Here is a 72089-nt window from a genome sequence, read left to right on the forward strand (position 1 = left end):
CCTCATGCTGGAAGCGTGTCTTCTCCAAGCCCAGGGAGCACCGACCAGCTGCGCTTGCGGGTGAACCACGGCCTGTGCGCCCACGCCCCCCAGAGCACCCCGTTTTTGGGTATGTGACCCTCAGAGCGGTGGGCTTTGGGGGGGAGGCAGAGGGGTAGTTCAAAGGGCACTGACAGAAAGGATGGACACAAAGGAGAGGGAACAAGAACAAGGATGCAGCAGGTGGAGCCCAGGGAGCGGGAGTCAGACAAAGGGCCCTTCCACAAGTCTTAACTGCGGCCAGGTTCCCCCACAGAACTCCCCAGGAGGACCCACGCCCTCCACAGGACAGACCTGTACACAGAGCCACCCTCACTGCAGAACAAATGAAGGAAACTTACTTCCCTTTTATACATGAGGGCCTGGAACTCAGAGGGTGCTGCTGACTTCCAAAGGCACAGACTGCCACCTTCCTTGGTAGAGAAAAGAAAAAGAAGTCACAAAAGGGCAAGCATCATTGGTAGCTCCCTGATCTAGGAGCAAGTTCAGAGCCAGTGTCTGCTCACCAAGGAGAGCAGGACAGTGGGCAGCCAGTCCCAAGAGCTCAAACGCTGAGAACTAGTCTCCAAAGCTCTCTAGTGTGGCGCCCATCCCTCGGTGGACAGCTGTGACCCTGGAGCTCTGGGCTCGGCCACTGCTCGAGCAGAAGCCTGGGAAGGACACTGGGCTGGCAGCGCGGGCTTGCTCGGGACCAGAGACACAGCGCTGCTTCCCCAACGCCTCAGGGTCCTTGTCTCCAAGATGAGGAATTGATGTCACCCATCTCCAGATAAAATTAAAAGCTGGGTGGCAAAAAGCATAATGTATTATTATTACGTGCTAATATGTAATGTTATCATTCTCCCTCCTCAATGTCCGGGACAAAGCACCAGCTCCATCGACAGTACTCAGACACTTGTCCCATCGATGTCAGGACCAGCTCACACCCCTCTGGCTCCAGGAGGGCCCGAGGCCTCCATCGAGTGCTCAGAGGACGAGCTAATGGGAATGACCGGCTCACTCCAGTTTCATTGGGGCCGCAAACCAAACCGTGGAATTCCACTTGCAAACCCTCCGCCGGCTCAGTGACAGCTGCCGGATGTTTGTCTTCAGTCTTCCTTTCCCTTTTCCGACAGGAGCCCCCGTGACCACCCCCCACCTCCAAACCAGACTCGGCTCTGGCCAGTGGCCATGGGGTTTCAAATTTTGAAAACGGGCCTTTTGCAAAATGTTCAGTTTCAAGCCCTTGGTCCAACTGCCCACATCCTGTCTAAACTTCCTGGGGGAGTGAAATTTATTTAAGGAAGGAATAAAATCCCCACATTGGTGCCACGGACTGAAAACCTGCTCCATCCTGGGCAATTTCAGGGATTACAGTTACATATCTCTTAATGAGCCACAGGCGGAGGCCAAGTGGAGCTGGCTCAATCTGGAGGGCGGGCCTCGGGAGAGAAGGGGTGCTGCTCCTCAGGGCCAGGGGCCCCGCTCTGGGCCAGGGACATGCTTTGTCCCTCAGCATGGCCTTTCAATCCTGCTTGGGGCGCTCATTCATTCTGTCATTCAGCCTGCATTCTCATGGCTCAATCAGACACAGCACAGGTGCTGGGCCTGACCCCCCGCCAAAGACTGAGCACCCATTGTTGGGGGCAGGAAGTCTGATTGGGGAGGTAGATACCTACATAGCTCATGGCCACACAATAAGAGAGTTTCTGAATAGAAGTCCAGTTTTCTTTCCCGGGAACCGCAACGCCTGGCCACCCAACAGACAGCAGCTGCAGAAACTCCCAAATCTGCTCATTTTCCTTTCGTCCAAGGATGTCCCCACGGACCTGACCCCACGGCGATAGCCTGGTCTTGTTTCAGTGTCCTCCAAAGCACAGAAGACCAGCTGGAGCTCCTCGCCGGAATCCTAACTGGCCCAGTCCTGGGGCAATGAAGCCCCTGGCTCCTGGTCTGCACGTCATTCTGCCGTAAGTGTTCGTCTAATTCTATCTCCCATCCAAGGCATGGGGCTCCGTTGGGGCTGAAATGGAATAGGTCTCATTTCTCGCTATCTACCACCCAGCCTCTGGCCACACAGAAAGAGCCCAACGTTTTCTGAATAAATGAAAGAACGAATGGTCTATTCAGTGAGCGCGTCCCGATGCCGACACTTTCTGGTGGGCTACGATGACACAAAAAGACCTGTACTCCAGCATTCCACAGTCCTTTGGGAACAGCTGACATTAACAGGTGGCAATTAGCACGTGGTAATTAACAGTGCTCTCTATCAGGGTGTGGATGAGGGAGGAATGAGGAAGAAATGCAAATGTGAACGCAGGGATGCGGGCAGTCCCAGGACAGGGCAAAGGACTGTGCGAGGCAGGTGACACCTGTGTCGGCTCGGGCACAACACTGAGCAGCAGGTGGGACACACCAGGCTGGAATTAAACAGAAGGTGTGGCCTGCTGCATTTACGCGGGAATTCTCGGGAAGGTGAGAACCGAACTCCTGTCTCCTGGACCTGGACACTGGACAGTCATGTCGTAGAATCCAGCCCAAAGACCCTGATCCAGACTGGCTGCCCCACCCCAGCATGCAGAGGGCCCACCTGTTACCATGGTCTGAACTCCTGGAAAGAGGGGCTGGAGCATGCCCAGATGGGAGATGGCCAACCTAGAAGACTCAAAATTACAGTCCCAGAGGCCTTCAGTTAAAATATAGGGGGGGGGGGTCTACCTGATTCAGTCTGAAGCAGAAAGGCCTTTAGGTTTGCACTGAAATCAAATCCTCACGAAGGGGAGGGCTGTATTCCAAGGCAGATGACCAAATATGAGCTCCAAGTCCAAAATAAGGATGCAAGACTGGAGTGGGAGGTGAGATCCAGGGTCGGGAGCCAGCCAGGACAAGAGAGAGCGAGGTGTGGTCAGTGTCAGGCCCCGAGTGGACGCTGAAGATGAAACTGCTGACAGGAGGGGCGCAGGGGGCAGGCAGGAGAGAGGAAGAGGGAAAGAGGTCGGAGAGGGTCTTGGGCACAGCCTCCACATAGAACAAAGTTGTTTCGGACCCACCTTTCTTACTGTCCACGCCTGACAGAAGGGCATGGAATGCTGTCTTCAAGGAGCATGGTCTTGGTGGCCTGTTCCATTCAAAGTGGCCTTCTTGTAGAACTTCGTTGAACGTGCCATTCTTTCGGGACAGGGGACTTTAGGTATCACATCCATTTGGAGGCCTTTAAATAAATGCAACCGAAATCACCCATTTTAGCTACTTAAGGTCATTTCTGAGGCGCCTCTTCCCTCCCAGGTGATATGTTATGACCAGGACACGTATCACATAAAGGCCTGACAATGAGCTCTTGTTAGACAAGTTTAGTCCTCACAACAATCCAGCTGACGGGCGTCATGATCCCCCCCCCCAAATGGACGAAGCCGAGGCTAGGTCTGGGGGTACTTCGTATCTAACCCAAAGTCCTACAGCGATTGTAGAACCAAGCCAGGAGGCAAGGAGCGGCCCTCTCATCACAGGCATAGAGACAAGACTGGGTTGTTTTCTACCGCCTGCCTTGGCAGAGGCAGGGGTAGCTTTCGGGAAAACCCAGGGCTCCCGCTCCACCGGGCCAAGCCAGCGTTGCCCAAGGATGGGCCCGTGTCCAGGGCAGTCAGAACGGCCAGTATCCTGTCTCGCTGTCTGGCACTGGGCACAGAAAGCTGGACCCTAGGGAGCATCTGGGCTCAGGCAGGAGACACCGCGAACCATCTGACACAGGGCATGCTTCCCCATGGCTCAGCTCCCCGGCCTTTCTGAGAAGGGCCTTCTGCTGAGCAGTAACTCACGGGTGCCCCCTAGGCTCAGGGCCGGGCAGACGCTGGGGACACAGAGAAAAATCTGACTCCGTTCCTGGCTCTCAGGGCACATCAGTTTAGGGAGGACAGGTACACAAACACCCCTGACAGAGCAGGACTGGTGACCCGGGTGAGGCAGTGACAATGTGCAGGACTGGTGACCCGGGCGAGGCAGTGACAATGTGCAGGACTGGTGACCCGGGTGAGGCAGTGACAATGTGCAGGACTGGTGACCCGGGCGAGGCAGTGACAATGTGCAGGACTGGTGACCCGGGTGAGGCAGTGACAATGTGCAGGACTGGTGACCCGGGTGAGGCAGTGACAATGTGCAGGACTGGTGACCCGGGTGAGGCAGTGACAATGTGCTGTGAGGCTGGGGGGGACGGGGAGGAGTCCCGTGGCGAGGTCATTCATTCACTTGCTGCCTCACACGCGGATCACCAGCTCATCCACCCTCCTTGACTGACTGACTCACTCAATAAATCGCAGGTTCACTCCTTCAATCACAGAGCATTTCATTTAATTTAGGATTACATACTCATTGACTCACTCACTAATTCATTCTCTGATTCTTTCCCTCTAATATAGTCATTCCTCCACTCACGTGTTGACCCATCCCTCATTAATTCGTTTCATCCGTTGACTTACTCATTAGTTAAATTATTCCACTTTTTCTTACTGATTTATTCATGCACTTGCTTTTTGACGAATTATTAGTCAATTAAGCCATCTGGCTCTCACCGGCTCCTTTGCTCAGTCACTCCTTGATTCGTTCCCTCACTGACTCACCAGTTCATTTATTCCCTCATTATGAATACCTTTTCACTTACACATTAGTTCATAAACTCATTCAGAGACTCACTTCTTTTATTCACTCATCCGTTTGTGTACTCGTCTTTCACTCACTGACAAGTTGACCTACTTCCCTTCATTCAGACTGACTCCCTTTCTGAAATTTTTACTTGCAGATCGAACGCATCCATTCACTGATGCCTCGTGTACGCATGCAGCTCAGTGAATTTGTTACTTGGCTCCCTGCGGATCATCCACTCACCCCTTGGTGCGCTCCTTCACACTTTCATTCACTTTTCTCACTCCCTTGTTTGTACTCAGAGACTCATTCCTTCAACCAGCTCACCGCTTCATTCATTCTTGATTTCATTCAACCACTCATTCAATGGATGTTTATGACACATGTTCCACATGCAAGGCACCAGGGGAAGACAAGTATGGCTCCTGACTTCGTGAAGCTTGTAACCTCGTGAGCTTGTCACTGGCTAAGGCATCATCTGTCCCATAAAGAGTCTGGGTAACTACGATGAAGCTGAGGGCCCATCTTCTGTGCTTCTGGAATGCCCACCTACTTACCCTACTAGATTGAGTTGTTACGTTTATAAGTAGGTCTCCCACTAATCCCAAAGAGCTCCTCAATGGCTGGAACTGGTGGGATTCAGCTATGAATGCCACTGCTAACATCTAGCCTTACATGGATTCAGTCAACGCCTGTTGAACCAAAATTAATACCTTAGTATCAGTTATTCTAGCAGCCTCTCAGATAACAAAGAGCCATAAAAAATTTAAATAGGGGATATAAAGGCCTCCTGCCTTCATCCCAAATAAATCAGGTCACTAGTTTTTCTGTCCAAGATAGGGGGGAATATTAACCCAGGTAAGAAGAGCATAAAAATATCCAAATCATTTCAGTACAACATACAGAGTGGTGCTATAGACTATGCACTATTAGAAAAACTTATAAAAAAGAACAAATGTTTTGTATCATAAGTGTCAATCGTGGAGACCTACAATAACTATAATCCTTGTTTTAAAACCGATTTTCATCACTGGTCCATGATTTTGCCTTGTATGATTTAGTTCTTCATAAATTTACTTACTAAATAATAACTACAATAATAATTGTAACAACAACATCCATAAACTCACCAAAATACCAGAACAAAAACAATGTTTTAACATCTATCTCTGTCCTCATTATACACAGAGGTAGCAAATTGAATATTTTTTTGGTTAAGTGGATCTCAGAGAAGCAAAATTGAGTTGATCATAATTCTCATTTTGTAAAATTTTATCATTGGAAAACTCTTGGTCATTTTAATTTTCTTTATATGTGAAGTATTCATTGTTTATTATATCGGTTAGTTGCTTGTTTCCAAAAGTTAACAGCAGAGAATCTATATCCAAACAACTGGAAACAATTTAACTATTATTTAAATTTCTCTATGTACTTCTTACAAAGAATGGTATAATACTTCACCCCAAGTTAAATAAATTCTTGTTTCATAAATACTGTATCGACCATCAGTGGGTACAGTAATTTTACTAGTACATTTACTTATTTGTTTTATAAAAGAAAGAAACACATACCTATCCAAGAATAAGATCTTTGATCAAGACTAGAATGTGTCTGTAACTTCTTAATCTAAAAGGTGGTAGCCTACACCTGTTTTTCTAACGGACCTTGGTTTTACAAAATGAGTCAACAATAAGCCTCATAAATATAAATTCTTATCATTGGTCCATGCCAAGTGGTCTTCCTTGATTTGACTTTGTGACTGTACAGGCTATTTGTTCTTTTTGATAACTATAGTCAGAATCCATAAACAAAATGACCAAACCAAGAATAAAAACTTATTTCTTACCCCGATCTATGCTCTCCTTGGCAACATACGTAAAGTCAAGATCTTCATCACTAAACAGTGAGGGAGGAAATGGCCACGGTGCAGCCACTCTGGGATACAAAACAAATATAAAAATAAAGGAAATATTCTCATCTTCGGTTTGTACTTTGCACTGATTAATTTCACTCACTATTTGTTTAATTTTAACTTTTGTTTTCCTTCACAAACCAAACATCTAGGAACCCACAGCAAACTAAGAGCTGAGCCTTGACTATTAAATACCTCTACTAGCTACTTCTTCCACAAAGGAGTAGCAACTTTCATTTTTTTTCATAATGGACCAATGTTTTTTGGAACTGAATTAATAATATAGCCAATATCCTCAAATTTGACCCATGTTTTAACCACTTTTCTTTACTTATAAATACATTTTTACTGATCCATTCATCTATTCACTAATAAGATAAAGTAACTATCTCAATTAAATTCAAAACTTCCTGAGATCATGCCCCAAAATGTCATATTCTAATTCTCTTTTTGCAGTGGACCTCAGTGATTCAAATGATTGATCATAATTTCTATTCAGATGCATTCCACTTACATCATTGGCCCGTGAGTGGCCCTTCAGAATTTAACTTAAACAAGTTTTAGATGTGGCTGTGAAACGACCATGAACCACTCTCTCAACTCGGCAGCTAGAACACCAGTTCCCTCATGTAACACCCATAGTCAGCACTGATCCAATCTATACTTTTCTTTATTCATGTCTACAGTTTTTATTTAAAAAATTATTAATTCACCAATAATAATTTTAAAACCCACTTATTCACGAAAAGCCAAGAATGGCCCTGAAATCCCTATTCTGTATATAGAATTATTTTCTCATCAATATATCTTTCTTTAAACATCCCACATTTTTATGTTTCATATCAATTCAGTAGTTATTAATGTGCTACAGTATATAAGGAACTTTTCAGTAATGTGTTGAATACCACCCGACAAAGAATCAGCGGAACCCAGACAAGGCCTTTGACTAGCTGTTTCAAAAACTGACCTCAAGGTTACATAGACACATTAATCAACAGAATGTTTCAGATCAATAATACTTAATATTACGGTATTTTTCCTTCTTTAGTTGTATTTAACATTTTGAATAATACAGTGAATACCCTTAAACAAGCCGCTCAAGCTACAATATTGACACTGACTCACGTGGGTCTCCATGCTCCCACAACACCGGTGCGACCCGAGAGCTCGTGCCCATGGAAGCTTCTTACGTCAGCCGGAGTCCCGCCATTCTGAGAAGTACAGAGCAGAGCACGTGATACTAACATGAGAAACGCTTTGCATGAAGAGGAAGACACCACCTTTTCTGGGTCGGACCTCAGAGTTTCAGGCACATAGTAGTCATCATCTGTGACTCAAACGCCGGCAGGAATCATCATTGATCCAGAAAACCACTTTGTCTTTGCTCATCTCTACACTGTCTACTGATTAATTCATTCAAGTTCATTAATTATTTAAAAACCTACTATTAAAAAAAAAAAAAAAAACAAGACCTTAACGTTTTTATTACGCAACTAGGATCATTCTCACAACAAAATCCCCATTATTAATTATGCTCAGTGTCTCGTATAGGTATTGATCAAAACAATACTTCGTATTAATGGCTGTAATTGTTACTAGAATACAGTTCACCTTCTTTGGTTATATTTCATACTTTTTATTAATACTGTGACTATCCTTAGACAAGATCCCAGAAAAAAAGATCTCCATTATTACTCACATGGTCTCCAGGCTTCTACAGCGCAGACGCAGTCCTGTGGCCGCTGCTCCCCGTCAAGGAAGATCCCGGAAAGCAGGTTGAATGTGTCCATTCTGAAGAATTAAGGGCAGAGAAGATGACAGAGAAGTAAGTGAGGCATTCTCTCCTCTCATCATTGCTTTTCATCTTCAATTTAGCAAAGCATTTAGGCAGTCACCAACTTGGTATGTACTTTTTTTTAATCTCAGGAAAACAAACAAGGTTGAACTTGCCATTGGCCCAGTGGCTTACACCTTTTACGTCATCCTTAACTGTCGAGTTATAGTCATGTGCCATTTACTTTTAACTGAATATCTGAGTTATCACAATATAGCAAATACTATTTATGGCATAGTTACATACCTTTATAATTAAACCGTACTTCCCTACATTAATTTTATTTATGTATTTGTCTATAGATTCTCTCACTTATCCAATTATAATAATAGAAAGGGAATGTATGAACACTAAGACCAAAAAGAAGACCTTCAAATATTCTTGACATGAGGATCTCTTCAAATCACTAGTGCGGACTAGAGTCCTTCCGTGTGGACGTCAGAGTTACAGCCATGCTGTCCTCCTATAAACACACGTGCCATCACAGTTGTCGCGCTAATATCCTGCGCTTTCTTCCTTCTTAATTGTCTATTGATTAAATCTCTAATTAACTGATAATATCTGTGATTCACCAAAACCAAGAAGAGTTATTACGGCCCTAATCTGCACACATATTATTTTCACATCAATGTATCTCTTTGATTAATTGTTCTGTTTTTCATACAGGGATTAATCAATATAATGATTCATATATCTCATATTTATCACTGAGATACATTCCTTCTTTAATTATATTTTATAATTTTTAATAATGCAGTGAATTGCCTTAAAAAAAAAAACACTTAACAAAGAAAATAAAATTTCGACTATCATCCCCTCCCATTAATCTCCACCCTCCTGTTACACAGAGACAACCGGAGAGCTCGTGAGCTGGGGCCGCGGAAGGGGCGGGAGCATGTCTAAGCTGAGGGCTGCAGAGCAGAGCAAGGGGTCCAGAAACTTAAGGCCTAATCGACGTCAATCCTTGCTGACCACATTTCACAGACTCGAGATTTAGATATTTCTGCTTTTATCTTTCTGTGTGTGTGTGTGTGTGTGTGTGTAAATATTATATTCTTAACTTCTATCTGTAGACTGCCAACATAAGTTGTATGTCTTCCATTAGTCAATCCCAATGTTACATCAATTAATCAAGATCATGTTTTGTATTATATTTTTTATTGGGCAATACGTACCTTTCTGATAATATTTATTAATTTTAGTAATACCCTAAATATTCTTAAACAATGACCCAAACATACACAAGACCTTGACTTTTACTCACATTAGTCTCTTTCCTAATACGAAGGCGACATAACAATCTTGGTCACAGCAGTGGACGAAAATTAACTTGATTCCTGTTCTAAAGAGACCAAGTGGAGAAGTTGATAAAAATCTTCAGTGATTCATAGTTTTCAACATTCATGATAATATTTACAGTATTTATTTCCAATTTAATAAACTTCAAACCTGTAACTGACTCAGCCCATAATAGACTATTGCATTTCATTGTTTTTCTCAACCTTAGGTAGAGACATAACATACTTGGTGCATTTATTATTCATTCTAATGGATATTAATATCTTACTACCTTGCTATATATTTATCAAAGGATATACATTTATACATTTATTACTTTTTCTGCCAATGATACTTTGTAAATATTTTTAAAACCATGAACCCAAAGAACAACATCTGTAATGGGATCCTTGGACACGAGGAGAATGAACTAGCTAATTTCTGTGTGGATCTCAGACCTCCAGACACAGAATTCACTGCCCACCAGTCATCAGGGTGGACCATGATTGTCCTTTCTTTTTATTCTCATAAACATTTGTTTATTGAGTCATTAATAAAGAAATAAACGTTAACTTAAAAATGGAGAGTAAGATCCTTTGACATCCCCCTACCATCAATCTGTAGAATCATTTCCACAGAGACTAAATCTCTTTTATTAGCTGACCTCACTGTGACATTTATGGGTTAGTCAATAAAATGCTTCTATCAATCAGATATTTAACATTGACCTGTTTTCACCTTCTTTGACTGCATTTAATATTTCTGAATAATACAGTGAATACCTTCAAATAAACCATTCAAACTAAGACAGTAAGTTTAACTATTACTCACATGGTCTCCATGCTCAGTCATAGGTACAACCAGAGAGCTCGGGACCATGGAAGAATGTTACAATCAGCTTGAGTGCATCCATTCTGAGGAGTAGAGAGCAGAGCAGATTATGAAAACAGAGACTTCCTTCCATTGATCCTAATCTTACATCTTTCATGGAGGCATTTGGGCATTTATTATAGGATTATATTTACGTCATTGTCTTTTATAAAAACAAACTACTTTGACCTTTCCACTGACCCAGAACATAAACATTGTATAAATCATCCTTCGCTTAAGATAGGTTACATTCCTGTGTCATTTATTTCTCTTTGGACTTCACTATTTTCAAATTGTATTAACAAAATTTACTGCTTCCCCACATATGTTTTAAATTGGACAACATAACTACCATTCAGCTTTATTTTTATCTATTTCTTCAATGGTAAATCATTGTTCTAATTATAATAAGGAATGAGAATGCATAAAGAGAAAGACCCCATTTTTTCTGTTGGACCTCATTGATCTTTATTTACTAATAAATGTATAAAGTCTCACACTTCCCTAATTATAATGATAGAATGAAAATATATAAAGTCTAGGACCAAAAACAAGACCCTTATATATTCCTGACATGTGTCTAAAGGATCTCTTTATGGGACTAAATTTCTTTTGTGTTGGACATCAGAGTTAGAATCAGAGTTGGAACTGATATCCAACACAATCATCATCGATTCGATATCGTTTCTCTTTTTCTTCAGTCATTTCTATAAGTGTATTGATTAAATCATGAACCTACTACTAATCATCCCTAAACACTGATAATAGTAAACCCTAGAAGGGTTTATATCCTTTATATCCTTATTCTGTACAGAGATTTTTCTCACATGAATGTAACCCTTTCAGTAATTATCCTCAGTATTCCACTGGATTAATCAATATAATAGTTCAAATATTTCATATTTATACTTATCACTGAGATGCAGTTGAATTCTTTAATTATATTTTAGATTTTCTAATAATACAGTGAATTATCTTTTTAAACCAAGAAAAGAATTTTCACTATTACTCACATTAACCTGTGACTTCTTCTCATATGGAGGAAACCACATAGATCATGACCATGGAAGATGCTTCAATTAGCTCAAGCTGATTCTATTCTCAGGAATACAGAACAGAAATTGATTTTTTTAAAAATTAGACCTAATCACTACTGATAGCTGCTTCCCATATTTCATATATTCAGTATTGATTCATTTTTCTTTAAATATATATATTTATCTTACAAAAGGAAAACTCAATTTTCAATACCAAGAATAACAAAACTGACTCTTCCTTATCAGAGTATTAATGACTTCAGTCAAAGAGGTGAGACCTATATCCATTTATCTCTTAAGAGGCATCACCATACACTTTAAAAGTTGGATAATGCCTCACCTTCTTATTTTTTAAATACTTATTTAAATTTGCTTAATGGTTCCATCATTAATAACAAGTCTACATCTATGAAAGTCATACAAGAATATGACTATTGTATATTCATGACACTTCCCTATAGAACTACTTCCTACTCACTGTAAATGTTTTATTAATTTAATTAAATTAATTATTTTCCTATATAAATTAATTGATATAATGCTTCATATTAAGCCTTAATTTATTACCTGGTCACCATTATGATCTTTGTTTTTATATCTTACTTTTAATAATGCAATGAAACCTTTTTAAAACAACCAAAACTTGAAGTAAACAATTTTGGCTATTACTAACGTTGGTCTCCATGCTTTTAACATAGACGCAAACATAGAACTCCTGACCAAGGACAATGCTGAAACCACCCAAATGTGACCAAGGGATGAAGAAGTATAAGACAGAAGAGATAATAAAAAAAGGTTAAGACATTATGTCATTGGTCACTGCATTCCACCTTCCTAAATGAACAATGATTTATATAATTAACAGGAACACTGACTACTACTACTTATCAATATCTATTTCACCCTTGGTCAAACAATAATGACCTTGTATTACACAATCTCTTATCAATGTCAGTGTGGTAAATATACATTAATACTACTCCTTGCCTAACCACATATTTTTATAATTAAATAATATTTTAACACCTTTATCTTTAGTTCATGTTTGTTTTTTATCTCATTGGCCCAATTATAAAAATATACTAGATTTCTTTTGTGTTGGACTTTGAGTTCCAGACACATAGTCACAGTATATGACTCATACAACACCAACAGTCATCATTGATCCAATGTTGTCTTTTTCTTCATTCAACATTGTTTATTAACTGATTTAATTTACTAATAATAATTTAAAATTCTATTATTCACAAAACCCAAGAAGAACCATGATATCCTTAATCTGTACATAGAATGACTCTCACATAAATGTTTTTCTTTCTTAATTATCTTAAATTTCACGTATGTAGTAATCAATATAACATCTCATTAATTCAATAGTTGTAACTGGGCTGTAGTTCACAAATTTTGACTCTGTATGGCACTTTTATAAAATACAGTAAATATCCTTTAAAAATATGGTTGAAACCAAGACAAGATTTTTGACCGTTACTCACATTATTCTCTGTGTTTCCAACAGAGATGCAATCACAGGGCTTACACCATGGGAAAAGCTTACTCAGCTCGAGGGTGACCATTCTGAGAAGTACAGAGCACAGTTCATGATAAAAAAAAGTTAAGACCTGATCTCCATTAATCCTTGTTTTCGACATTTCACTTACTCATTTAGGTATTTATAAATTTTCCATGACGTAAATGTATTTTTCTCTTAAGCAAAGTAACAACCTCGACACTGACACTGCCCCTGGAAAAATAAATGACTCTTTCTTATCTATGTCTACATGAGCCAAGGAGCTAATAACACTCTTGTTCTGTTTATTTCTTAATGGACATAGGCATTTTTAATTTCATTATTTCTTGCCTCACCATATGTTCATAGTTAAATAATACTTCACCCTTTTTTCTTTACCTAGTATTTATATATCTTTACTGATTCCACCATTGATCTATTTATAACAAATCTTAACCCATAAACTCAAAATAAGGACATAATCTTTGAATCATTCTAACATCTGCTTACTGGATCAAATACAATAGGTGGAATAGACTATTACTGTTGGACCTCAGATATCCAGACACAAACTATTCACTGTCGCTGACTTATCCTCCATCAGTTGTTATCACTGGTCCATTAAGGGCCCAATTTTTCTTCATCTGTATCAACTAAATCACTAATCCATTAAAAATAATAAATATATAATTTCAAGACACTAAAGAATAAGGTGTGCTTTGAATATCCCTAATTTCTGCTATAGAATCTTTGCCAACCTAAGTTAGATGTCTTTCATTAATCTATATCAATGTTACATATTAAATTAATTAACGTTTTATGTTATATTTACCCCATAGGCTATAGCTGGCTTTGTAATTACTTATCAATTTTTAATAATACCATAAATACACGTAAACAAATGACCCAAACCAAAACAAAATTGCGACCATCACTCACCTAGAGAAAGAGAGCATGACAATCGTAATCACGACACAAGATGAAATAACTCGAGCATGTGTTCTGCAGATCCTCAAAAAGAGAAGATGACACAGAGGTTGAGACTCTCTTCTCCACTGGTGCGTACATAAATCCATCATCATTTACAGTCACTTAGGCATGCAATAACTTATGAAAATATTTAAGTTTTTATCTTAAAAATAAACAAACCTTACATCTGAGTCAGGTGAACACTGACTACACTACATTCCATTGTCTGTAACAATCTTGGTCATAGATGGGATATAAATTTGGTCTTTTTATATCCATTCTGAAGTATATTATACTTTTCCCTTACTGCATATCAATCCATTATAGTTCCTTTCACTCATCTGCAGTTGTATATTTACTAATTCATTGATTCACAAATAATTTTAAGTGTTATCATTCACAAAAACTCAGAAAGAGCTTGTATGTCCCTAATGTGTACATAGAGACCACATCAAATGATCTCTTTCATTAATTATCTCAGGCTTCCATACATAGATTAGTCAGCATAATGGTTCATATAACCTATATCTATCACTGAGATACATTGCCTCATTTAATTATATTTTATACTTTTTAATAATTCACTGAATTATCTTAGAAAACAGTTAAACCAAGAAAATAACTTACTGCTACTCACATTAATCTCTGTCCTCTTAATGTAGAGAGAGAGGCAACCACAGAGCTTGTGACCATGGAAGATGATGAAATCAGCTCAAATGCAACCATTCTAAGAAGTACAAGACAAAGAAGATGACACAAAAGATTGAGATGCTATGTTCACTGGTCCTTTCATTCCACTTTTCATTTAACACTGTCTTAACATCCTGAGCTAAAAGATTATATACTCTTACACCATTTCTTTCCTAATGGATCTCAGTCATTCCAATGTATAGCAATACATTACTATATTACAGCAATTGTTGCCTAATCACATTTTCATAATTGGACAAGGTTTCATATTCCTCATTTTGAATTATATACACATTTTTATACTGGTTATTTCATTGATACAATTACAAATATAGGAGGAAAAAAGAATATACACAGAATGACCAATACCCATGTCTTTGTATAATTCCTGACCTTTGCCTACGATATCACTCCAAACAGGAACTAAATTCGACTTGCAGTAGACCTCAGAGTTCAACATATAGTCATCGTATATGACTCATACGACACCAAATGTCATCATTGATCCAACTGCATCTCTTTTCTTCATTCATATCTGATTATTGATCAATTAATAATTCAGTAATTATAGTTTTAATTATCCACAGAAACCCATGGAGAATCTAGACATCTTTAATATAAATTTAGAATTAATATCTCATTAATTATTTTCCATTTTTACTATGTACATTAATCATTATAATGTTTCACAATAATCCCATGGTTTTCGGTGGACTATTATTTGGATTTCACTGATTGTATTTCACAGTTTTCAATAACACTGTGAAATCCTTAAAGTACTGAAACTAAGACCAGAACTATGATTGTTACTCACATGGTCTCCATGCTCCTAACACACGAATGCCACTAGAGAGCTCGTGACCATGAAAGAATCCTTAAATCAGTTTGGGAGCGTCCATTCTACAGTACAGAGCAGAGCAGAAGACAAAAAAATTCAGACTTTATCTCCACTAATCCTTGTTTTCTGCATTTTACTTATGCTTTAGACAGTCATAATGTTAAATAACATAGCCTGTGTTCCCTTAACAAAAAGAAAATCTTAAACTTAAGACAGACCCAGAGCAATGATATTGAGTCTTATCCATCAGTGTCTAAAAATGCAAATGCTTCCTCTGTTTATTGTTTAATAAGTGTGATTTTAATTTTATTTAAAATATGTCCTGTCTCACTGCATATGTTCCTACCTAGACAATGTTGTACTCTCTTCTTTTTAGCTGTTTATTACATTCTTAATAGTTTGATTGCTGATTCATTAATAACCGTATATCTCAGCCTACTAACTTAAAATAAGAATGTGATCTTTTTATATTCCTAACATTGGCAATGGGGTCATTGACAACAGAAGAGGCACTAGGTTCTGCTCTTTGTGGTCTTGGGAGTTATAGACATCTAGTGTTCACTGTAGATGATGACTCCTATGCCATGAGGCATCATCACTGGTCCATTCGGGGGGACTCTTTTCCTTCACGTTTGTAATTATTAAATCATTAATTCACTGATAATAAAAAGAAATACATGATTCATAAAATCACAGGAAAAACCCTTGAACAAATGTTTCTGTATCACAGAGCTTTATATCCTTTTCATTAATTGATCTCAGTGGTACACATTACCAACTAATCAACATATTTCATAGCATAGGTCACTGATCCATCATTAAATTATTTATTATATTTATTATTTTATAATAGAACCATGAATGCTTTTTAAAAACAAAACAAAACAAAAAACATCCAAACCAAGGTAAAATAAGTAAGTGTGATTCACCTAGGTCTCTTTTCTAACACAAAGGTAACGTAATGTCTGTCGTAGCAGATGCTGAAATCAGTGTTGTGCATTCACTGTGAAAAGTATAAGCAGAAAGCACAATGAAAGGCACTGATTTAACTTTACAATTTAATGTATATACACTCATTGAAATTTAAAGAGATCTTGTGCCAGAATAGAATTAGAATGAATATATTTTTAATTAGTGGAGAAAATAGTTAAATTAGGGCACTAACAAACATAGCTAATCCAAAGTAAATCCAGGGAGGGGGACAAAAGGAAAAAACAACAGAGAGGAAGTAAAAGAGTTAAGGTAGAAGTGCATAAATACACACACAGAGACTGGTCAGCACAAAAAGGTGAAACAACAGGTTATCCGGATAGGTCATAAAGAATAATCAGAATGTATTTTTTAAAATTCAACTAAATGATATTTAACAAAACAAGATTGAGAAATTTTCTCCATTGTACCAGATTATCCACTCTTCATTTATAGAGTCATCTGAACACTTACTAATTTACAGTAATATTTATTTATCTTCCTCTTAAAAAAAGATTAACTTCAAATGCCTGACTGAGGGCAACAGCGATGACCTGTCAGTGTGTGTGCTAGCCTTCATCAAACACATACTACACTTGGCCCTTTTCTAACCTCTCCTACTTACAATGATATTCATTTTTATTATTACATATTTTATTAATGAACAAAGCTTTGCTCTCATCATTTTTATTCATTTATACATATGTCTATTTATTCTGCCTAAATCTTTAATAAAAGTATTTGCAAAGTTCACAATCTCAAAGACCAAGATTAAATCCTTTTATATCCCCACCATCTGCCCATAGGTGCCCACCATACAGGTGAAGGCATTAGACCCCACTGGTGTGGCACCTCAGAGTTCCAGACACCTGTGCAGCTTCTATGCCCCCCACAGCACCCGTGATCACTGTTGGTCCAGGACTGGACTTCAGTGTCTATTATTATCTACCTTTGTTCATTGTTTAACTCATTAATAAAGAAATACACACAAATCACAAAAAAACAAAATAAAAATTTTGAGTTTCTATAATCCATCTATTTATTCGTTTTCCACTATATGTATACAGGTAAATGTCTACAGGATAATTTCCCTTGTAACCCCGATTTTCATTAATCAATGTTAGTGTTGCACGAACCCACTGAGAAACATATGTCCTACACGAACCCCCTAGTGGGCCATGGTTAACTTCTTTGATTATACTTAACACATTTTTTTTAACTAGACAGTGAATGTTCTTAAACAAGTCATCATATCAAGACAGGAGCATTGACCAGGACTCACATTGGAGGCCGCACTCCTCACACAGAGTTCTTGGCCCCAGCGGAAGCACTGCATCAACTTGGGGCATTCGTTCTGAGTAGAAGCAATACAGATAAGACAACATGGAGACATTCTTGCTATAAATCCATGCGGTTCTCATTTCATTTTCATAGCCATCTAGGTACATGCTTTGTAGTCTGATTATTTCTTATTCTCTAAAATAAATGAGCCACTCAAAATCATCACTGACTCAAAGAATACAGACTACTCCACATCGCCATCTTTGCCATTCCTACCCAGAAATGCCATCCCTTGGTCCATTTCTTGTTGACTGAACTTCAGTGGTTCCATGTTACATTAATAACAATTCGTGCCTCCCCACATAGTTTCATAGTTTGACTTGCTTCTTGCTTTCATCCTTCTGCACTATTTGTTTATTCTCTCATTTATTCACTTACGATAAGAAAATTAATATCCCAGAATCACCAAGGGCTGAGACATAACCCTTAAATATTACTGAAATCTACTCATAGTCTCATTCCTACAGATATAAAAACTTAAATCCCTTTTTGTAATGGACCTCAGAAGGTCATAGGTATTTTGATCATAGAATATAATTCAGAATGCATTCCATTCACATCATTGGTCCACAGCCTTCTGTATATAATCTGTATGTCCTTCCTATATATAAAATGAGGCAGTACTCACATCTCCTGCAGCCTCCTTCCTCATAGTGAGAATAGAGTATGCCTTTATCAATAAAGGAAATCTATGGAAAACCTAAAATAGAAATTTAAAGAGCTATAAAATATTGAGTGATGATATGTTTTTAAAAACCTCCTAAACACTACTAAATCAAATTAATCCTAAACTTGGCTTCCTCATTATTAGTACAAGCCTGTTCTTGTTTGACTGTATTCATGTATACAGCCATTTACTCGTTTTAAATCCGTATGTCTAAACTAGAGGTTGCCTAGACATCTTGGCCACTTCAGAATACTTAAGTTCTGGTGCACTCATTTTGTGGAGTATAAAGATGACGTTAAGATAATGAGATATTTTCTCTGCTGAACTATGCTTTGCCCCTTTCAGATATTAATTAATATAGGCGTTACTTTGTTTTCTTTAATAAAATAAACAACCTAGAAGCCACCTCTGATCCAGAGGAAGGGCATTAACTACTATCACCTATATCTGACTATATCAAAATGCTGTTTAAACATAGATGCTTGGACCCCATGCCAATCCTACCAAATAATTCATGCTGAGGTTGGTGGTGGGAGGAGTGAGGGGAGTGGAGGGAATCCATATTTTAAGCAACCCTCTAGGGGATTCTGATACTCAAGTTTGAGGACCACTGCCCTATGTATACCCTGACCCAAAAAGGTCACACCATTGAACGTTGGCTTCTTACTACATGGCACTGGTTCAGAATCATACAAAAAGTAACTTGTCTCACAACGGTTTTTCTTAATTTAGCCAGCTTTACTTTTTCTATCTACTCATCAGCTATCTATCTCTTTAATCTGTCTAATGATTTGTTTCATTTATTCCCTTAGAATAATGCAATAAATCCCTAGGATCCCTTAAACACCCAATTAAGATTCTTCGAAATTATTAAAATCTAGCTCAAGGCTTATTCCTGCAAGTGTAAGATACCAAAATCTTTTCTTAACAGGAACTTCAGTAATACAAAAAGGAATTCATCACAAGACATGTTCAGAATGCATTCCATTCACATCACAGATCCTTACGCGGCTCTTTTACATTGAACTTAGATGTTCTTTAAAGATATAAGAAAGAACAGCCTTGTCCCCACTGCCCACACTCCGCATCTAAACACTGTCTCTATCTAGTATCTTCCAATGGATTACTTCATTGAATTAACAGCTTAGATTCATTTTTTCCCTCAGAGAAATGTTTATAAACTGTGATACACACCTAATAATAATAATAAGTAGCTTTAAAAGTGAATGTAACATCCACAAACTTTTCAAAAATTGTACTGAAACTGATGACTGCATAAACCATGTTGACATAGCCTATCTCAATCACAGATCTGTATTTAGTCTTCTTTGATTTTATTTATGTACCTGGCGATTTATTAGTGTTTAAGTTCCTTTCATCCACTCTATAATTCATAAAAAACTGGACAAACTATTCATTTTTTAAACAAAATGAAAATTATTTAACTTCCCAGAAACCCAGAAGAGAAATGCCATCATGTCTCTCTAATTTTCCTTCCTCAAACTGGGAACAGCAAAATTTTTTTTTTCTCAGTAGGGACATAATATGAGCAGAGCTGACGAGTGATATTTCAACACATACCCGCTCACTGGTCAGGTGTGCTGTCCCCTTTTACTTTATTAAATGATTAACCTAGGTATTAATTTGTGACGCTGACAACCAAGACAGTAATACTGTGGACCAGTAACTGTTCCGTTGTTCCCTACCATGAGGATCAGAGAACTATATACTTTTTAACCAACTTAACTGAGGAGTAATTGACAAATATAGTTGTCTATCTTTAAGGTGCACAACATGATGATTTGACTTTCACTGTGGACTGATTACCCGTGGGGCACAATGAAGCCAACTGGATGGGTCGTAACAGTCATATGGCACATTTTGAAACTAGTCCATGCTCTGTTCTATTAAATGTAGTTAGTTGATTAAAGTATATTATCTATTTCTTATTTATTAATAAAAGAAAAAAAAACATCTGTGACACACAGAACATGAACAACATAGGCATTTATACACATCTCTCCCTCTGTCCCTTATGCTAAGGTATAAAAGCCTTTCTATATCTTTAATGAACTTTTAGTTCTTTGGAAATGCATTGGTGATGGTTGTTTCATGACATATGCCACAGTGCCTCCACATTGGGCCCTATTTTTCCTTCATTTGCTTATACATGTGCACAGTTATTATTGCATTAACATTTCATAAGCTTTCAAATCTGTTTTGCACTGAGCCTCCGAGTTCCAGGTAAGCCTTCTTCATCCACGACACATCTGCCACCAGTCCTCAGGTTTCACCCTCTTGTTCTCTATTTATTGTAATTTCGCTAGGAAATAAATCATTCATTCTCTAATAATACATATGCATCCATGAATTGTGTAAAAGTAGCTCTAATATCCCTCAACATTTGACATAAAATCGTTTTCTGCAGAGCAAAGAGCCTAGATCTGCTTTGCTAATCAACCTCAGTGTTGAATATGTGAATGAAAGGACACACCGGCTTCATTTTAACCTCTTTATCATTAATCCATGATTGGCAGGGACTAATCTCTACCATCTGTCTATAGAATTATTTCCCTCGGCAACTGATCCCTTTCATTAAATGACCTCGGTGTTTCATATATGAATTAACAAATGTAATGCTTCGTATTAACTATAATTTTACAGCCACGGTTGACAGTGACTGATTATATTCCACACTTTTAAGTAATAGAAGAGTGAACAGGCTTAACCTACCCAAACTGAGACAAGAACACTGATATTACTCACATGGCCTCCATGCTCTCACACATACATGAAATGATGGATCATGAAGTGATCATGGAAGAATCTCCAAATCAGCTCGAGTGCATCTGTTCTGAGGAGCACAGAGCACAGCAGACGACTGAAAAAGGTTGAGGTTTAATACCTATTGATACTGGCATTTACCTTTAGTCATTTACTAATACTTGTATTTGCTGAATGTCATTTAGGAAACTAGCCATTTGGGGAAAATGTTTAAATTCTCCAAAGTAAACACATAATGGCAACTTGGCCATAAACACAAAATACGAATATTTCCTATTATTCAACACTACCTAGACATCCCTTCGCCAAAGAGGTAACACCTCTGCACCATTTATTTCCTAATGGGTAGAAGTGTTTTCAGGATATATTAATAGTGTTTTTGTCTCACTATATCTTTTTCTATTTAGACAATGCTTCATGACCTGCATCATTGCTTATTTATGTTATTTTTTTATTATTTCACTGATCCAATTATAAATAGAATACACAATGCATGAACACGAAACTCAAGAACCCTGAATTTTCCTGACATCTGTCTAGAGGATCCTTTCAAACAGAGCAGTGGATCGAACTTCTTTTGTGTTGGACCTCAAGAGTTCTAAACACATGTTCGTCGTGCGTGATTCATACGCCACCAGGAGTCACCATTGATCCATCTTGTCCTTCTTCAATCTTTTCTGAATTGTCTCCTGAGTCATTCACTCATTATTTAATAGAGTTATTAGATTCTATTATTCTGAAAAACTCAAGAAAAGCCTTAATATCCCTAAATGTATATATAGAAACACTCTCCCATAAATCTCTTATTAATTATCTTATTTTTTCATATACATTAATCAACAGAATGGAGTTGGCCTTATTTGATTATATTTCACATTTTTTAGATGATACAGTGAATACCCTTAAAACAAAAACCGCTGGAACTACGACAAGAATTTTGACTATTACTCACGTGGGACTCCTCCATGCTCCAAAAACATCGAGGCAGCCAGAGAGCTCGTGACTGTGAAGATGCTTTGTCAGCTTGCAGGCTCCCATTCTGAGGAGTACAGAGCAGAGTGCAGGACACGGAAAGTCAAGACTTACTCTCCACTGATCCCTGGCTCACCCATTTCATTCTCTCAGTCCTTCCAGTATTTGTTGATTAACGGTAATATTTACTTGTTTATCTCTTAACAAATTAAACATCTGAGTTGTAAGTGACTCAGAGCAGTAACTATTACTTATCATTAAATATATCATTCTTAGTCAAAGATGTAATACACTTGGTCCACTTAATATTGATTGCAATATACATATTAGTATTATTTTCCTTACTTATATATTTTAACAATGAACAATATTTCACCTTCATTCTATTTGTTTTTGTATTTATTTTTTATAATAATATTTTATAAAATTTATGAACACAAAACTAAGAATGAGAGCCTCGAATATCCCTGACATCGGTCTATACAATCATGTCCAACATAGAGAAGGGAGTAGAATTCTTTGTGTCAGACCTCAGAGTTCCAAACACATAAGTATTCAACGTATATGAGGATATAGGTTGGGACGCATCTGCTTCATTCTCATCTGTATCTGTTTACTGATCATTTCATTAAGTCACTATTAATAATAATAGTAATAATAAATATCTGTGAATCATACTCTAATATCTATCTAGAGAACCATTTACATCAATAAATACGCCTCTTTTTTTAGTCAACTTCATTGAGGCAAATATCTATCAACTGACATCAAGTTTCATGTCAACTTCATTATTGATGCTGGGAATATGACTAGTTTTAAAATATGGTTAGTACTGTTTTTCAACATGACAGAGAAGACTTTGACTGGTACTCACATGCACCTGTGCAAAGGGACGACCAGCAGAGCTCCCGGTCCCAGCCAAGGGCTTCCTCGGCTCATGCGTATCCGTCCTGAGGGATACGAGCAGAGGTGCCGACAGCAAGATTGAGAGACAATCTACGGATGCACGCCTCTCACCTTTCATTCAGTCACTCACCCGGGGGCACAGTGTATATGCATTAATTTTCTCTGCCCAGACCAAACAACCACACTTGACACAGACCAAGCACAAGCACTTGAACCTTCGTGGACACTCCGTATCGTTCTTACCCAAAAAGGGAAGACACTTGAGCCGTTTCTATTTTTCTTAAGGAAGGGCAGTATTGTCAATAAATGTAGATATTTCTTTAGGGTCTCACCCTCTTCACTTTAACTTATTCACACTTATACATTGATTTTTTGGAGCTGTTTATTACAGTAGAATCAAAATTCATGAAAATGAACAACAACAAAAAATGGCCCTTTCTCTCTTCCTAACATCTACTGGGTCACTTCCAACAGAGGCACTAGACAGTGTTTCTCTCTTTAATGGACCTCAGTTCAGACACTTCATATTCATCGTTTATAACTAATACCCCACCACCAGTCATCATTGGTCCATGGTGTGGCCTCTTTTTCTTTATTCTCATGTACGCTAATTCATTAATTAACTCCTCAACTTATTAATTTTTAAAACCCTATAATTAACAAAAAAACTAAAGAATGAAAGCAATAAATAGTCCCCATCTGCCTATGGGATGATTTGCCATATTGTTTTGTCTCTTTCATTAATTATATTTTATATGAGCTTTAGAAAATGTAATGCTTCATAATATCCCGTTTATCATTTTCCACTGTTGGTGTTCAGATTATGTTTCACACTTTTAGCAATACCCTATTAAAAGAACTGCTTAAACAAATACAAGAACTTTAACCTTTACTCACATTCATCTCTAAGCTTTACACAGAGGAAACTATAGATCTTGTTACCATGGGAGAGACTTAACTCAGCTTGACTGTGTTGATTCTGAGGAGTACAAGACAGAGCAGATAATTAAAAATCGAAACCTTTTCTCCATTAGTCATTTTCCTTCTCATTTTATTTTTCCAGTTATTTAGGTATTTATTATACATACAAGATATAAATACATATATTAAAAAATTAACAGCCTCAACTCAAGACTAACACAGGTTTACAAAACTCAGTATGACTTTATCAGTGCCGATGTCTGTATCATCCTTAGAAAAAGAGGTAACGCCCTCAGTCCATTTATTTCTTTAATATCAGTTTCTTCAGTTATATTAATAGTATTTCTTGCCTCATCTCATACACACACACACACACACACACAGATTGTAAGGCTTCATCCTTGTTCTATCATTGATTCATTTATATTAATAGTAATATACTAGAAATCCATGAATCCAAAACTACAAGAACAGTCTCCTTGCCTATTCCTAACATCGATCCATAGGATCATTTGCAGGACAAGAAACAGATGAAATTTTGTTTTGTTTTGGACCTCAGACTTCCAGACACAAAGCAATCATCATATATTACTCATACGCCACCAGTCATTATCATTGGTCCAGGTTTGGGTGTCTTGTTCCTCATTCTCACCTACATTTATTTATACATTAATTCATCACTCTACTACTTAGTAATTAAACACATCTGTGAGTCACAAAAATGAGAGGACAAGAGCCTTTGGGAATGCTATCACCCTTCTTTAGGACCAATGCCTCACCGATTTTACCCCTTCCATTAATCACCTTCAATATTCCAAAGACAGATCAGGCAACAGAATGCTTCATACATTTACAACTTAGTCACTGGACCCTGGTAGGGTCTCTTCTTCTACTGAGTACTTTTTAAATGACTACAGCAATACCCTAAACACCCCCCCCCCAACCATGACAAGAACTTTATCTACTCACACTGGCCTTTGTGCTCCCACACGGACCTCCTGGACACAAGAGATGCTTAAACCCCTCCAGATGTTTTTGTTCTGGGAAGTAAAAAGCAGAGGAGATGACAAAAAAAGACTGAGATATCATCACCTTGCATTTAGTTGATCACTGACAATATAGTAATGTGGGATACTCTGAATATCAGACTTGCTAGTGACCCAGAAGGACAAGGTCTCTAAGAGGTAAGGCACTGGGACCATTTATTTTTTTGTAGAGAAATTCAGTCTTTTCAATACATTTGAATAGTTTTTCCTGCCTCACATAGGCTCTTCATCTCTGCTGTTTTATATTTGTACATTGGTTCTAAGATTGATCCACTGAGAGTCAAAGATTCCAGTTCCATGAAAACTAAGAAGACCGTTCCTTTATCTTCCTAAAATCCATCTATTGGTCACCAAAAGCAGAGGCAACAAACGATATTACTTTTTGTGTTGGACCTCAGAGTTCCAGACACGTAATACTCATCATCACGGCTCCTATGACAGAAGCCTTCATCACCAGTGCAGGTTTTGACCTCTTTTTCTCCATCCTCTTGCACATTATTTCATTAGTTAATTCTTTAATTCACTAGTATTAATTTTTTTCTTTTTTAAAAATTTTTTATTAATTTTAATGGGGTGACATTGATCAATCAGGGTACACAGGTTCAGAGACTAGTATTAATTTTTAAAACCCCACAGTCCACAAAAGATTAAATAAATAAAAGATAAGAAATTTGAGTAATCTATATTTATCCATAGAATCCTTTATCACATTGAAATATTAATTATCCTTAATCTATCATAAACAGATCAGTAAGTACGATGCTTGACAATAATGCTACATTTATCGTTGGCCACGGTTGGTCTTTTGAATTATAGTCACACTTTTATAATACAGCAAATATCCATTAAAAAAAAAAAAGACACCTATCAAATGAAGACAAGCACTTTAAGATTCACACCAGTCTTTATGCACCTAAGACGTAGAGGCAACCACAGAGGTGGTGACTGCTTAAGAACTCTTCAATCCCGAAGAGTACAGAGCAGAGCTGATGGTGGAAAAAACAAAACTGAGACCTTGTCTGAACGGCCCCTGCTTTTCCACACGTCATTTGTTAAGTCACTTAGGTGTTTATTAATTTTCACCATGTAGATTACTTTCCTCTTATCAAAATGGAGGAACAATCTCAAATTTGAAACTGACCTGGAGAATGAAATCGAGTCTTACTTATCAGTCTCTATGATCCTTAGGGGAAAGGTGACACTCTTGATTCATCTTTTTTCTTTTCTTTTTTAATTAAATTTAAGGTGCATTAGTGTTTTTAATTTTTAGTAATTGAATTCAGTAGTTTCAATTTATAGTAATAATTCTTGCCTCACCACATATATTGACAGCTAGACCATGTTTCACTTTATTTTTTAATAAATAAATACTATTTATTCCTCCTTTATCTGCAAGGAATATTGCTCAAGACCCACAGAGGAGGCCTGAAACCACACCCTATATATGCTATGTGTTTTCCTATACAAACGTTATCTATGATAAAGTTTAATTTATAAATTAGGCACAGTAAGAAGTTAACAGTAACTAATTATGAAAGAACAATTTTAACAATACACTGTAATAAAAGTTACGTGAATGTGGTCTCTCAAAATATCGTTTTGTACTATTCTCATACTTCTTGTGATGATGTCAGATGATAATACAGCACATCCGTGATGAGACAAAGTTAGGTGAATGACGCAAGCACTGTGACATCGTGTTAGGCTACTTCTGACCTTCGGACAATAATTCAGAAGGAGGATCACCTACTTCAGGGGATTCAGGATCATTCAGCAATGACGATGTCAATGGCTGCATGTCTGGAGCCAACAATGTTGATGACTGGGGAAATTTGTCATTTGTGGACCACGGTTACCCATGGGTACCAATACCACAAAAAGTTAAATCATGGGTGGGGGAGGGGTCTACTACTGTATTTCCTTAAGAGTTCTACCATTCATCAATTAATAACAAATATAAATCGATAAATCTAAGGTAAGAAAATGATCTTAGCATATTTCTAATATCAGTCTACAGGACCATTTCCAAAAGAAGGATCTAATTATGTTTTGTGTTGAACCTTAGAATTGTAGATATATATTATTCATCAATCATGACTCATACACCACCATTATTGCCACTGGTTCGGGTTTGGGTCTCTTTTTCTTTATTTCTTTCTACATTTGTATCAAACAAATCAAATTTATTAATAATAATTAAATGAACACATGATTCACAAAATCCAAGGACAAGATCCTCGAATATAGCTCTCACACTTAAATGTTACACATTATTGGTTAATCAACATAATGTTTTTATACCATATTTATGATTGAGCCTTAGTTAACTTTTTCATGTTTAATACTTTTTAAGTAATCCAATGAATACCTTTAAACAAATGACCCAATATAAGACAATCATTTAGTGAACTTCAGTATTTTAATTAATCTTTTTAATTAATCTTTTTCATCATACTCATCTGCATAAGCTCATTAATTCATTGATTCACTAATATTAATTTTTAAAACTGTATGATTCATAAAAAAACAAGAATAAGAGAAATATTTTATATCTGCATATATCATTTGCCACATTGATATAACTCTTACTAATTATCATCAATGTTTCATATATGGATTGATAGAGACAATGCTTTACACCAATTCCATATTTACCGCTCATGATTGTTGGGGTCTTGGATTATATTTCACATACTCTTAACTATACAGTGAATATTTGAGAAAAGAAACTCTCAAAAACATGAACTTTTTCCAATGTATTACTCACACTGGTCTCTATGTGCACTAGAAAAAGAGACAGCCATACAGCACGTGACCACAGACGATATTTCAGTCCACTTGAGTGGTCCGTTCTGAGGAGTACAGAACAGAGCAGAGGATGAAAAACTTGAAACCTTCTCTAAATTGGTCCTCCCCCTCCCTTATTTCATTTACTTAGTCATAAGGAATTTATTACATTTCATAGTTTATACACACATAAGCATAAATATAATGATATGACTCCTTAGAAAAAAGAGAATGCGTTTAGTCCATTTACTTCTTAATATCAGTTTCTGCAGTTTCTATTAATAGTATTTCTTGCCTCACCATATGTATTCACAGTTGATAAGGTTTCAATGTTGTTTATTTAGTTATATACTTGTTTATTGTTTCTATCATGGATTCATTTATGTTAATAACAGTATATATATATCCATGAATCCAAAATTAAAAGAACAATAGGCTCATTTGCAGGAGAGGAAACTAGATTTTGTTTTGTTTTGGACCTCAGACTTCCAGACACATAGCAATCATTGTATATGACTCATACGCCACCAGTCATCATCATTGGTCCAGGCTTGGCATTTTTTTTATCCACTCTCATTTACATTTATTTATTAATTAATTAATCAGCTCATCTGATCATAATAAAATAAGTAACTATGAATTGCAACAAAACCTAGAACATGATTCTTGAGTAGTCCTACATCTGTCTATAGAATCATTTGCTACATCAATTTATCTCTATCACTAATCACCCTCAAAGTTTCATGCAAAGATTAATCAATATAATGTTACACATAAATTCTACACTTATCAATGGACCACAGTTGGCTTTCTCTGGTGGTTTCACACTTTCCAAATACAGACTATATATACATAAAACTCACTTTTGTTTCTATGCACCAAACACACAGACCACCAGACATCCGGTGACCACGGAAAAATCCTTAACTCAGTTCCAGTGCATCCACCTGAGAACAAAACACAGATGGAGATGAAACACTGGGACCTTATCTGCACTAACTTTGCTCTCTGTATTTCATTTCCTCAGCCATGACTGACCATGCTTCACACTTACTTTACTTATTGCTCTATGTGTTTATTAATGCTTTCACTAATCTATGCTAATAGAATCATTATCCAAGAACACAAAAACCAAGACCATAATTTCTGTGTGTCCCCAACACCAGTCACCACGGTCACTTCCAACAAAGGAAACAGACCAGATGTCTTACATTATTGGACCTCCTAGTTCCCGACACAGCACAGTCTTCATTATCCAGGACTCATATGCCGCCAGTCATCATCACTGGTCCACACTGGGCCCTCTTCTTCTCCACTAATTTCTAAGTTTGCTTATTGATTAATTCATTCTTTCACTAATAATTAAATAAATAACTGGACCACAAAAGCTTAGAAACAAGATCTTTAAAAGTATCCTTCTTCTATCTTTATAGCTTATCTATGTGATCATTTCTCACTGTGATTTTACCTTTTGTTAACCATTCTTAATTTTGCAAATACTGACTAATCAACTCAGTGTTCACAAGTCATGTTAATATGACAATGTCATGTTTATCACTGGGCTACGGTTGGCCTTCTTGGATTCTTCCTATGATACAGTGAGTATCATTTAAAAACTACCCAAACCAAGACAAAGGCTTTGACTAGACTCACATTGGAGTCCATGCTTCTAACACATAGAGACAGCCAGAGAGCTGGCGGCCACAGAAGACACTAAGTCAGCTGGGAGAGGTCATTCTGAGAACACAAGCAGAATGAATGAGAAAAGGGTTGAAATATCCTCTCAATTTATCCTGACTTCTTTCTATCATTTTATTAGCCTATATTAAATGATTTTTTTTCTTGAGAACACAAACAACAACGAAAAAGGCACTAACCAAACAAGACCATGGACTGTTACTTGTAGTGAACATATCATTACTTAAAGAAGTAATACCTTTAAAATATTTGTTTCTTAATGGACCTCAGTGTTTTTAATGGATATAAATATTTCTGGACTAGGAATATATTTTATAACTGCACAATGCTTCACCTCCTTTACCTTGAGTATCTCTAATATTTCTCTATAGAATTATTTCCCACTGACAATATAGAAATATCTGTATCAATTTATATCTATCTATATTGTCAATGGAAAGTAATTCTGTAGCTCATATATATATAACTAATTGATCCACATGTTTGTTATATAAATTAATGTAATACTTTACATTAAGCCCATTTTACTATCTGAATGTGACTAAACTGTGTCTCTGTAAAAGTAGGACTAAATCAACTGAGTCAGAATTAAAATTGAATAATACATTTTACATTAATTAATTGAATAGTTAACTGTGAACATGAGTAAATGGTCTAGCTTTTTTCTCCTTAATTGACACAGATGTGTGGACCTCACCCACACATGACCTTCATTCATGTAGCTATTTATAACCTTTCAATAAGAGTTAACACCCATGACAAACCACCAAACCAGAAGCAATTCCTTTGTTACTTACTTAAGTTTTTATAGTCCTTTAATTGAATCACTGTACATCCATTCTGTAGAGTACCAAACAAATATAAAAATAGACTGAATTAGATAGATAGATAGATAGATAGATAGATAGATCAGCCTAGATTCATATTTTAAAACTGATCCAAGTCAACAATAAAAATTAGGAATAAACTTTAGTGTTTGTTCTATATTAAAATTCTAAATGGATTATTGATTGATTCAAGTATTAAATTTCACTGATATAATGACCACCTTTGAAACCAACACCAGACAAAAGAATAAGAATTATGAGTATTACACATATTTATTTATATGCCCCCTACTCAGCCAGGTAAGAGCTATTATTTTCTTTCTAAATGAATCTTGCTTAGAAAGATTTAGATGGTCTATACTTCTCCCACTTTAATATACGTATGTATGTATATAGTCACACATGAAGTCATTTATCTTCTATCTTTTAAAGAAATCACCCCAACAAGTCAGAAAGAGAAACTCTATCTAAATATTAATATATTCACTATTGCAAAAATATAAGACCCTAGGTCTGTTTTCTTTGACTGGAAAGCAAGTGTGTAGAACTGTATCAATCACCTTCCTTGTTTCATAACAAATGCACCTCATCAGTCCATGCTTTGGCTTCTTTCAAATTATTGATTAAAATATTACTTTATATATTGATAATAATTTTAATATATGTGATTCCACAGAAGCAAGGCAATATTAATGTTCATTAGGCACAAAAAAAGATCAGAGAATCTTTTCTTTTTTTAAAAAAATTAAACAGTAGTAAAGATCATCAAATTAATCATTAACTGGTCATGTGACACATTCAACATAGGGCCATGTGCAAGCCCTCTCAATTATGCACTGATTTAATCAATAATCAATTAGAGTTGATGTTTTGCCCTTTTCTACATAAAACAAAAACCAACAAACCAATCCACAAATACAAAATGGGCTCTCATGTCCATTTCTCAATGCTCTTTACCCATAAGGGTCAGCTGTAATCAATTTATTTATTTACTGGAACTCAGTGCTTCAGAAATGTATTAACAATGATTTTTGTGCTATATATATTACATACTTTTTTATTTGAACCAGGAATAACACACATTGTCTTTATTCATTTATATGTTTCTTAATTTATTCCTTCATTGATTTAGTGAAAACACAATACTCAGCAACCCGAGAAGAAACTCCTGCATATTCCTAATTCCCAGCATAAGCTCATGTGCCATACAGATCACGAGGATGAATCTTTTGATAACGGACCTCAGAGTTAAAGGGTTTAATCAAAATCCTTGATTTCAGACACCCCAGGGTACTCATCATTGATCCAGGCTAAACAATTTTCTTCATTTATGCCTTTGTTTATTGATCCATTCATTGCTCCACTAACAGTAATAAAATCAATGTTCATAATTTTTTATAAAAGCAAAGAACAAGATCCATGGATATAACCATGATCTGTTTATAGGCACTTTCCCCGTAAACTCAGTCTTTTATCATTCGACTAGATCTTTTTTTACAGTGGCCATCAGTGAGATATGTATGGATCAATTAACATCCTTGCTTCATACACAGACTATTCCAACTACAATCTATCTCCATATGCATATCTCCTTTACTGGGGAGCAGTCCCACAGAACATTGCGTGATAATATGAATGTGCTATGTACTATAATTGGGTTCTACAACATGGTCACCATTAGCCACATCTAGCTAAGGACTTGAAATGTGGCTCCTGCAACTGAGAAACTGAATTTAACAATCATTTGATTTTAATTATTTTAAATAGGTTACAAGTAGCTAGCAGCAACCACATTGGACAGTGCAGCCCTAGACTTTATCACTGAATAAATGTTTATATCAACTGTAGTGAAAAAATAAGATGAGCTATTAATTGGCTTTGAAAATAAGCAACTGCCCTCTATATTATTTTAAACCACAATTGTATTGAATTGGATTAACCTTATTTCATAACACATTCATATTACTGGCCTATGTATGGCTTAATTTAAATAATTTACTGAACACAAACAAAAAATTCACCCCAAATGACAAGATCTTTTGACTGTTATTTACTTGTAGTCTTTAGTTTCTTACCCTAACAGCCAAGATCTTCATCCACAGAGACTGATTCCATCAACCATAGTCTACAATCTGTAAAGTCATATAAATGCCAATGTTCAAAATAACCAACAGTCCAGATTTACACTGATTTAAAGAACATTAGTTTATGGTACTAGTTTAGTCATTAAGTTGATTCAAGTCTAATTTTTATCACTGAAAAATTCAATCTCTATCCATCAAGTGTCTATGCCCATGACCAAGATACTTGAATACTCTCAACTTCTGCTATCAGATTATTTCCATAAAGGAAAAAAGGGTGCCATTTGTAATAACAGAGCTCGGAGTTACAGATGGCTTTAACTGATATTTTTAATTCAGACACCCTCCAATCTCATCACTGGTCCAAGCATGGACCTCTTTTTTTTTATTCTTTTTCCCATGAATCACAACCTCCAAAGAACAAGATCCATGATGTAACTCTAATCCAACTCTAGACTGATCTCTCACGAGCTTTCAGACTAGAGCCCAGCGTAAACCTGGCTTCATATTGTGGCACCACTAAAATAGCCCCTGATTTGGGCCATGTCCATTTAGTTTGGCCAATGGAAAGCATGATGTCATATAGACAACCCAAAACCACAATAGTATCCCACATCTAGGACACAGACAATATGTTCCACCTTCTAAGAGCTTCTTCTAAACAATTAACAGCCTGGATTTCTACCAATATGGAAATGCTCAAATCAATGGTAGTGCAGAAATAAGAAGGAAGAGCAAACAGTTGTGAGAACTCATGAAATGACTTCCATCGTCTGAAAAAATGCATCTCAGTCATGCTAAAATAGGACAATTCTGCTTTTAGGCCCATAACATATTCCAATTTTGGATCCATTCTTGATATTCTTGGACTTTATTTGTTTATTTAGTGACCATACATGGCCAAACCAACCAGCCAAGAACAGAAACCGTTACTTACACTGCCTCCTTCCCACAGAGGTAACAGCCAAGAGCTTCATCACTGGACAGGAACTGAATCCAAGGTGGAGCGTTCATTCAGTAAGAAAGGCAGATTTTTAAGAGAATGAAAACGTTAAGTTTAGATTTTTAAATAGAAGTTAATTGTCCATTACTACACTAATCATAAACATGGGCTGGTGTCACATTTTTTTCATCAATCCAATAGCGGTAGCCTTTTCATCTTTTGACTTACTGATTAGTGTGAAATAATGTAATGAAGACCTTTCAATCTATAACCCAACAGAAAAACTGTAACTATTACTAATACCTGTATAACATACCCCTACCAAGTAGCAAAAGGGACACCACCTCTTTCATGGGGAAAAATTTTACAAAATAAAATTGTTTTACAAGACAATCTGACCAAGCACTGGGCCACCCTGTGCTTTCTTTCATTTATTCATTAACTTATTTTATTCACTGATTTATTTAATAACTCTAAGGTAATTTAACAAACTATTCCTTTTTATCCTAAAGAAAACCCAAACTGTTAACGCAATGATACCGAAAACTAAATACTGTTACATGCAACTTTCTATCTCAGCACCACCTGCACTGATGGGACTTTCTGCTGTGATAAAGAAGTTCTTTATTAGCACTGTCCAATATGGTAGCCACTGGCCACATATGGCTAAAGTGTAGCTAGTGTTAATGAGAAATTGAATTTCTATTTTTTATTAATTTTAATTTAAATGTTAATAACAAGATGTATTTAGAAAGTGGGGCTTGGATCTTTTTGATTAAAGTGACATCAAGAGTTAAAAACAGGATTAATTATACTCTTGTATACATCACATATGCATTTACAGCCCTACAGTTTATGCTTTTATAAATAATGGATTGAGATATAAATTTATCTTTAACTCACTTATATTAATAGTACCAATATTGATGAACCCTAAGGACAACTGACAAGAACACTGAGTGAAGCTAAATCTATCCGTTGGCTTATTACTCATAGAAATCAACAAAATGGATTTACATTTTTCTTTTTAAGTAAAAAAAAAAATCAATGAACACAAGGGCATTAGATATCACTATATTCACATTTTCAATGTTCATGATTAGATTTTTTCTGTGTGTCAATAACTATCTTATCATTTGTATTTTATTTTTAGCATTGATTACATTAAAGTGATTATACATTGAAATAATTTTTACTAATGTTTATAGTGATTTGATATTGTTACTAAGTTTATTATATAAGTATTATTGATTATTATGCAGTTATGTAAGTTTTTGTCCCTTTTTAAAAATAAGACATGTTACCAGAAAATCACTACCAACCCAGCAAAGCACTGATGTTCTCATCTAGCTATCTGCGTGCTCCCAAAGGAGGGGCAGCCTCAGGTCTATTTCATTTCACTGAAAATTTCAGAACTGTATTAACAATAACCCTTGTTTCACTAGATCATTTCCTAATTAGATAAGGTCTAGTGCTCCTCTTTATTTATCCTTTATTTGGGCATTGATTTACTGATGATAATATCATCCATATTCATGAACAAGAAAAGATCAAGAACACATTTCTGAGTTTCCCAACTTCCTCTGTAAGCACATTTCCCATTGATGCAGTGGACCTCAGAGTTATAGACCAGGTTTAATCAAAATGTTTTATTCAGATGCCCAGGCCCATTCATCATTGATCCAGACTTGGTATTCTATGCCTTCATTTAATATATTGTTCTTGACTTATTCATTGGTTTATTAATAATAATACAATCAATGGTCCATGAATTAGGAAAATCAAACCAAGACCATTGAAGAATGAGTATGTCTGTGAAACAACTTCCCACTGAGCTGAATGACTAGCCCTTTTTGGGCAATGCTCCCCAGCACTGCCAATAGGCACCGCTCCACATCCCTGCATCATATCTGTTCCTTATTGGTCACTGTTCCATGCTTGGGCCTCTTCCATTTAATAATTATATTTTTAAGATGGTATAATGAACTTGCATTGTATACAAAACTAAGAAAAAATTTCCATTTTCTTATGTTCTCCCCCCCCCCAATCGATTCACAGTCTATGACAGTGTCAGTGGAGAAGTGTTGTAATCCACTGGGGTACAAAATGAAGTGGAATAGTAAGAAGTTCTAAAAAGGACAAAAATGCTTTTCATCTTTTGGTCTTCATGAATTCAGTTGTGCTAAAATGGACTAATCATAATTCTGAATTCATAACACATCTTAACCACTGGTCAACGCATGACCACCTTTGAACAGTTTGTGTATGTAGCCATTTCTTCCCTCAGAACATCTCAGTGAATGTAGGAACATGAACTCTGATTATTACTCACACTGATCTCTCTTTACCCAAAGAGGTAAAAAGCAAGATCGTCACAAGATAATTATCAAATCTGACAAAGTATGCTCATTCTGTGGAGTAAAAAGCAAATTTTAAAAAGCATCAGTCTACATTTAGCTATTTTAAGTGACCAGTAATCAAGTAACCGTAAGCATTACATGTCATCACCAACATTTGGAACGAGAGCACTACCTTGTATTTATTACCATGTGCCACTCTGTTTATTCAGTAACATAATGAGCATCAGTGCATCTAGTGGTACACAGAAAAATAACTGTAATTATTAGGAATATTTGTCTGTACTTGCTGCTCACGTAGGTAAGAGCCAAGATCACCTCTTTTGTTAAACTTTATGCAGAATTGGATACATGGGTTATTCAGTTCATGGCACAATCTCACCAATGGCCCAAGCTTAACCTTACTTAATGTATGTATTCATTCACTTGTTTTAATTACTCTAGGTAAAAAAAAATCATCCTTTCATTTTTCTAAAAGAATTCCAAAAAGTATAAATAACCATCAAAACAGAACTGAAACACTATTATTTGCCAACTCTCTATGCGCCACTGGAAAAGCTGAGCATTCTTTGTCTTCCTATGGATACCAGTTGTATAAAACATGATGAATCATGATGTTTACACCCAACTGCATGCTTTCCCCAGATGTATGGCTGGCTGTTTTAAATATAAATATATACATTTGTTCCCTATAATTATACTTCAATGTATGCGAGCCCACCCACACTGGATAAGTACCTTGAATAATATTTACATACACCCTTAGGTCATTAGCCAAGAGAATAGCAAACTGGTTCCTTTAACGTATGTTTGCTTACACAAAATTGCATTAAAAGACTGCATTAATCATTACTGTGTTTGTATTAAAGAGTCTCATCACTGCTCTACACTCTCCCACTCAATCACATAGTTTATTCAATCAACTATTTATGTAAATGTATTTCCCTTTCCTTAATAAAATGACCAATTGGCAATCTGCCTCAACACAGAACCAAAACATCAACTCTTAACAGATGACCATATGCTCTCTACTAAGGTGATAAGAACGTTGACTATTAATTAATTGGGACTGAGATTCTCAAAACTGTCTTAATATTCCATGTTTCATTAAATGTGTTAAAATTAGTGTACACACGTCTCTCTTACTTTTCATTCATTGGTCTATTTCTGTATTTGTGGGCTAATTTTATTATAATAGTGCAATTCATATTCCAAACCACAAAGCCCAAGAAAAAGGTTCTGTAGGTTTGTTAGAGGATAATGAGATAATGAGGTGACTCCCTGTAAGGGACCTCAGAGTTTCAAATGAATTTAATCAAAGTTCTTGCTTCAGAAAGCCCAGGCCATTCATCACTGGTCCATGTTGGGGATTTTTTTAAATTTATTGATTAATTTCCCAATTCACAAATAATAATGCATTTATAAAATTCCAAAACAAGATCCTTGAATTGAATGCTCTTGTCCCACAGAACTAATAAACTACATCTCTCATATAATGGCATTCAGGCTGCACGTGTGAATGGGACAACATCCTTGCATTTATACTCAGCATTCTTCTTGTGTGGCCCTCTTTCATTTAATGTGTCCTTATGTCAAAGATGTTTCAGCGAAAAATAATAAAACCATCCTCTGTAGTCACTGTCCCCAAAGAGTTACCCGCCAGCTCGACACATATGAGAATGTTTGCGTCGACCATGATTATATTAAACTGCTCTGAGAATGAATTACATAACTTCTACCTTTTCTTTTAAATTGCCTCAGTTGTACTGATTTAGAGTAAACATAATTTTTGGTTTATACCACATTCCCATCATTGGCCCACACTTGGAGTGTTTTATTTATTTCATGTATGTATTACAGAATGATTACTTTAGAGTTCTTAAGATAACGCCCATGAACAAACATTCCAAACAAAGAATGTAAACTTAAGGGACTTCCTTATATTAGCTCTTATGCTCCTTGCTCATGATGACAATTCAGCCGTACACTGGAGAGGAACAAGCAGATTTAGACTAGATTTAGAATTTTTAATGGCTGTTAGTCATGCAGAACTGGAGAACAGTAATCTTCGGCTCAAAAATGCAAATTTTATTAATCCACTATTGAATTCTTAGCTTTAAGTAATATAATAAATGCTTTCAAGTCTACCACCTATCCCAGGATTAAGGTCTACAATGATTACAAATCTCCAACTATATGAACATCTATTAATTAGATGGTTATTTAAGGAAGTACTGAGGCAAAAGCATTCCCTTTTTTTACATATAACAAAAATAATATCCAACAAACTACAAAAACTCAAAACACTGCTTCTTAACTGAAGGTACTAATTTCTTTCATGTGAAAGAGGATTAGAGACTAAATCTGTTCATTTTACCTCAAAATTGCATTAATATTACTAGGTATTTTGTTGCGCTCTCCTAATTGTTCTGAGTAAGCCTCTTAGTCTTTCATATATATATTGCCTTACTTACTCATGCATTGATTCACCTGAAAAAATATAATCTATATCCATGAATCACAAAAGCCCAGAAACAAGTTTATTGAATTTTATTAACTCCTACTCTTAGCTAATTTCTACTGGAAATATTGACTGGTTCTCTTTCCATAATGGACCTCCAAGTCACGGCAGAGGGCTTAATCAAAGGTGTGTGTTGATGCAGATACCTCCACCAATACCCACCATTGATCCAGGCATTGTTCTCTCTGTCGCTTCACTCATGTATGCCTTTTTGACCTGATTCATTCATTCATGGATTCATGAATAATAATTATATAATCAATACATTCTAATGACACAAAACTGGGAATGAAACCCTTAAATGCGGCCAAGATCTGTTTCTTGTCCTTATTCACATGGAGCAAACAGACTCAAGCCCTACTCACAAGAAACCTCTGCTTTATTTACACTGGGGTTTAATCGGCAACATCCTTCATATCAAGTCCTTACTTATGATCAGTGTCCATCTGCTTCTCTCACTGGACTTGTCCATATTAAAGTTGGTGTAATCAATAACTGGAGACCTGTCAGCTTAGCCCACAAATGACAAAACTGGCATCTGCCACCTCTGAAGGTACTCTAGCCACAAAGAGTTAACAACTGAGGTCTTTTTTAATGAATGACTACATTAGGCAAAGGTGACAAGAACATGAATGGGAACTTAAACTGCTTTGAAAATATGTGAAATACCCTCCATCACTTTCATGATGGTCCTTAGTTGGGCTGAATTGATCATAAATTTTAGTTCGTGACACATTCGAATCATGAGCTCACAACTGATATTCCTTAATTCCACATATTATTTAACTATTTATTTTATCAAAATAATTTTGTGGGAGCCAAGAGAAACCTCCTCTCAGCTGAGAACTGATGTTTACTTACATCAGTCTTGATGCTCCTTAGACCCAGAAGAGACAGCCAGGGTCCTCACAATCAGAAAATGATGAAATCTGTGTTGTTCACTCTATAAAAAAAAAAAATTGCCAATATTTTAAAATGAAGAGAGAGCCAGCTTTTTAAATTAAAATTTGTCAGAAATACTAGATTAATCATAAACTCTATCTCATATCATATTCTCATCATTTTCCCAAGAATGGCAATCTTGTATTCACTTACTGAAATTTTACTATTAAGTAACATGAACACCATTGAATTCACTGCTCAATACAAAATAAAAACCATATATAACAATTAAAGACATCTGACTGGACTTGCTACCTACAGAGGGGGAGCCAAGATCATCACTCTATTGTACTTATTCATACAGAATTGGACATATTTAATCTGTTTCATGATACAATCTTATCAGTCCTCCATGATATGTATTTACTGATTCATTCACTGATTTATCTTATTATTCAGGGAATAATAAGTAACATCACGTCCTCGTTTTTCTAAAGACCCCAAATGGTTAAACACCAACCCAGAATGAAAATTGCTATAGCCTGGAAAGGTTCAGGTACATCTTTCAAAAAATAGAAGTGCCTAAAATATTTCCTAAAATATGTGTTGGAAAACAAGATGAATCAGTATGAATCAGTATCCTCATATCAAAACATGCGTTCCTCATTGGTCTGTGGTTTGCAGAATGTTTAAAAATAGATTAAGATATAAAATTATACCTCCTTTCTCTTATACAAAGACAACAGTATCTGTGACTTGTGATCTTATTTACCAGGCAAAAGCACAGAACACTGCCATCGCAAATAACAGACTTGCCTCTGTTTTAGTAAAAATCAGTAAAAAGATTAATTAAGTGTTGTCATATAAAATATTCTCATCATCAGTTTCTGCTTGGCTTTCAATTATGTGGTTATTCAACCAACTATTTATATGAGTAAATGTGTTTCCATTTCCTTAATAAAACAGTCACTCAGCAACCCACCAACACAGAACAAAAACTCTGACTGTTAATGTACAAATGACCATATACTCCTTTCCAGAGCAGAAAGAGCCTTTACTTCTAATTCTCTGGAGGTCAAGGCTCAGTCAACTTTTAATAATAATCCATGTTTCATTAAATCCCTTAATAATAGGTGAGTGACCTATCCTCCTTTTTCATACATCAATACTTTTTAGTTATTTTAGGGTCAATTTTATAATAAAAATTACAATACATCCCACCAAAGATTCACAAAGCCCAAGCACAAGATACCATGGGCTCATTTCCCACAGAGGGCATAACTATCTTCTGTAGTGGACCTCAGAGTTACATGTGGGTTTAATCAAAACTCCCGTTTCAGATACCCCATGGTACTCATCATTGGTCCAGGCATGTTTCTATTCCATTATGCTTTCATTTATTTATTTGTTCATTGATCCACGATAACAATACAATCATAAAATGCCAGGAACAAGATCTTCCCATTAGTGTTTCTTTCCTCATGAAGTGAATAGACTAAATCTGCTTTAACAGCGGACCTCAGGGAACACGTGTGATCAATGAACATCCCGGCTTCGTAACAGACCCAGTTTCACCTTTGGTCTTTCTGTGCATTTCTTTTATTTAATTAGCCCATGTTTTAAAAATGAAACCCATCTTTAATCTCTTCTCAAACACTACGCCTTCTGTTGGCTATAGGCGGCCATGTACATGGGTATCAGCCAGGACTCTATCAATATGCCAAAGTTTAAGTTGTTTGTGGAGGAAATTAAGTGTAATAATTAAATTGTTCTGAAAATAAATGAAGGATCAATAGCTTTATTTTTTAATTCCCTCAGTTGTCCCAAATTAGATTACATATAATTTTTGATTCGGATCATCTTCCCATCACTGGTCCATACTGGGGGGGGGGCAATATTTCTTTTATAGGCATTGATTCTTTTGAAAAAAAACCACTAAACACTTGTGAATAAAACATTGCAACCAAGGGTGGGAACTTCGAGTCTTACCTACTATGGTCTTTATCCACAGAGTTAACTGCCAAGATTTTGTTTCTTAGAAAATGAACAAGTCTGCTGTCCTGTAGTTACTCTGTGGAGGACAAAGTACAATTAACCTACATTTTAATGTAGTTTAATTATATGGAACTAAATAATGATCAACTTTGGTCATTTTTAATGAGTCCAGTATTTTACTTTAACTTTTAAGTAATATAATAGCCACTGTTGAATTTACATTAGAATATGAACACTATCTATCAAAAAGCCTTTATCGTTTAACAGTTTTAACAGAAGAAACCATTGTTTTAATGGATGTTAATTTTGCAGAATTGGGTATATTTAAATCCTTATTTCACATTCTAAATGTCTTATACATGATTTTATTTTATAGGTTCATTTATTCATTAACTTAATCGCTTATTTAATTGCTAATGGAATGATTTACCCATGTAAATTACTCATTATATAAAAAAAGTCAAACTGGGAAACCAACCAGTCATGCAGAACAGAAATACTATTAAATGCAATGATCTACATGTTCCCTCTCAAAAATGAAAGCAGGCCAGGAACTTTTCTTTCTATAAACATCAGTAGTGAAAATGCATTTAATAATTATCATCATTTCATAAAATATGGTACTCATCAATCTGTGCTTTCTCTTATTTTAAATAATTATGCTGCAACTTCATTAATTATAACAATACCTCAGCAACTGTGAATGCAAAAGCACTAAATATAAATCCTGAACAATACTAATCTCTATTTATCTACTTGTTAGTCACAGAAATAACTGATTCAATTTGGGGGTTGTTAATGAAATTTAGGGAACATAATCTAACCAATCACAACATTTACCATATGATACACTGTCAACATGTGACCATAACTGTTTCTCATTCAAAGAGATATATACTCAATAAAATAGACATTTCTATAAATATTTCCTGTTTCTTTTCCTTTAGAAAAATGGATGCAGCACAAGCAATGCTTAGCAGGGGTCTCAAACTCGGGCCCATTGAAGGCATATATTAGAAAAGAAGAACCAAGTGTCAGTTGACAAATGAATAGATAAAAAAAAATGTGCTATACACACAATGAAATATTATTCAACCTTAAAAAAGGAGTTTCTATCAATTGCAATAACATGTATAAACCTGGAAGGCATTATGCTAAGTGAAATAAGCCAGACACAGAAAGAAAAATATTGCATGACTTCGCTTATATGTGGAATCTAAAGAGTTGAATTCATTGAATCAGTCAGTAGAACAGGGGTTATCAGTAGTGGAGAACACTTTGTAAAGTATATGATTATCTAATCATTATGCAGTACACCTGAAACTAATACAAAGTAACATTGAATTTAAACTGTTATTGAAAAAAAATCTTTAATAATAATAATAAATCTCAAAAATTAAAGCATAAATCAATAACATTTAAAACAGAAAATCAGTAGAGAAAAATCAATGCCAAAATCTGGTTCTCTGAAAAGGTCAATAAAATTATTAAGCTTATTGCCAGGCTAACTAAGTTAAAAAGAGGGGACATAAATTACTATCAATAATATAAAAAATGCCTGACCAGGCGGTGGCGCAGTGGATAGTGTCAGACTGGGATGCGGAGGACCCAGGTTCAAGACCCCGAGGTCACCAGCTTGAGCGCGGGCTCATCTGGTTTGAGCAAAGCTCACCAGCTTGGACCCAAGGTTGCTAGCTTGAGCAAGGGGTTACTCAGTCTGCTGAAGTCCCATGGTCAAGACACATATGAGAAAGCAATTAATGAACAACTAAGGTGTCGCAACGAAAAACTGATGATTGATGCTTCTCATCTCTCTCTGTTCCTGTCTGTCTGTCCCTATCTATCCCTCTCTCTGATTCTCTCTGTGTCTCTGTAAAAATAATAATAATAATAATAAAAATATCAAAAATGAAAGAGGAGAAACAAGTATAGTTCTTACGGACATTAACAATATAGACAAAGAATACTATGAATAATTCTATGACCACAAATGTGATAACTTAGATTAAATAGACCTATTCTTCAAAAGACACAATATGCCTAAATTCATATAAGAAGAAATAGACAAAATGAATAGGCCTATATCTTTTAGAGAAATTGAATCAATAATTAATAACCTTCCAAAACTGAAAGCATCAGGTCCAGGTAGGTTCACTGGTGAATTCTACCAAACATTTATGAAAAATTATACCAGTTCTATTTTATATCTCCTTCAGAACATATAGAGAAAATACTTCCTAACTCATTCTGTCAGGCCAGGATTACCCTAATACCAAAAGTAGACAAAAACATTATAAGAAAACTACAGATAAACACCTGTCCTAAAATAAATGCAAAAATTCTCTACAAATATTATCAAGTTAAATCCCAGCAATGTATCAAAAATAAATGCACAATGACCAACTGAAATGTATCCTAAGCATGCAACACTGACTCGACATTCAAAGTCAATTAACGTCATTGTCAACAGGTTAAAGAAGAAAAATCACATCATCATGTCAATAGATGCAGAAAAAGCACCTGACAAAACACAACACCAAGTCATGATGAAATCTCTCAAGAACTATGAATATAGAGGAATTTCCTCAACTTAGGAAAGAACCTGTAGCTAACACCATGCTTAATGATGAGAAAGGAGATGCTTTCTCACGAAGATCGGGAACAACATAAGGCTGTCCTTCTCATCACTCTTTTTCAACACTGTAAGTTAAGTTACATTATAAGCTAATGCAATAAAGCAAGAAAAAGATAAGAGGTGCACTATTAGTGAAGGAAGAAATAAAACTATCTCTGTTAACAAATGACAGAGTCATCTGTGTAGAAAATATATCTTAAAGTCAATCACTTCCCTATAAACCATCTATGAACAATTGAAATTAAAAACACAGTACTACTTCCATCATGCAAGCACAAGAATAAAATCCTTATGGAGAAATCTAACAAAATAGATACAAGACCTATATGAAAAAAATAGAAAACTCTGATGAAAGGAATCAAAGAAGAACTAATTAAATGGAAAAATGTTCCATGTCCATGGACAAGAAGACTCAATATTGTCGAGAGATTGGTTCTTTCCAATCAGAACCCTAAAAGTAATCTTGTGGATGTAGATTAATTGATTTTATCTTAAAATTTATATGAATAGGCAACAGACCCAGAATAGTCAATATAATATTGAAGAAGAACAAAGTTGGAGGACTGGCAGCCACAAAAATTAACTCCAAATGGATCACAAGTGTTTAGGTTAATGTATTTAAAGAAACTGTTAAAAATCAATTTGTTTGAAGGGGCTGGGTGAAAAAGGTGAAGAGAGTAGGAAAAAAGAACAAACTCATAGAGACAACAATATGGTGACTGCCAGAGGGAAAAGAGGGGAGGGAAGGAGGGTGGGGGTACACCAGGGATAGATGGTGATGAAAGGAGACTTGACTTAGCCTGGTGAATACATAGTGCAATATACAGATGATGTATCATAGAACTGTACACGTGAACCCTACATAATTCTATTAACCAATGTCACCCCAATAAATTCAATTTAAAAATTAATTTGTAAAGTATTTTATAAAAGAGATCATAGACCAAAGCGTTAAATGTAAAACAATAAAAGTTCAATAAGATAACATAGAAGGAAATCTAGATGACTTTGGGTTTGTTGATGACTTTGTAAATACAGTAAAGATGCAATACATGAAGAATAATTGATAAACTGAACTTAATTAAAATGAAGAGTTTCTTCTCTGACAAAAAAAAAAAAAAACTATCAAGAGAACAAAAGAGAAGCCACAGACTGGGAAAAAAATATTTGCAAAAGATACCTCTGATAAATGACTGTTATTCAAAATCACAACAAAGAACTCTTAAAAATCAATAAAAAACAAACAACTCAATTAAAAAATGAGCTAAAGACCTCAACAGACACATCATCAGTGATGATCCACAGATGGCAAATCAGCATATGAAAAGAGACTTCACATCAGATGTCATCAAATTAAAACCACAATGAGATACAACTAGGTGTGTGGCAGTTTCTCACAAAACTAAACATACTTATCAAATGATGTAACAATTGCACTCCTTGGTATTTACCCAAAAGGAATTAAAAACTTATGTCCACACAAAAACCCGCACATGAACGTTTACAGCAGCTTTATTCGTAATTGCCAATACTTTGAAGCAACACAGATACCCTTCATGAGGTGAATGTATATACTGTGTTACATCCGGGCAATGGAAGATTATTCGGCACTAAAAAGAAGTGAGCTCTCAAGCCATGAAAAGGCGTGGAGGAACCTGAGACACTTATTTCTATAAGTGAAAGAAGACAATGTGAAAGGGTTACAAACTGTGATTCCAATCACAGGACAACCAGGAAAAAACAATACTGGTGACAAAGGAAAAATTAGAGGTGTCCAGAGGTTAGAGGGGAGAGAGGGATGAAGAGGCAGAGCACAGAGAATTTTTAGGGCAGTGAAATATTCTGTATGACACTGCAGTGATGGACACTTGTCGCAAGCCACTGAATTTACAAACAAGAGCAAATAGGAATGTAAACTATAGTGATAATGACATGTCATTATAAGTTCATCTGTTGTAATGAATGTACTGCTCTGGTGGGAGATACTGACAATGGGGAAGGCTATCCATGTGTGGCGACAGGAGGATTATGGGAAATCTCTGGATGTCCTGTTCAATTTGGCTGTGAACTTAATACTGCTCTAAAAAAGTATTTTTAGGCCCTGGCCAGTTGGATCAGTGGTAGAGCGTTGGCCTGGCATGCAAGGGGTCCCGGGTTCGATTCCCGGCCAGGGCACACAGGAGAGGCGCCCATCTGCTTCTCCACCCCTCCCCTCTCCTTCCTCTCTGTCTCTCTCTTCCCCTCCTGCAGCGAGGCTCCATTGAAGCAAAGATGGCCCAGGCGCTGGGGATGGCTCCTCGGCCTCTGCCCCAGGCGCTGGAGTGGCTCTGGTCGCAACAGAGCGACCCCCCCGCCCCCGGAGGGGCAGAGCATTGCCCCCTGGTGGGCAGAGCGTCGCCCCCTGGTGGGCGTGCCGGGTGGATCCCGGTCGGGCGCATGCAGGAGTCTGTCTGACTGTCTCTCCCCGTTTCCAGCTTTGGAAAAATACAAAAAAAAAGTATTTTTAAAAAGGAGGCAGCATCAAAAAATCTGCTTCTCATCAACAGCACCATTGACTCTTGAACACAATCGTCTTTTTCCATTCCTTACCCAAAACTCTAAGGGACTCGCTCTATTGACATTACTGGAAACCTCCACATTTCCCAATTGTATTCATCTTATTTCTTATTCATTACATCCTCTCATAATTGGTCTAATCAAGACCCTCCTTAATGTACATATTCTATACTTTTATTCACGCCTTAATTTACTTGTAAAAGTAGAATCCATGCTCAAGAACTTTCATAGACCAAAGACAAAGTCTGACACTCCCTAACTTCTGCTCTGCGCTCACTTCCCACAGAGATAATGGTGTAATTTTCCTGTTCTAATGGGTCTCACAGCTATCAGGCTTAATCAACATGCTTAACTCAGACACCCCAGGACACTAATCACTGGTTCAGGCTTGGCACTTTTTCTTCACTCATTTCCATGTTGATTTATTGACTTATTCATTGATTCACTAACAATAACAAAATTGACACATAAAAATCCTCCGAATCTCAATAAGAACCTTGAAATTGCTAAGATCAATAGCTGAATCTCTGTCACACAATACATGTTTAAATTCCTTGCTTCTCAGAAATCCTGTCCTCACTGCTGATCCATGCTTGATCTTTTTTGCTTACTTTGTCTATGTTTTAAATATGGTACAACAATGACCCAGAACCTACCACCGTACCCCAGAACAAGATCCCTGACATTATCAACAATTTTCTTTCATGTTCCCCTTAAAGAGTCCATAGCCTAGGTCATGTATGAAGATTTAAATGAGCTGTCGGCAAAAACAAAATGGAGTAGTAATCAACTCTGAGTGATGGAAATGCCCGCCACCTTCTTATCCTAAACAGGCTTGCTTCTGTGGAATTGGAATAATCTAACTGTTTTTCTTCAGAATACATTCTTATTTCAGTTTTTACTATTTATTTTTATTGAATTTATTGGGTTGACATTGGTTAATAAAATGATATAGGTTTTATAATACTTTCTTATCATCAGTTAATGAAAGGTACCTTCTGTTTTCTTTAGATATGTGCCCATGAATTTTTCTGAAATATTAAAACCTATAAATAACCCTCAGAATCAAGCACATAAACATCCCAGAGCACCAGGCTGGCTGGCTCAGTTCCGAGTGTGCTGGTTCCAGCCTGGTCAGGGCACGTATAAGAAGCAATCAATGGGTGCACAATAAAGTGGAACAACAAGCTGATGCTTCTCTCTCTCTCTCTCTCTGTCTCTCTCTCTCTCACTTCTTCCCTCTCAAATAATAAAATAAAATAGACGAAACAGAAGCAGACTCATATATACACAGACTGATGGTTTCCAGGTAGGAAGAGCGTTGGGAGGCTGCATGGAAAGATGAAAGGGTTAAGAAGTATATACAAATTGGTCGTTACAAAACAGTCACAGGAATGTCAAGTGCAGCGCAGGGAATAGAGTCAATAATATTGTATAACTATGTCAGGTGGGTAACTAGAATTTTATCAGGGGATCACTTCATAAATTATATAAGGTCTACCGGAAAGTTCTGTCCGTGTCTATCACAAGTTTCGACACGTAAGCACGTTTATTTGGCACGTGTGCCTCTCCATTTTTATCACTTAATGTATACATACTGAATAGCAAATTAACTAAAACAAAGTTTAGAAAAGAGGCCGGCGATGTTCAATAGGAAGAACATCGTACTGCATCATGATAATGCCAGGCCACATGCTGCTTTGGGGACTCGTCAAAAAATTGCAGAACTAGGCTGGGAAATTTTGTCGCATCCACTATATTCCCCAGACTTAGCACCCTCTGACTATCACTTGTTTTTGTCCTTACAAAATTTTTTGAAGGGCAAAAAATTCAAAAATGAAGAAGGTATCAAACAAGCACTGGTTCAATTTTTCGCATCAAGATAAAACATTTTTCAAAAATGGGATATATAAATTGCCCTCACGCTGGCAAGAAATTATTAATAATAATGGAATTATATTATTTAATAAAGTTTATTGACGGCAAGAAAAATTTGTATTTTGTTTTATTCCAAAAATGAACAGAACTTTCCGGTAGACCTTATATAATTGTATAATTTTCTAACTGCTATGCTACATACCTAAAACTCATAAAATAATAATAATAACCATAATTAAAAAATAAAATGTAAAAAAGAAGAAAAAAACCCCTAATTGCAGTATAGATCAATGTAACACAGATGGACCTAGATGGTATTATGTTAAGTGAAATAAGTCAGACAGGGAAAGACAAGTACTGTATGGTTTTACTTTTATGTGGAATCTAAAAATACATAACAATTTAAAAAAATCTGATTCATAGAAACAGAGACCAGAGGGTTGGTGGCTGCTGCCCGAGGGGAGGTGTCACAAACAGGTGATGAAGGTGAAGGGAACCAGTCAGCATGACTGTGCGTTGTTGGTGGGACTGAAGACTGGTGTGACCACTATAGAAAACATGAGGGAGTTGCCTCAAAAAGTTACAAATACAACCAACTTGACAGGTGATTACTAGAATTAATGTCAAATCACTATGTTGTGTATCTAAAACTAATAGAATATTGTATACCAACTATACTTGAATTAAAATGAAATATTTTAAGTGAGGGAAAGAGCCTAGTTTATTTTCTTGATCTGATTATCAGTAAAGTAGAACAGGACGAATAATTCAGTGTGTTTTTTTTAACACATACTCCTTAGTGGTCCATGCTTTATCCCCCATGGCTCTCCATGAGGACAATGTTGCCCCAGAGGACATTAATTAATGTTTGGAGACATTTTTGATTGCTGAACCCAGAAGAGGGGTGGCCAATGTCAGCATCCAGTGAGTAGAGTCCACTACAATTCCTCAACACCCTATACTGCACAGGACCGCCCCCATCCCAAAGAATTATCCAGCCCAAGTGTCAATAGTGTGAGGCTGAGAAATCCTGCTCTATCCTGTTCAAAATCATTGTTTGAGAGATGAATGCCTATACTTGCACTCATAATTTCATCAATATCCACAGACACACAAGGTGAATTAGATGTCTGAATGGTATGAACAGCTGTTCATGTGCTCATTGCTCTCAGAACTAACTAGATGACATTTTCTTGTTTTTAATAAGCAACCAGCACCTCGCAAACAATGAACAACAACACTGACTTCTAGTTACTTATTTCTATATGCTCCTTAGCCAAATAAGTATCCAACTTAATTTATGTTGGAACTGAGTGCCTCGGAAATATATTAATAGTGAATACACTACACACTCTCATAATGAGGCCACAGGTGGCTCTCATCTTCATTTATTTATTTAACCATTTATAAATTCAATTATAGTTTAATAGTCTTGACCTAAAAACCTTAGTAGACTAAGAGCAAGTCCCAAATGTCACTAACTTCTGCTGTAAGCTTGTTTATCACACAGGCTTAACTAGGTCTCTGATCTCAGAGTTATAGGGTTTTATCAAAATCATTAATTCAGAGACCACAGAATGTTCATCACTGGTCCAAACCCGGCACCCTTTTTTTCATTCATGTATACCTTTGTTTATTGATTACCTCATTAAGTCACTAATAATAACAATGTTAATATACACGAATCAAAAAAACCTGAAAACAAAATCCCAGAATATTACTTTACTAAGCTGTATCTATAGGCTTCTTTCTCATAAACCTAAGAAACTACCTCTTATTCACAATGAAGCTTAGTGTCATACACATAGTTTATCAACTTCTTTGCTTCACATCAATCCCATATTTATTCTCTGTCTACGTTTACCCTTCTTTTATCTAATTTTCTGTGTTTTAAAGATGGTACATGGAGTAGCCAGCCTCCAAAATGGCTCCCAGTAATCCCTGACTGCTGGTATCCATAGCCTTGTGTCGTTTCCTACATTAAACCATGCCTGCCTCTGTGACCAACAGAATACCAATGGCAGTGATGGTGTAGGACTGCTGCGTTCAGAATGTGAATAAAGATGCCCAGGCTTCCACCTTCCACTCACTTGGAGTTACCGCTTGAGGGGAAGTCAGCTGTCATGTTGTGAGGATACTCAAGCAGTTCTGAGGAGGGCCATGAGGGTATTGTGGCCTCCCACCAAAATCTGCACCATGTTTCCAGTCACATGAGTAGGCAGTGGAAGCAGAGCCTCCAGGCCCAAATTTCCCGGTGACTGCCGTTCAACCTGCCATTTTGTCTGCAACCACACAACAGACCCTCAGCCCAAAATGCCCAGTAACTTCTCCTGGATTTTTGCCCCAAAGAAACTGTGACAGAGAACAAGTGTTTCCTGTTGTTTAAAACCACTACCTCATAGGGTAATTTGTTACACAGCTATAGATAACTAATACAATACGATGATTAGTCAACTACCATCATGTCTCACAATGTACTATCTTCCCTTTCCTCTCTGCTCTCCTTTGGAGGAGTAAATAGCCTAGATATTTATCACTGAATAAATGTTTAAATTAACCATGGTACAAAATAAAATACTCTATTAGAAACTGACAATTGTTAAAAAGCCCTTCCTTCATTCTTTCTAAGAGACCTTGGTTGCACTGAATTGGATTGATCATAAACATTTCACTAATTGCCATTATTGGTCCCTGTGTGGCATCTTTGACTTTATTTATGTATTTAGTATTTATTCCTTTGACATAATATCACAAGGAACAAACCATCTAAACCAAGGATTTAATTTGAGTTTTCATTATTATCTACTATACTCTCTATACTCTCTAGGCTCCTTGCCACAGGAGTAAAACCTAAAAATTTTATTAGTATTGAATCAGCTATAATTTCCATTCTGTAAAGTAAAATGCACACTTTACAAATAATGAAGCAGGACACATGACTTTTTTCTAATGAACTGGAGCCATCAGGTAATATATTAATCTTAAGTTTTGTTCCCTATCATGTTCTCATTATCAACTCGAGAATGACTACTTTTTATGTACTGACATATTTACTGCTTAATTGTTAATTAGTGTCATAAACACTGTTAAATAAACATAACTAGTACTATCCATCTGTGTACTTACTCCCTAACCACACTGCTCACAGCCTCATTAATCTTTTTTAAGGACCATGTTCACGAATTGCTTAGAGTGTGCCATGAAGGATTAGCCCAAGATTTACCTTAATTAATACATTTACTGACTCACTCATGTTTCTCTCATTTAATTATCCAAGGGATAATTTGATCATTTATTCATTTCTTTTTAACGAAAAAGAATAAACCCTGCCAGCAATCCAGAATCGAAATACTATTTCATGCAACTGCTGACAAGCCCTTTGTCCAAACAGAGATAAGTCTATAGATTTCTTTTCCTTCATCTAAAATGATTTAATCATTATCTTTGCTCCAGGACACCTATCCTTCACTGACCCATGTTCTGCCTTCATTTATTTCTTAAATCAAGTGTATTGGGGTGACACTAGTTAATAAGATGATATAGTGTACAATTCGATGACACATCTGTACATGGCATCCTGTGCTCACCTCCTTATATTTGACCCTCCACCCCCAACCTCTCCCTTTGATAACGAGGTTTCTTTTTGTTTGTTCTTTGTTTTCACAATTTTATATCCCACACGAGTGAAATCAACATGGGTTTTTACTTTTTCTGTCTGACTTCTATCGCTTAGCACATTATTCTCAAGATCTACATGGTGTCACGATTGGCAATACTTCATCTTTTCTTATAGTTGAGGAGTCTTCAATTGTGTATATCTACCACATATTCATCCAAACATTTATTAAAAGATACTTCTTTTAAAGAACTGACCAGAATAGAAACTCCTTCATTCATTCATTCACTTTTTTTTTTTTACAGAGACAGAGAGAGAATCAGAGAGAGAGAGATAGGGACAGACAAACGGACAGATGGGAAGCATCAATCATTAGTTTTTCGTTGTGCATTGAGACACCTTAGTTGTTCATTGATTGCTTTCTCATATGTGCCTTGACCATGGGCCTTCAGCAGACCAAATAACCCCTTGCTCGAGCCAGCAACCTTGGGTCCAAGCTGGTGAGCTTTTGCTCAAACCAGATGAGCCCGTGCTCAAGCTGGGGACCTCAGGGTCTCGAACCTGGGTCCTCCACATCCCAGTCCGACGCTCTATCCACTGTGCCACTGCCTGGTCAGGCCATTCATTCACTTTTAATAATAAATTGAAAAGAAATACAAGCCAAGACACACATTGACTAAGTCTAGTATCTGTCCATACGCTCACTGTCCACAGATGGCTAGAGCCATTTTTGTTTTTCAATTATAGCCAATAAACAGAACTGTTGTGATCATACCTACTATCAGGTCTTTCTTCCATTAGGCATTATTTAAACAATAATTTTTCATGTAAATGACTTGTTTCTTTTTTAAATAAAACCAAAAACCAGCAACCCACCACCAATCCAAAACATGGCCTCTCATGGAATAGGATATACCCTTTATGAGGAAACAATAAGAGACTCAGTCGATTTAGGTTCTGAAACTCGGTACTTCAGGAAACAAGAGAATTCATAATCAGCCTTGCTTCCCTGCAGACTTGCGTAACTGTCCACCACGCACCGACACGTCTTCACTCTTGCATTGCTTCGCTTGGGAGACATCTCACAAACACGGAGCACTGCAGCTGAGAACTAGATTTACTAGATTTTTACTACTCCTATCGTTTGCGGTCAGCCTCTCTCCCGCACAGGAAATAACTAAACCTTTTCTTAGACTGGAGCTGTGTTAGAGTTTAATCAAAACCTTTGGCTCATACATCTCAGAATATTTATCATTGGTCTAGACTGGACATCTTTTCTTCCCCTTTATTTATGCATTATTTATTACTTTATTCATCAATTCACTAATAATACAATCAAATCTCATGAACCAAAAAGCCCAAGAACCATATGCTTAAATACCACGAATAGCTGTCCAAATGCCCATATCCCGTCTTTGAATAGATGAGGGCACGTTTTGCAATTTGTGGGTGTGCACATGCATGTGTGTACGCATGCGTGGCATACCTTTTTGCACATATAAATCAACATCCTTGCTTCGTATGAACTCCATTGGCCCATGCTTTCATTTAAAGGTGGCTCAATGAATAATAATTTTGTATCATAACCTTACTTCAAACTAGAACCCCAACAATTTTGTCTATCTTCCTCTAATTCCCTCAGGGAATTAGTCTAAATTTTTAATCAGAAGAGAAGCACTTAAATGAATTGCAATGCAAAAATAAAGCACAGTGTGAGGTAGGCCTGAAGATTAATGGGATATCTTTCATCTTTCTTACAGGATTTTAGTAGTATTGATTCAGATTAACCACAAATCCCAATTCGGGCCTATGCTGGTGTTATTTGGTTTTATTTATTAATATGTTCATTTATTGCTTTGAAAAATTGAAGTAACACCCAGAAACCAACCTCACAACCCAAGAACATAAACTCTGGTTACTTACATAAATCTCTTCTCTCCTTACCCAAGAACTTTATCACCAGAGAGTGATGAGATCATTCGTGGTGTGTTCACATGGAAAAAATGCAAAAGTGCAAGAGAAAGAAAGAGTCAGTAATTAGATATTTTTTGATGAAAGCTAGTCTTGCAGTATCAGGTCAGTTATAAACTTGGTTCATTCCATAATCTCGTCATACAGGCCGTATTTAATTTTTGGCTTATTTAATTTTTATTTTTAAATAATACAATGGGCACCAACCTGAGAAGAAGGATCATTATCAGTCATAAGTATCTGTCTACATCAGTGGTAGTCAACCTGGTCCCTACTGCCCACTAGTGGGCGTTCCAGCTTTCATGGTGGGTGGTAGTGGAGCAACCAAAGTATAAATAAAAAGATAGATTTAACTATAGTAAGTTGTTTGATAAAGATTTATTCTGCCAAACTTAGCGAAAATCTGACATAAAGTACTTGGTAAGTAATTATTATTATATGCTTTAACTTGCTATAACTCTGCTTTATAAATTTTATAAAGTAAAGTTACTTCCCTACTTTATAAATCACCATGCCTGTGGAACCGGTGGCGGTTAGAAAATGTTACTACAACAGAGATACAAAAGTAGGCGGTAGGTATAAAAAGGCTGCCTGTCCCTGGCCTACATACTCCCTATTCATAAAAGTCACAGCTCAGTGATTGCTTTTGTGAACCTCACTTGTGCAAAATTGAATAAATGAAAGTCTTTGATGGCATATTCTCCCCAACAATGCACAAATTTTTCTGAGTTATATGTCTAGTGATTATTTACTTGTGTATATAATTAGGCATGAAGTAAATTAATTTTTCTAAAGAATTTCTCTGTGCAAGTTCCAATGTGTACTCTCACCAAAGCAGGGGCACACCTAGAAGTCCATTTTCCTGAAAAACATTTGAGTAATCACCATCTTTGGTTCATAACATGTGTTCCTCATTGGTTCTTTTAATAACTAATCTATATAAAAATGCACTCCTTCATTCCATTATAACAGTGGTTGGCAAACTCATTAGTCAACAGAGCCAAATATCAACAGTACAATGACTGAAATTTCTTTCGAGAGCTTAATTTTTTTTAACTTAAACTATGTAGGTAGGTACATTCCTTACTGAGGTAGCGCCCGCATGTGGTATTTTGTGGAAGAGCCACACTCAAGGGGCCAAAGAGCCGCATGTGGCTCGTGAGCCACAGTTTGCCGACCAGGGTCCTATAACATATCAATGAAAACCAAGATATTGACCAAGAGCATTGGATACCCTGTCTACATGCTCATGGCCATATACATAACTGATCTGTTAATATTTTTAAGGAAAACTCAGTGAATAGGATTAGACTAATTGTAACACTTGTCATATGACACATTCTCAATACTGGTTCATATTTGGCCTTCTCTCAATAAGACAATTATTTAAGCAATTGTTTATTCATGTGAACTTATTTTTATCCTTTTGTAATAAAAACAATCCACCAAATAATCAAAGCAACAACACAGACTCTTAAGTATATCTGTCCATCTTGTGGACAGGATTCAGAGCTTTGATATATTCGTCTATGAAGCCCAGTGTTTCAAACATAAACTAATTAAAATACCTAATTTCACATTAGTCCATGGGTGTTCCTCCCTATTTTCATTCATATACATATGTCTTTAATCGTTCATGTGTTCACTTCCCAAAGACTTGACCTTATCTCTTTGCAACAGTCTGCCTCACATTACCAGATAGGGGGATTAATCATAGTTTGGGATTCAGACCCAATCCCCACTCCAAGAGTCATCACTGACCCAAGTTTTGCATTCTTTTTTTTCAGTCATCTCTTTATTGATTCATCCACTGATCCAGTAAAAATATATTCAGTGCATATGAATCACAACATCTCAAAAATAAGATTCTTGAATATTACTAAGATCTATCCATATGCTCATTTCCCATGGAGTTTACACCTCAGATCCCTGTTTGCAATGTAAGTGCTCCCTGTCACTGAGACCTTCCAAAGAGAAAAATGTTGAAATCAACTGTATATAAATATGAAAGAGAACAGCAAACATCTCTGGAAACAAATGAAGTATCTTTCATCCTTTTATAAGGAGTCATCAGTTGTGCAGAATTGAATTAATCATCATTAACTGGTCTAATCATCATTGTGGTTCATAAGCTATTCCCATTATTGTATAGCTTTCTTTAACTTACTAAAGATGTACAGCATTCTTTAATTTTATACTTTTATGTAGCTATTTATCCACTGAAATGTTTCAGTGAACACCCATCAACAAGTTCCCAGTTCCCCTAACCAAGTAAGTAAACTTCAAATGTTACTCTTCTCGGTATTTATGCTACTTAAACACAAAGCTGTCAGCCAAAAATCTTCATCATTAGATTTGATTAAGTCAACTTTGCTGTGTATTTAACTCTAAGAAAAAATGCAGTCTTTAAAAATAATTTTTGAAAAAACCTAATTTTAAGTATTTTTAAAGGATAGGAAATGTAATAAATTAGACATAAAACTTACTTGATTTCATTAGTGCAAGAATATCACCACTTTTACTTACTAAATTATTTAATTTTAAACAATATACTGAACACCATTGAATCTACCACCTAATCCACAAGTCAGACTCTGACGATTCTAAGTATGTGCAAATGTATTAACATAGGTAATGTCTCAATTGTCTCTTTTAATGGATCTTGTATTGACTGGATAAAGGGAAATCCTTTTTTCATGGCATATGCTTAACAATGGCCTATACCTAACGCTATTTAATGTAGTCACTCATTCATTCACTCACACATTTAACCACCCAGCGAATAATTTTATCAATTGTTCATTACATAAAGAAGAGGCAAAATGGTGAAAGGGCAACAACCCAGAACTACAATATGTACCATTATGTGCAGCTGTCTACATACACATTTTGCATAATGGAAAAAGCCTGGGTTTTTAAAAAATATGGATGTCAGCTGTGTAAAACAAGCTAACCATTATCCTTATTTCAAAATAAGGCTCCTCATGGCTATGTGCTTTTCATCTTTTAAATAAAATATGAATCGATTCATTCACTTATAACAATATATAATTATGTCATTATTATAATTATACATAATTGGACAAAAACTTTGATAGTCTTAGTGTGTGACCCTATGCTCACGGTAAACCACCTTAAACTAACCATCCTTGTCATAGGACATATTCTCATCACTGGTCCATGATTGTTCTGTTTTTTAATTAGATAATTAACTTTATTTATGCACACATTTTGCCCCTTTCTTAATAAAATAAACAACCAGCAACCCACCATCAATCCATAATAACAACATTTAATCTCAGGCATACCTGTCTGTTTGCTCCCTTCTGAATGGGAGAAACCCTGACCTGCTCCTTTTCCCAGAATTCAGTACTTTCGAAATGTTTCAAAACATAGTTTTACAATTGAACAATGCATGACGTTCCTGGTATTCACTCACTCTTTCGTTTCTTTCCTTACTCAGTATTTCATTTAGTATAAAAATAAAACCCATACTCAAAGAACATAAAGCCCAAGTAAAGGATCCTGAATTCCCATTTCTTATAACACAAGCACGTTTACACAGAAGAAATAACCACGGATCATCTTGTAAGGACCTCAAAGCTACAGAGTTTGGTTAAAATCCCTAATTCAAATACCTCCGGATACTCCTCATTTTTCCTTGGTGCCCTTCTGGGTTGCACATATGGACTGGTCAACAGCGTGCTTCATCTCAACACCATGTTCATGGGACTTTGCTGGTCTCTTTCATATGTCCATGAACAAGTACCAGAGGTGGCCTTCCCTCACAACCGAAACAATGTAACTTTCTTACATCTTCCCAGGTTCTCCATCCCCAACAAGTAAACTACCTTCATCTTCATCAAGGAAGGAATGTCTACATACTCTCTGGGGCCAAACTAGAATGACTACTTTGTGGCCCTAAAAGAGATGAATAGTGAACCTTGGTTCATAATATCTCCCCATCCTTGGTCAATGCTTGGTGTTTTTGACTTCAGATTTTTTTTAATAAAAATATTATTGACCAAGGATGAGAATATGTTATGAACCAAGGTCTGAGATATATCTCCAGTTATTTAAAATAATTCCTTTAAAACCATGAACAAACTCCCAAACTGAGAACACGAATGTAAGCAGTTATACATATACTGGCCTCTAATCTATTTGCCCACAGAAGCAACAACTAAGGCCGGACTATTAGAGAATGATTGACTTGGCGGCAGTGTGCTCATGCTGTAAAGGACGAAGCCAGTTGTAAACAGCTTGCCTTAGACGTTTCTGAAGGGACGTTGACTTTTGTCCTGCCAGGTCAATCATCAGCCTGGATCACACCACATTCTCATTAGTGGTGCAGAAAGGACCCACACTCCTTTTTAGTTATCAGCTTGTTGTATTTACTTCTTATTTCTTTCACTGAATTTATTGGGATACAGGTTCAGGTGCGCGACTCAATAAAACATCACTGCACACAGCACCGTGCGCCCACCATCCCTCACCCCTCGCCTGCCTCCACCTGCACCTCAGCCCCCGCCTGCTGGCTACCCCTCGCTGTTGTCTGTGTCCACGTGTTTTACATATATATACACGTGCATGTATTGTTCTGCATCCAGTCCCCCAACCGCCCTCCCCCCTGACAGCTGTCAGTCTGCTCCATTAGCCACGTCTCTGTTTCCGTTCTGTTGGTCACTTTATTGAGTTCATTAGATTCCACATATAAGTGAGATCATATGGTATTTGTCTTTCTCTAACTGGCTTACTTCACTTTCAGCTTATCTAATTTTTAGTTTTAAGTAACACAGTAAGGAAGCATCATTGAATTCAACCTCCAAACCCATGAATATGGTTTGTAACTCTCTACTCTTAGTTAATATCCTAATAATCATTTTCATGAAATTTATTTGTGCAAAATTGGAAAGATTCAAAAATCCAGTATGCTAGCGGCACATTCTCACCAGTAAAACTAGCTCTTCTTTGCTTTATGACTTTCTAAATTCTTTCATTTATTTATTTAATTAGTAATGAAATAATTTGATTGTCTCCATTTCTAAAAATATGTATTATATAAAATTTGATATCTTTAGGATGTGGCAAAAGTGGGCTTACAGTTTTAAGTACATGAAACAGTTTATTCTTGTCTTATTATTTATTAACTGTTGTATTATTTTCCATATGAACAACTGTAAACCTAACTTTTGCTCCACTCTGTATAACTTGGTCATCATTTTTCTAAAAATATATATTAAATAATAAATACTAAAGATACTATATAAAATTTAAATACACTATGTAATAAAATAGTATAAAATGTAAATAAAATAAAACTACATAAAAATAATAAAAAATCTACTGTTCAATCACCTGAAACCTATGGACTCTTGTTGATCAATATTACCCCATTAAATTTAATTTTCTAAATTAAAAAAAAGTCTCCAACTAAAACCCAGAACTTAAATAATACTATTACACATGCATCTCTACAGACTTTACCCAAGTACAAAGAAAATGAGGTCCTACATTCTTCATATGAGCATCAGTGGGGGTAGCAGGACTAGTCAACCTTATTTCACAGTATATGCTCCATATTATCCATTGATTAACCTCTTTTAAGTAACTGAGAAATAATCATATTACTCAATAACTTATAACATATATTTACCAAAAATCTATAGACCCTGTACTTTATTTCATTCATGGATTTAATAATAAAAAATTTATTCCAATGAGTCATAGAAACTCAAGAATCATATCCTTGAATATTACAGAGGGCTATTTATAGGTTTATTTCCCACAAAGCTAATAAATGAAATCTATTTTTAATTGGACCTCATTGTTGCAATAGAGATTAATAACCTTCCTTCATACCCATCCCATGAGTTTGACCATTCTCTGCCTGCTCACCTTTCATTTAATTTCTTCTTATTTTAAAAATAGTGCAACAAACCTACCATCTTACTCCACAATTGGAGCACTGACAATACTTTCTATCTTTCTAGCTGTGCCCTCCAGCAATGATTTAACAACCTAGATCATCATCAACAAAGAAATATTTTTAAACATGGAGCAAGAATAAAGTGGAATATTAAGCAGCTTGGAAAATGAATGTAAAACCATCTAACTGTTTTTAATGTATCTCAGTTGTTCTAAAATGGACTGCTCTTAAATGGTGGTTGATGCCACATCCCCCGTAGCGGTCCAAGGATGACAGTCTGACTTCATTCTCGTTTGCAGTAGCCATGCATTCTTTTGAAACAATTCATGGATCACATGACTAACCCCCTCCAAACCAAGAACAGGAACTCCATTACTTACTGGGCCTCTTTCCCACAGAAGTGACAGCCACGCTCTTCGGCCCAGGATAATAACTGAGTCAGATGGGTGTCTGTGGAGTAAAAGGGAAGTTTTTAGAAAATGGAAGCAGTGTAGACTTCTTTAAGAGAACTTAGCTCTGCTGTACTGGACTGATTGTAAACCTCTGTTTTTAGCACATTCCATTATCCCAAGAATGGCCCTCTTTTCATTTTATTTAAATAATAATAAAGATAATCAGACGACAACTGCTGAATCTATATCTTAGTAGAAAAATTAAGAACTACGCTTATTCCAACTTCTGTCCATTAAACCCTACACACATAGGTAAGACAATCTTTTATGTGGGCCCTCCGTGATTAGAATTAGGTAAATTTACATTCTTGTTTGTTGACATATTCTCACCAATGATCCATGCTTAGCCCTGCTTTATAAAGTTACTCACTTATTTGTTTATACTTTGTTTACTCATGGAATGACTCGTTACTCTTTTCATTTTTTCATAACAAGTACAAACTGATCTAAAATATTATCACAGGTAACTGTTTCCATGTCCTTTACCTAAAGTGGGCAGAACCCCAATGCCTTTTTATTTACATGAACTTCAGAACAGTAGAGTGTGATTAATAAACTTTTTTAATGTCATAGCATCCTCATTGTTTGCCCTCTTTTAAAAAAAATCCCTTCCTTCATTCACTTAGAACAAATATTATCATTTATGCCCTGGTCAGATAGCTCAGTTGGTTAGAGCATCATCTGGAAGCGCAGAGGTTTCTGGTTCAATCCCTGGTCAGGGCACATACAATACAGGAACAGATTGATGTTCCTGTCTTTCTCTCTCTCTCCCTTCCTCTCTCTTTAGAATCAGTCAATTAAATAAAATAGAAACAAAATAATATTATTCATAAATCTACATACCCAAGGTGAGAGTCCTAAATAACACTAATATCGGTCCATAAACCCAGCACCCACGGGAAAACTACTACATGGGCTTCTCAAAAATGATACCGATTGAGAAGAACTGATTTAATCATCATACATTCTTAACATTGTCCCTCCTCTCGGTATTCTTTAATTAGGTAGTAGTTGATTGCTTATTCTGTCTCCCTTTTCTTAATAAAATTAACCACCGACCCAGGAGCAACGTTGAGTTTTACATATATCTGCCTATGTGTCCGTTCAACACGGGCAGAGCCTGGGACTCTTCACTTACTGGAACTCAGTGCCTCAGAAACCATTTAATGAAGATTTATATGTCATTATATCGTCTCATAATTAGGAAACATCTAGCGCTTTTTCGTTATTCATTGATGTTTCTTTATTTACCCATGTATTGATACACTAATAAAAAGGACTCATACCTAAGATCTACTAAAGCCAAGAGCACGATGCCGGATTCCCAGCATCAGCTACAAGTGCACGTCTCATCGGGCAGGCTATTGAGGTTTTAATAATGAACCTCAGGGCTACAGGGTTTAATCAAAGTCCTTGGTTCAAACACCCTAGGGTATTCATTATTGGCCTAGGCTTGGGACTGTTTTTCTTTATTAATTTATACATTTGCTTATTGATTTATTCATTGACTGAGTGAAAATTGCTTCATATCCATGAATCACCAACAAATCAAGAATAACATGTAAGAAGAATATTTCTAACATCTGTCATTTGCCTAATTTCTCCCAGAATTAATCAATAGGCTTTTTTCTACAGTGGACCTCACGATAGCACCAAGCGGGTCAGTCAATAGTCTGTATGCAAACCCATGTTCAATGGGGCCATGCTTGGGCCCACTTTCTTTAGTATTCCTTTAATTTGGAAAAATTTAAATATGTAACAAAAATATCCAATAATTCCTCATTCTACTTCATTAACAATTTTTCATCTTCCTTTGTGTTTGCTCTCAATAGGTTGGGAACCTAAATCTTTATCACTCATGGAATGTATAAATCAACAGTGTTGGAAAACTAAATGAAATATTCAACAACTGTAAAATTAACAAAGCAGCCTCTTTCATCTTTGTTTAGTGGACCTACTCACTTATTAAAAGCTGGATTAATCTTACTTTCACACATCTTACCAGTGCTCATTCTTGACCCTCTTTATGTACTTATCTATCTGCTTATTTATTATTTAATTAGATCAGACACGGGTTCATTTAATCCTATAGTTCTATTTTATCATTTTATTAATTGACTTTAGAAAGACAGAGAGAGGAAGGCAGAGAGGGGAGAGAGAGAGAGAAACATTCATTTGTTGTTACACTTAGTTGTGCATTCACTGGTCACTTCCCGTATGTGCCCTGACTGAGGATCAAACCCGTAATCTTGGTGTTTCCAGACAATGCTTTACCAGTGGTCGGCAAACTCATTAGTCAACAGAGCCAAATATCAACGGTACAACAATTGAAATTTCTTTTGAGCCAAATTTTTTAAACTTAAACTATATAAGTAGGTACATTATTATTAACTTAATTAGGGTACTCCTAAGCTGGCCTTTGCGCCTGCACTCAAGGGGCTAAAGAGGCATGTGGCTCACGAGCCACGGTTTGCCAACCACTGCTCTAACCAACCAAGCCAACCAGCCAGGGCCTAATCTTAAAATTTTTAGAAGGTAATTAACAAGAGTAAACCCACCAGCAGCCCAAACGGAATCTGCCTGTGAACCTTAAACAAATAGGTTGGAGCCTAGACTTGATATCCTTTATATGGACCAGCAACAAACTCTGAATTTATCCTCACAACTGCTTTCTAACTTATGTTCATCATGGGTCCATGATTTGCCTGCTTTTAACAAATTTACCGTGACAGTAACTTATTCATTCATTCCCTTACAATGTATAGGTTGGAATCCAAAGAAACTGGTCAAAAACTCTGAACAAAACTACCACCTGTCAACCTGTTCACTTCTTTTTTTTTTTATTTTTTTTATTATTATTATTTTTTATTTATTCATTTTAGAGAGGAGAGGGAGAGACAGAGAGAGAGAGAGAGAGAGAGAGGAGAAACAGAGAGAGAGAAGGGGGGAGGAGCTAGAAGCATCAACTCCCATATGTGCCTTGACCAGGCAAGCCCAGGGTTTCGAACCAGCGACCTCAGCATTTCCAGGTCAATGCTTTATCCACTGCGCCACCACAGGTCAGGCCGGCTGTTCACTTCTTATAGATTGTTACTGTCATTGCTTAATGAACACTATGAATAAATTAGATTAATCATTCTTATCATCCAACACAAACTCAATATTGGATCTCTTCAATTTCCTTATTTATGTAAATATCTTCTCTTCCTAGAAACTAACATTCAAACTTTTTTAATGGACTTCATTGTTTTAAAAATATATTCAGAATAATTTTTGCTTTACTATATGCACTCACCATTGGATCATCACTGTAGAAACTTCTACTGGACAGTGTCAGGATATACTCTTTTCTCTTTGGTAAACAGCCCCACACTTTCTAATGAAGTCAAATTGGACTAATCATAATGTTTGATCATCGGTCTGTGCTGATTCCTTTTTGTTTTATTTTATCATTTCTAAAGGCATTTTAATGAGCAGCCATAAAGTCAAAGTCATACTCTACAAGTAGAACGTTACCTTTCATCTTCTTTTGTGCTTCTCGCTCAAAGAATTAACAGCCTAGATCTTAATCCAGGGAGAGAGGTCTAAATAAACTATGTTCAGGGACATAAAGAAATACAGAGCAGCTGGTAAAAGGAATACAACAGGTTAGATTACTTTTTTGGAGGTCAAGAGCACAGAACTAAATTAACTCTAATCCTTTAATCCTTCAGTCATTCTCTTCACCAGTCTATGTTTTGGCCTTTCTTGTGTTTTATGCGTTCACGTAATTATTTGCCTTTAGTATTAACATCAACACCTAACACATCAACATACAAAAAAAAACCCCAAGAATACTGACTGTTTACTCCTTGACCAGCACAATTTTTAAATAGACCTTGGATGTACAGAATTAGAATCATCTTAATTCTGGGATAATGAGCTATTGTCATTATTGACCCACATTTGCCCAATCTTGTTTTATTTATTAATTCATTCATTCGTTCATTTACTTAGGAACACTTTGAAAAGCGTTTCAGCCACAGATGTAAGGACATTGACCATTACTTACATTTTATTTACATACTTTATTTACCCAAGTAAGAGTCAAAATTCTCATGAATGTTCCATGATTAAATAAATGGCTGTGTGTCCATTTTGTGCAACAGAAAGCACATGCTTAAAAAATGAACACCCTGGATCATTTTTAGTGGTTTTTATGTGTGTAGAATTGAATTAATCACCTTAGTTTATGAAACATTGTCCTTATTGGTCTATGCTGAGCCTTTTTAAATTTTATGTATTCCTTTTTAAAAAAAATCATAAAAGAATACCTATGAATCTTATCCAACAAATAGAAAATCATCAGTACTTGTCAACTGTAACTGAAAACTAAAATAAAATAAAAAAGAAAACTACCAATACCTTATTGTCCCTATCTATACCTTATGCACCTCTCGCTGATTTAACAGTGTAAAATTCATTACTGTGGGAAATGTTTATATAAACCATAGAGTATAAATGAATGGTATAACGCTATTAAGAAATGAAATAGCATACATATTTTTGTTTCAATGTCCCTCAAGTTTGCGGAACTGTGTGTAATCATTAGTAGTCATGATGCATTGTCTTCATTTTTCCATTCTTGACCCTCTGATTTATGTATGCATCTACTTATTTTTAATAAATCAGTAAACATGCTGAATCCACCACTCAACCCAAGAATGAGAAAAAGCAACAATTATATTTATACTAACAGATATAAGATTACATATATGTATAATATAGTTATCTATATACACATACATAAAGTTAATATAATGATATATGTATATAATTATTTCTTTTTATTTGCTCATTCCCTACATAGAGAATAGCCCAGTTATATTATTTTTTTAATTTGGTGACAGCAATGACAAATGAGATTCATCACCCTTGCTTCAGGACAGTCTCACTGGCATGGAGACAAGTCTCAATGTCGAGTCACTTTTGTTTTTCTTTGTGTCCATTCATGTTCAATAATGCATATATACCCATCAACCAGCCACCCCCACCCATAAAGCAACACGAACCATCACTTACATTGGTTGGTCCACAGCTCATTCCCCACAGAGGTCACAGCCAAGATCCTCATCATTAGACCCTCTCTGGGGCTTCCGTTCTGTAGAACGCAAGGTAGATAATTTAGGATAAAATAACTTAGGTATTTGTGTTGTCCATCAGGTGAGTAGCAAGGGATTAACCACAGTCTTTAGTTCATGACACAAGCTCACCACTGGCCCAAGTGTAACTCTGATTGTAAATGTTTCTCCATCTAAAAATTTATTATTACAAGACACATGCACAGATTCACCACCCGAACCAAAAAAAGAACAACAATGAAAAGCATCTGTCTTTATGCTTCCTACAAAGTGACCACTGCAGTTCTTCCTCCCAATGGACAGATATGCAGGGGTGGAGTAATAATAACCTTTGATTCCACAGATCACCTGATTACTGCATCTTACTTTTCATTTTTATTGCTTTTACTTATTTTTAAAATATAATAAACACCTATGGGCTTAGCACTAACCCAGAACAAAAGGAGCAATTATTATTTCTATACCAGTGCTTCTTTCATCCACAGAGCTAAGAGCTTCGTCGTGTTCTGTTATTTTAAGTTGTCCACAATTGTACTCTAAGTGGCTTAATCTTAATCCATAATTCAAGAAAACAATCTTTGGTGGGCCATTCTTTTATTTTTTTTAAAGACTTTATTTATTCATTTTACACAGGAGAGAGAGAGAGAGAGAGAGAGAGAAGGGAGGAGCAGGAAGTATCAACTCCCATATGTGCCTTGACCAGGCAAGCCCAAGGTTTCGAACCGGCAACCTCAGCGTTCCAGGTCGACACTTTATCCACTGCGCCACCACAGGTCAGGCGTGGCGGGCCATTCTTGGCCCCCTTTCATTTGTTCATTTATTTTATTACTCATGTAATACATTTTTAACTATAGAATAAATACACTTGAAGCTACCGTTCAGCCCAACACCAACGGCTGTTCCATCTCCTGGGCGGTATGCTTCCTACCCGCAGTCCTAACAGCCAGAAATCCGTTGGGTTTGGGGGTCGGGGGTGAACCAGATGACTCATAATCCTTGTTTAAAAGCCCATTCTCATCACTGGTCCATGCCTCGCCCTCTTTAATTCTATTTATGCATGCACTCATTTCTAACTATTCAGCAAACACGCATTAGGACTTGCTCCTACCTGTCCACAGTGCCCTTCCCCAACACCAAGCTTCCTCTGGAGGAGAAACGCCAGCGTGCCCATTCTATGGAACACAAAGCCCGTTAGGAGGAGGAAAATCGCCTAGACCTTTTCAGTTTATTCATGTCAGGTTAGCAGTCCTGGATTCATCATTATCTTTTATCCAGAACACATTCTCACAATTGCTCCCTTCAAGGCCTTGATGGCATGATTTTTTTTTAAATAAAATTAAACCACCACAAACCACTCCGACCTTTTCTTTACATGCCTTGGTTGTGGAGAATTCATCACAGTCCTTGGTCCCCGACCTCCTCTCATCCTTCTTCCTGGCATGCCTGTCACTAATTTGATTACTTGTTAAAACCAGTACCATAACCAGGCATGACCCCCCCACCTCCATGTCTCCCCTTTTCACCCCTTGCTGCCAGCTACTTCAAACAATTACTCCTTATCTTCTGCGTACCCTTCCCCTTTTAGATGTATAAAACTTTATCACTTGTATGTATGCTTGAAAACATATTTTCCATGCGCCAGTGGCTTGCTGGGCCTCTGTCAAGGATGTTAATTAGGTGTATATAATTGACTTAAGAGCACATCCACCTGGGGGTGGTAAAGTACTCGAACCTAGACCCTTGGACTCCATACATGTGCTCACAGGCATGAGGGCAGTGTACCCAATGGTCAGAGCAACTGACCTCTATGTACCTGTTTCCCCATCTGCGCGACAGTCGTGGCTCTAGTTCCTGAGCAAAATCAGCTATTATTTTCACGCCAAAGTCAGCCAGGTAAAGCCCCTCCCCACGCCGTCTCTAAGCCCCTCCCCCACATCCCTGTACCCTCTGCAGCAGCGACCGAGCTGAGGTGCTAGACAGACAGACAGACCAGGTTCCACCCCAGCAGGCACTCACGAGCTGTGTAACTGCAGAGACGTGACCTGGCCTCTCTGTCTTGTGCCCCGACTTGTGCGATTTGTAGGCTGAGGACGGCAACACCGTCGTGGCTCCAAGGTGAGGGCGAATCGCGCAAGCAGCTCCCGCCGGCACCCACCCGGCCCTGTGTCCGCCCACACCGCCCACCGCGGGTCCAGCGCCCTCCCCCCCCCCCCCCATCTGATTACAGAAAACCGTTGGAATCTGTTCTAGATTGGACCTGGCCTCAAAGCTTAAGCAAGGGCCCTGGAAAGAAGTCCGAATAAAGGGCTCATTTCACAGAATACGGGCACCCCCAAGGCCCTCTATGCCAGGAGATTCCTCATGTTCCAATGGCTTCCCAGAAACCAGAGAGCTCTACTATGAGCTTCCGGACAGTTCTCAGCCAGCTTCCTCCTTACCCACCCGGGGCCAGCCCGGGCACCCCCAGTACAATGGCCCCAGAGCAACTCTGAGACGTGAAAAGTAAAATAAATGCATGACATTTAAAATGCACCCATACTATGTATGGGTCGCACATAGTGTGACAGCCTCATGAACACACCCACTGCGGGGGACTTTCTTAAGGGAGCCTTGGAAAGACTCCCCGGCTGAGAAGCAGGACGCAGCTCCGGGCTCTGCCTTCTTCTCCCTGCAGGGGACCCATCCCCCCAGCATGAGCCTCAGGTGGCACTCACCCACCCGTCCTCCCTCCCTCCCAGGTGGCAGGAAAATGAAAAGCATCAAGTTTAAGTGCAAGTTCCCTGTAAGCAGCAAAGGATCATTAATGCGGTACCTCTTGGACCCGGCACGCCGCGCTCCCAGCATGCCTCAGCATACATTATCTTGTTTGAGCCTCACAACATCAGTCCTGTGAATTAGACATAATAATCATAATTAGCCAATATTTATTGAATGCACACTCTCCACCAGGCGCCATGCTGCCTGCTTTGCAAACTTGACAGTCTTCTGTGGTGGGTACAATTAAACAGCAGCTCTTTTTTTTCCCCCTAAAAAAAAAAACTGTTGAGCATGCATTTTGTGCCAGGCCCTGGTCTAAGTGCCTCGGATACAACAATGAACAAAAACAGACAAAATCCAGGTAAGTAAGTACAACACGTCGGGTAGGAGATGGTGACAACAATGGTGGACTCCTGAGTAACACAGGTTTAAACTGTGCAAGCCCCCTTATCTAAAAAAATTTCTTGATAAATACTATGTGTTTTCTCTTCCTTATTCTATTTTAATAACATTTTTTCCCTCTTAGCAGGAGGCTATTAATAGTTAAGTTTTGGGGGAGTCAAAGTTATATTGACTTTGTGGAGTGGGGTGATGGTCAGTACTCCTTAACCCTGTGTTGTCCAAGGGTCAACTAAATAGAGAACAATAGAACAGGAAATGGGGTGGTAAAAACAACAAGAAAACCTCACTGCACGAAGACATTCTTCCCATTTTCCATACAAGAAAACTGAGGCTCAGAGAAGTTAAGTGACCTGTAAGTGGTCACACAGCTAGGAAGATGCTGAACTCCAAGGCTAACATGGCAGGTCTGGTTCTAGAGTCTTCCTTTGCCTACTTAGCCCCAGTGCCTCCTGTTTGCCACTCCCCTGCTCTGATACCCGTCAGCCTGCAGGGTGAGTGTGTGAACGCATGGGTAGAGGAGGAGGGCTTGTCCACATGGGCAGCCCCTGGAGGTGCCCACCGGCCTGGATGAATGAATAAACTGCCTTTCTCGGAGCTGCGTAGGCAACAGTTCCCACGGGACTTGCACAGATCCTGGGGTCGGTTCTGCTGGGATCGCACCAACGCCGCATACCGCCCAGCAAGACTGCACCCGAGTGCAGAGCCTATGTCCTGCCCTGTGGCTGTTAGGACATCCCAATGTGCTCTCCCAGCAGGACCATCCCCCTCGGGCAGCCACACGCCGCCTCGACTCAAGTGACAAGTATTCCGCTCAGGAACGCGAGGAGGTCACCCAGTCCTCCATGCCGCATGTGGCGGGACACTCAGTCATTCAAACTGACCACCCTCTGAAGGGCAAGCAATGAAACATGATGAAAGCATCTATTTTCTTCCCTCACCACCCCAAGAAGAGCAGGTAGAAAGGAAATCTGAGGAGAGCACCCACGAGAACGTGGGGAACCTGCCCGATGCTGCAAGAGGCCCCAAAAGTTGAATCCAGACAACCGAACAGTTCCTCCTGCCCGTGTCCTACTCAGACGCGCCTTCTCAGCTCCCGCCCGACCTCTCCGTCCCTCTCAGCGCCCCAAGGACACCCCTTCAGGGGAGGGGTCCACCTGTCTGGGGTCATCCTTTTGTTTGCTGCATCATGGGTGTGTCTGGCTCTTGTTTCCATAACTAAAACAAATAATCTCCATTCTTAAATTAAATGCGTGTTTCTAAACCATTGCCTCCTTCTGCACAGGCAGACACACGCACACGGGTCCCCGCTCAGCGCTCTGTGAAACCTGGGCACTGACTGCCACCCTCAGAGATGGTCAAAGCCGCCTCAGTAAGAACAGCTGTAACAATTAGGATTGTACTTGTAACGAAGTGTAGGGGGGCTCACCATATAGAAAAACAAAAAGCAGAAAACAAAACATTGTTTGCCTTTTATTTCTTATTCTTATCTGATTGCTGTGGCTAGGACTTCCAGAACTTTGTTGAATAGGAGTGCTCCTGCCTTGTTCCTGATCCTAAGGGGATTGCTTTTAATTTTTGCCCATTGAGTATGATGTTGGCCGTGGGTTTGTCATATAAAACAAAACATTGTTTTAAGCACTTCATATGTCTGTCTTACTCCGCCTTCAAGTACTCATTCATAAGGTACTCCTGGTATCACATGTTACAACCAAGGAAACTGAGGCACTGAGGTGGACCTCTTGGTCGGAACTCACGAAACGAGTCCGTGGCAGAGATGGGAGTGAAACCCGGGTGTCTGGGACGTGGGTGACGGACGGGATCTGCTCAGTGGAAGGCGGGTCTTGAGGGCGGGCTGGCTGGTTTGCCCCCAGCCCTCTGTCTGGCTCCCTCCCCCCTTGTCCTGCATGCCCCCCATCCCTGGCAGGCTCTGGGTGCATTTCTACAGCCGGTCGCCTCCGCAGCGTTCAGGCATAATGTCAGCTGCCAGGGCTTTAGTCAGACCTGATTAACTGTTCTGCGGGATGCCTGTGATACGTCTGACCCTCAGAGGTGTGACTGCCACAGACAGGATAAGCTACAGAAGGTGTTATTTGAGAAATAAATTGAGTCCAGGGGATAGGAAGCCCAGCTCCCTGAAGGATGAGGAGGGTGAGTCCACCGTGGGTGAATCCCCAGGAGCAGGGTTTGTTTTCAGGCACAATCACCAAGAGAAGGAACTAGGGAGAGGGCATGGGCTGCCAAGAAAAGCAAACTGGGGTTCAAATCCCGATTCTACATGTGCTGCTGGCGTGCGTTTGGGCGGGTCACCGCGTGTGACCATGCGGGGCGGTGGGAAGTGCCATCGTGGAGGTTGCTGTGCTGATTCGGTGACTTGGACAGGGCCCAAGCGCGCAGTGAGGGTCGGCGTGTGCTCACCACCGGCGGGCGCGCTGTGGAAGGGGCTGCCTGCTGTCTCTCAGCGCACTGTGAGAGCAGCCAGGGCCGAGCGCTGACGCAGAGCAGCTCCAGCGCCACAGCTGGGCCGTGGTCCCTGCGGGCTGGCAGCCCACCTGTTGTCCCAGAGCCACCTGAGCCAGTCAGTCCACTCAGAGGCAGAGCAGAGGCAGGAGGCTGCGCCGGCTCGCTCTTCTCAGAGGGGACTTCTGCTCACCGAACCGGTGCGCCTTCGATCTTGGTGAGAAACCAGCTTACCTCTCATCCATCCATCTCTCCATCCATCCTGCCCTCTACCCCTCCTTTCCTCTTCCCTCCATCCCGCACAGAAGGCAGACGGACCGGGGTTGGAATCTTGGATCCCGCTTCCTAGCCGAACTTGGGCAAGTCCCTCACCTCTCAGTGTTCTCATCTGTAAAATCAAGGACAGTGAGATGTCGGGGGGAAGGGGGGGAGGATGTAAAGAGAGAGCAGACATACAGGAGCAGTGCCTGACCTGAGCGAGTGACCCTTAAACATTCATTCCCTCTGCTTCTGACATCGAGCGGCGATTTCTGCAGAGACAGAATCGGGACGTCCTGAAAGACAGACTGAGGAAAACTTTTTAGAAATTATCTTTCTTTTTTCTTTTTTTTAATGTGCAGCCATTGATCCTGTTTTAGCAGCCCCCGGGGCTGCATGGTAGGCACAGCAGTTTGGGGTAGCGGTCCCCCCTCGAGTCCCAGCAGAGAGTGCCATCTAGTGGATTGGCAATGGGTGGGGTGCCTGGTGGGTCCTGGGTCGCACCCACTGCAGTCCGCTGTGGGGCAGCGGAGCGGTGAGCCAACCAACCCAGAGGTCCCAGCCCTAGCCTGCAGGCTGCCCTCGCTGGGGTATAGTGTCCAGACCGCCTGGTGGGTGGCAGCCAGTACTGCTCTGCCTACCCCACCCACTCTCCTTTAGAGATTTCCAGGAGAAAAAAAAAAAAAAAAAGAATTCCAGCAGCTCTTGTTTGCCGAGTGTCTGTTATGTATCAGATACAATGCCGGGGGCTGGGGTGCCGTGGCATCGTGCGC

General features: G+C 37.6%; 15 non-coding genes and 2 pseudogenes across 15 annotated transcripts; all 17 read right to left on the minus strand.

The window, feature by feature from the left end:
- Positions 1-7855: 7855 nt before the first annotated feature.
- On the minus strand, positions 7856-7930 carry LOC136377882 (small nucleolar RNA SNORD113/SNORD114 family). Its single transcript, XR_010746497.1, has one exon. It is a non-coding gene; the product is annotated as a small nucleolar RNA SNORD113/SNORD114 family (small nucleolar RNA).
- Positions 7931-12682: 4752 nt separating this feature from the next.
- On the minus strand, positions 12683-12753 carry LOC136377888 (small nucleolar RNA SNORD113/SNORD114 family; annotated as a pseudogene).
- Positions 12754-13637: 884 nt separating this feature from the next.
- Positions 13638-13712, minus strand: LOC136377886 (small nucleolar RNA SNORD113/SNORD114 family). The gene has a single exon (XR_010746500.1). It is a non-coding gene; the product is annotated as a small nucleolar RNA SNORD113/SNORD114 family (small nucleolar RNA).
- A 1477-nt stretch (positions 13713-15189) lies between these two features.
- On the minus strand, positions 15190-15259 carry LOC136377883 (small nucleolar RNA SNORD113/SNORD114 family; annotated as a pseudogene).
- Positions 15260-18392: 3133 nt separating this feature from the next.
- On the minus strand, positions 18393-18468 carry LOC136377897 (small nucleolar RNA SNORD113/SNORD114 family). The gene has a single exon (XR_010746509.1). It is a non-coding gene; the product is annotated as a small nucleolar RNA SNORD113/SNORD114 family (small nucleolar RNA).
- Positions 18469-21931: 3463 nt separating this feature from the next.
- Positions 21932-22004, minus strand: LOC136377885 (small nucleolar RNA SNORD113/SNORD114 family). Its single transcript, XR_010746499.1, has one exon. It is a non-coding gene; the product is annotated as a small nucleolar RNA SNORD113/SNORD114 family (small nucleolar RNA).
- A 1724-nt stretch (positions 22005-23728) lies between these two features.
- Positions 23729-23800, minus strand: LOC136377884 (small nucleolar RNA SNORD113/SNORD114 family). Its single transcript, XR_010746498.1, has one exon. It is a non-coding gene; the product is annotated as a small nucleolar RNA SNORD113/SNORD114 family (small nucleolar RNA).
- Positions 23801-24696: 896 nt separating this feature from the next.
- LOC136377881 (small nucleolar RNA SNORD113/SNORD114 family) lies at positions 24697-24771 on the minus strand. Its single transcript, XR_010746496.1, has one exon. It is a non-coding gene; the product is annotated as a small nucleolar RNA SNORD113/SNORD114 family (small nucleolar RNA).
- Positions 24772-25581: 810 nt separating this feature from the next.
- On the minus strand, positions 25582-25655 carry LOC136377894 (small nucleolar RNA SNORD113/SNORD114 family). The gene has a single exon (XR_010746506.1). It is a non-coding gene; the product is annotated as a small nucleolar RNA SNORD113/SNORD114 family (small nucleolar RNA).
- Positions 25656-27248: 1593 nt separating this feature from the next.
- Positions 27249-27322, minus strand: LOC136377893 (small nucleolar RNA SNORD113/SNORD114 family). The gene has a single exon (XR_010746505.1). It is a non-coding gene; the product is annotated as a small nucleolar RNA SNORD113/SNORD114 family (small nucleolar RNA).
- A 1132-nt stretch (positions 27323-28454) lies between these two features.
- Positions 28455-28529, minus strand: LOC136377880 (small nucleolar RNA SNORD113/SNORD114 family). The gene has a single exon (XR_010746495.1). It is a non-coding gene; the product is annotated as a small nucleolar RNA SNORD113/SNORD114 family (small nucleolar RNA).
- A 667-nt stretch (positions 28530-29196) lies between these two features.
- Positions 29197-29274, minus strand: LOC136377887 (small nucleolar RNA SNORD113/SNORD114 family). Its single transcript, XR_010746501.1, has one exon. It is a non-coding gene; the product is annotated as a small nucleolar RNA SNORD113/SNORD114 family (small nucleolar RNA).
- Positions 29275-31741: 2467 nt separating this feature from the next.
- Positions 31742-31814, minus strand: LOC136377891 (small nucleolar RNA SNORD113/SNORD114 family). Its single transcript, XR_010746503.1, has one exon. It is a non-coding gene; the product is annotated as a small nucleolar RNA SNORD113/SNORD114 family (small nucleolar RNA).
- A 3325-nt stretch (positions 31815-35139) lies between these two features.
- LOC136377889 (small nucleolar RNA SNORD113/SNORD114 family) lies at positions 35140-35215 on the minus strand. Its single transcript, XR_010746502.1, has one exon. It is a non-coding gene; the product is annotated as a small nucleolar RNA SNORD113/SNORD114 family (small nucleolar RNA).
- A 1958-nt stretch (positions 35216-37173) lies between these two features.
- LOC136377895 (small nucleolar RNA SNORD113/SNORD114 family) lies at positions 37174-37248 on the minus strand. The gene has a single exon (XR_010746507.1). It is a non-coding gene; the product is annotated as a small nucleolar RNA SNORD113/SNORD114 family (small nucleolar RNA).
- Positions 37249-40583: 3335 nt separating this feature from the next.
- LOC136377892 (small nucleolar RNA SNORD113/SNORD114 family) lies at positions 40584-40658 on the minus strand. The gene has a single exon (XR_010746504.1). It is a non-coding gene; the product is annotated as a small nucleolar RNA SNORD113/SNORD114 family (small nucleolar RNA).
- Positions 40659-49877: 9219 nt separating this feature from the next.
- On the minus strand, positions 49878-49949 carry LOC136377896 (small nucleolar RNA SNORD113/SNORD114 family). Its single transcript, XR_010746508.1, has one exon. It is a non-coding gene; the product is annotated as a small nucleolar RNA SNORD113/SNORD114 family (small nucleolar RNA).
- Positions 49950-72089: the final 22140 nt, after the last annotated feature.

The sequence above is a fragment of the Saccopteryx leptura genome, chromosome 6 (assembly GCF_036850995.1).
Source record: "Saccopteryx leptura isolate mSacLep1 chromosome 6, mSacLep1_pri_phased_curated, whole genome shotgun sequence".
Taxonomy (NCBI): Eukaryota; Metazoa; Chordata; class Mammalia; order Chiroptera; family Emballonuridae; genus Saccopteryx; species Saccopteryx leptura.